The following is a 72,089-nucleotide window of genomic DNA, read 5'->3' on the forward strand; positions in this document are numbered from 1 at the left end:
GTGATTCCAGTTTCCCAGTTTGGGAATAGGACAGCTTCTTCGTCGTTCCAATCAAACCAGGATGAATCACTTTGTAAGAAGCTTGATTTGGATACATAAAGTGTTGGAGAAACACCAGGAAGTTGAATAAATCTCATAGGAGTTGGGATGAAGAAGTTATCCCACTTTCTAATCAGGTGATTCCAGTTTCCCAGTTTGGGAATAGGACAGCTTCTTCGTCGTTCCAATCAAACCAGGATGAATCACTTTGTAAGAAGCTTGATTTGGATACATAAAGTGTTGGAGAAACACCAGGAAGTTGAATAAATCTCATAGGAGTTGGGATGAAGAAGTTATCCCACTTTCTAATCAGGTGATTCCAGTTTCCCAGTTTGGGAATAGGACAGCTTCTTCGTCGTTCCAATCAAACCAGGATGAATCACTTTGTAAGAAGCTTGATTTGGATACATAAAGTGGTGAGAAACACCAGGAAGTTGAATAAATCTCATAGGAGTTGGGATGAAGAAGTTATCCCACTTTCTAATCAGGTGATTCCAGTTTCCCAGTTTGGGAATAGGACAGCTTCTTCGTCGTTCCAATCAAACCAGGATGAATCACTTTGTAAGAAGCTTGATTTGGATACATAAAGTGTTGGAGAAACACCAGGAAGTTGAATAAATCTCATAGGAGTTGGGATGAAGAAGTTATCCCACTTTCTAATCAGGTGATTCCAGTTTCCCAGTTTGGGAATAGGACAGCTTCTTCGTCGTTCCAATCAAACCAGGATGAATCACTTTGTAAGAAGCTTGATTTGGATACATAAAATGGTGGAGAAACACCAGGAAGTTGAATAAATCTCATAGGAGTTGGGATGAAGAAGTTATCCCACTTTCTAATCAGGTGATTCCAGTTTCCCAGTTTGGGAATAGGACAGCTTCTTCGTCGTTCCAATCAAACCAGGATGAATCACTTTGTAAGAAGCTTGATTTGGATACATAAAGTGTTGGAGAAACACCAGGAAGTTGAATAAATCTCATAGGAGTTGGGATGAAGAAGTTATCCCACTTTCTAATCAGGTGATTCCAGTTTCCCAGTTTGGGAATAGGACAGCTTCTTCGTCGTTCCAATCAAACCAGGATGAATCACTTTGTAAGAAGCTTGATTTGGATACATAAAATGGTGGAGAAACACCAGGAAGTTGAATAAATCTCATAGGAGTTGGGATGAAGAAGTTATCCCACTTTCTAATCAGGTGATTCCAGTTTCCCAGTTTGGGAATAGGACAGCTTCTTCGTCGTTCCAATCAAACCAGGATGAATCACTTTGTAAGAAGCTTGATTTGGATACATAAAGTGTGGAGAAACACCAGGAAGTTGAATAAATCTCATAGGAGTTGGGATGAAGAAGTTATCCCACTTTCTAATCAGGTGATTCCAGTTTCCCAGTTTGGGAATAGGACAGCTTCTTCGTCGTTCCAATCAAACCAGGATGAATCACTTTGTAAGAAGCTTGATTTGGATACATAAAGTGTTGGAGAAACACCAGGAAGTTGAATAAATCTCATAGGAGTTGGGATGAAGAAGTTATCCCACTTTCTAATCAGGTGATTCCAGTTTCCCAGTTTGGGAATAGGACAGCTTCTTCGTCGTTCCAATCAAACCAGGATGAATCACTTTGTAAGAAGCTTGATTTGGATACATAAAATGGTGGAGAAACACCAGGAAGTTGAATAAATCTCATAGGAGTTGGGATGAAGAAGTTATCCCACTTTCTAATCAGGTGATTCCAGTTTCCCAGTTTGGGAATAGGACAGCTTCTTCGTCGTTCCAATCAAACCAGGATGAATCACTTTGTAAGAAGCTTGATTTGGATACATAAAGTGTTGGAGAAACACCAGGAAGTTGAATAAATCTCATAGGAGTTGGGATGAAGAAGTTATCCCACTTTCTAATCAGGTGATTCCAGTTTCCCAGTTTGGGAATAGGACAGCTTCTTCGTCGTTCCAATCAAACCAGGATGAATCACTTTGTAAGAAGCTTGATTTGGATACATAAAGTGTGGAGAAACACCAGGAAGTTGAATAAATCTCATAGGAGTTGGGATGAAGAAGTTATCCCACTTTCTAATCAGGTGATTCCAGTTTCCCAGTTTGGGAATAGGACAGCTTCTTCGTCGTTCCAATCAAACCAGGATGAATCACTTTGTAAGAAGCTTGATTTGGATACATAAAGTGTTGGAGAAACACCAGGAAGTTGAATAAATCTCATAGGAGTTGGGATGAAGAAGTTATCCCACTTTCTAATCAGGTGATTCCAGTTTCCCAGTTTGGGAATAGGACAGCTTCTTCGTCGTTCCAATCAAACCAGGATGAATCACTTTGTAAGAAGCTTGATTTGGATACATAAAGTGTTGGAGAAACACCAGGAAGTTGAATAAATCTCATAGGAGTTGGGATGAAGAAGTTATCCCACTTTCTAATCAGGTGATTCCAGTTTCCCAGTTTGGGAATAGGACAGCTTCTTCGTCGTTCCAATCAAACCAGGATGAATCACTTTGTAAGAAGCTTGATTTGGATACATAAAATGGTGGAGAAACACCAGGAAGTTGAATAAATCTCATAGGAGTTGGGATGAAGAAGTTATCCCACTTTCTAATCAGGTGATTCCAGTTTCCCAGTTTGGGAATAGGACAGCTTCTTCGTCGTTCCAATCAAACCAGGATGAATCACTTTGTAAGAAGCTTGATTTGGATACATAAAGTGGTGGAGAAACACCAGGAAGTTGAATAAATCTCATAGGAGTTGGGATGAAGAAGTTATCCCACTTTCTAATCAGGTGATTCCAGTTTCCCAGTTTGGGAATAGGACAGCTTCTTCGTCGTTCCAATCAAACCAGGATGAATCACTTTGTAAGAAGCTTGATTTGGATACATAAAGGGTGGAGAAACACCAGGAAGTTGAATAAATCTCATAGGAGTTGGGATGAAGAAGTTATCCCACTTTCTAATCAGGTGATTCCAGTTTCCCAGTTTGGGAATAGGACAGCTTCTTCGTCGTTCCAATCAAACCAGGATGAATCACTTTGTAAGAAGCTTGATTTGGATACATAAAGTGTTGGAGAAACACCAGGAAGTTGAATAAATCTCATAGGAGTTGGGATGAAGAAGTTATCCCACTTTCTAATCAGGTGATTCCAGTTTCCCAGTTTGGGAATAGGACAGCTTCTTCGTCGTTCCAATCAAACCAGGATGAATCACTTTGTAAGAAGCTTGATTTGGATACATAAAGTGTGGGAGAAACACCAGGAAGTTGAATAAATCTCATAGGAGTTGGGATGAAGAAGTTATCCCACTTTCTAATCAGGTGATTCCAGTTTCCCAGTTTGGGAATAGGACAGCTTCTTCGTCGTTCCAATCAAACCAGGATGAATCACTTTGTAAGAAGCTTGATTTGGATACATAAAGTGTTGGAGAAACACCAGGAAGTTGAATAAATCTCATAGGAGTTGGGATGAAGAAGTTATCCCACTTTCTAATCAGGTGATTCCAGTTTCCCAGTTTGGGAATAGGACAGCTTCTTCGTCGTTCCAATCAAACCAGGATGAATCACTTTGTAAGAAGCTTGATTTGGATACATAAAATGGTGGAGAAACACCAGGAAGTTGAATAAATCTCATAGGAGTTGGGATGAAGAAGTTATCCCACTTTCTAATCAGGTGATTCCAGTTTCCCAGTTTGGGAATAGGACAGCTTCTTCGTCGTTCCAATCAAACCAGGATGAATCACTTTGTAAGAAGCTTGATTTGGATACATAAAGTGTGGGAGAAACACCAGGAAGTTGAATAAATCTCATAGGAGTTGGGATGAAGAAGTTATCCCACTTTCTAATCAGGTGATTCCAGTTTCCCAGTTTGGGAATAGGACAGCTTCTTCGTCGTTCCAATCAAACCAGGATGAATCACTTTGTAAGAAGCTTGATTTGGATACATAAAGTGTTGGAGAAACACCAGGAAGTTGAATAAATCTCATAGGAGTTGGGATGAAGAAGTTATCCCACTTTCTAATCAGGTGATTCCAGTTTCCCAGTTTGGGAATAGGACAGCTTCTTCGTCGTTCCAATCAAACCAGGATGAATCACTTTGTAAGAAGCTTGATTTGGATACATAAAAGAAACACCAGGAAGTTGAATAAATCTCATAGGAGTTGGGATGAAGAAGTTATCCCACTTTCTAATCAGGTGATTCCAGTTTCCCAGTTTGGGAATAGGACAGCTTCTTCGTCGTTCCAATCAAACCAGGATGAATCACTTTGTAAGAAGCTTGATTTGGATACATAAAATGGTGGAGAAACACCAGGAAGTTGAATAAATCTCATAGGAGTTGGGATGAAGAAGTTATCCCACTTTCTAATCAGGTGATTCCAGTTTCCCAGTTTGGGAATAGGACAGCTTCTTCGTCGTTCCAATCAAACCAGGATGAATCACTTTGTAAGAAGCTTGATTTGGATACATAAAGTGGTGGAGAAACACCAGGAAGTTGAATAAATCTCATAGGAGTTGGGATGAAGAAGTTATCCCACTTTCTAATCAGGTGATTCCAGTTTCCCAGTTTGGGAATAGGACAGCTTCTTCGTCGTTCCAATCAAACCAGGATGAATCACTTTGTAAGAAGCTTGATTTGGATACATAAAGTGTTGGAGAAACACCAGGAAGTTGAATAAATCTCATAGGAGTTGGGATGAAGAAGTTATCCCACTTTCTAATCAGGTGATTCCAGTTTCCCAGTTTGGGAATAGGACAGCTTCTTCGTCGTTCCAATCAAACCAGGATGAATCACTTTGTAAGAAGCTTGATTTGGATACATAAAGTGTTGGAGAAACACCAGGAAGTTGAATAAATCTCATAGGAGTTGGGATGAAGAAGTTATCCCACTTTCTAATCAGGTGATTCCAGTTTCCCAGTTTGGGAATAGGACAGCTTCTTCGTCGTTCCAATCAAACCAGGATGAATCACTTTGTAAGAAGCTTGATTTGGATACATAAAGTGTTGGAGAAACACCAGGAAGTTGAATAAATCTCATAGGAGTTGGGATGAAGAAGTTATCCCACTTTCTAATCAGGTGATTCCAGTTTCCCAGTTTGGGAATAGGACAGCTTCTTCGTCGTTCCAATCAAACCAGGATGAATCACTTTGTAAGAAGCTTGATTTGGATACATAAAGTGGTGGAGAAACACCAGGAAGTTGAATAAATCTCATAGGAGTTGGGATGAAGAAGTTATCCCACTTTCTAATCAGGTGATTCCAGTTTCCCAGTTTGGGAATAGGACAGCTTCTTCGTCGTTCCAATCAAACCAGGATGAATCACTTTGTAAGAAGCTTGATTTGGATACATAAAGTGTTGGAGAAACACCAGGAAGTTGAATAAATCTCATAGGAGTTGGGATGAAGAAGTTATCCCACTTTCTAATCAGGTGATTCCAGTTTCCCAGTTTGGGAATAGGACAGCTTCTTCGTCGTTCCAATCAAACCAGGATGAATCACTTTGTAAGAAGCTTGATTTGGATACATAAAGGTGGAGAAACACCAGGAAGTTGAATAAATCTCATAGGAGTTGGGATGAAGAAGTTATCCCACTTTCTAATCAGGTGATTCCAGTTTCCCAGTTTGGGAATAGGACAGCTTCTTCGTCGTTCCAATCAAACCAGGATGAATCACTTTGTAAGAAGCTTGATTTGGATACATAAAGTGTTGGAGAAACACCAGGAAGTTGAATAAATCTCATAGGAGTTGGGATGAAGAAGTTATCCCACTTTCTAATCAGGTGATTCCAGTTTCCCAGTTTGGGAATAGGACAGCTTCTTCGTCGTTCCAATCAAACCAGGATGAATCACTTTGTAAGAAGCTTGATTTGGATACATAAAGGTGGGAGAAACACCAGGAAGTTGAATAAATCTCATAGGAGTTGGGATGAAGAAGTTATCCCACTTTCTAATCAGGTGATTCCAGTTTCCCAGTTTGGGAATAGGACAGCTTCTTCGTCGTTCCAATCAAACCAGGATGAATCACTTTGTAAGAAGCTTGATTTGGATACATAAAGTGTTGGAGAAACACCAGGAAGTTGAATAAATCTCATAGGAGTTGGGATGAAGAAGTTATCCCACTTTCTAATCAGGTGATTCCAGTTTCCCAGTTTGGGAATAGGACAGCTTCTTCGTCGTTCCAATCAAACCAGGATGAATCACTTTGTAAGAAGCTTGATTTGGATACATAAAGTGTTGGAGAAACACCAGGAAGTTGAATAAATCTCATAGGAGTTGGGATGAAGAAGTTATCCCACTTTCTAATCAGGTGATTCCAGTTTCCCAGTTTGGGAATAGGACAGCTTCTTCGTCGTTCCAATCAAACCAGGATGAATCACTTTGTAAGAAGCTTGATTTGGATACATAAAGTGGTGGAGAAACACCAGGAAGTTGAATAAATCTCATAGGAGTTGGGATGAAGAAGTTATCCCACTTTCTAATCAGGTGATTCCAGTTTCCCAGTTTGGGAATAGGACAGCTTCTTCGTCGTTCCAATCAAACCAGGATGAATCACTTTGTAAGAAGCTTGATTTGGATACATAAAGTGGTGGAGAAACACCAGGAAGTTGAATAAATCTCATAGGAGTTGGGATGAAGAAGTTATCCCACTTTCTAATCAGGTGATTCCAGTTTCCCAGTTTGGGAATAGGACAGCTTCTTCGTCGTTCCAATCAAACCAGGATGAATCACTTTGTAAGAAGCTTGATTTGGATACATAAAGTGGTGGAGAAACACCAGGAAGTTGAATAAATCTCATAGGAGTTGGGATGAAGAAGTTATCCCACTTTCTAATCAGGTGATTCCAGTTTCCCAGTTTGGGAATAGGACAGCTTCTTCGTCGTTCCAATCAAACCAGGATGAATCACTTTGTAAGAAGCTTGATTTGGATACATAAAGTGTTGGAGAAACACCAGGAAGTTGAATAAATCTCATAGGAGTTGGGATGAAGAAGTTATCCCACTTTCTAATCAGGTGATTCCAGTTTCCCAGTTTGGGAATAGGACAGCTTCTTCGTCGTTCCAATCAAACCAGGATGAATCACTTTGTAAGAAGCTTGATTTGGATACATAAAGTGTGGAGAAACACCAGGAAGTTGAATAAATCTCATAGGAGTTGGGATGAAGAAGTTATCCCACTTTCTAATCAGGTGATTCCAGTTTCCCAGTTTGGGAATAGGACAGCTTCTTCGTCGTTCCAATCAAACCAGGATGAATCACTTTGTAAGAAGCTTGATTTGGATACATAAAGTGTTGGAGAAACACCAGGAAGTTGAATAAATCTCATAGGAGTTGGGATGAAGAAGTTATCCCACTTTCTAATCAGGTGATTCCAGTTTCCCAGTTTGGGAATAGGACAGCTTCTTCGTCGTTCCAATCAAACCAGGATGAATCACTTTGTAAGAAGCTTGATTTGGATACATAAAGGTGGAGAAACACCAGGAAGTTGAATAAATCTCATAGGAGTTGGGATGAAGAAGTTATCCCACTTTCTAATCAGGTGATTCCAGTTTCCCAGTTTGGGAATAGGACAGCTTCTTCGTCGTTCCAATCAAACCAGGATGAATCACTTTGTAAGAAGCTTGATTTGGATACATAAAGTGGGAGAAACACCAGGAAGTTGAATAAATCTCATAGGAGTTGGGATGAAGAAGTTATCCCACTTTCTAATCAGGTGATTCCAGTTTCCCAGTTTGGGAATAGGACAGCTTCTTCGTCGTTCCAATCAAACCAGGATGAATCACTTTGTAAGAAGCTTGATTTGGATACATAAAGTGTTGGAGAATCACCAGGAAGTTGAATAAATCTCATAGGAGTTGGGATGAAGAAGTTATCCCACTTTCTAATCAGGTGATTCCAGTTTCCCAGTTTGGGAATAGGACAGCTTCTTCGTCGTTCCAATCAAACCAGGATGAATCACTTTGTAAGAAGCTTGATTTGGATACATAAAGTGTTGGAGAATCACCAGGAAGTTGAATAAATCTCATAGGAGTTGGGATGAAGAAGTTATCCCACTTTCTAATCAGGTGATTCCAGTTTCCCAGTTTGGGAATAGGACAGCTTCTTCGTCGTTCCAATCAAACCAGGATGAATCACTTTGTAAGAAGCTTGATTTGGATACATAAAGTGTTGGAGAAACACCAGGAAGTTGAATAAATCTCATAGGAGTTGGGATGAAGAAGTTATCCCACTTTCTAATCAGGTGATTCCAGTTTCCCAGTTTGGGAATAGGACAGCTTCTTCGTCGTTCCAATCAAACCAGGATGAATCACTTTGTAAGAAGCTTGATTTGGATACATAAAATGGTGGAGAACACCAGGAAGTTGAATAAATCTCATAGGAGTTGGGATGAAGAAGTTATCCCACTTTCTAATCAGGTGATTCCAGTTTCCCAGTTTGGGAATAGGACAGCTTCTTCGTCGTTCCAATCAAACCAGGATGAATCACTTTGTAAGAAGCTTGATTTGGATACATAAAGTGGTGGAGAAACACCAGGAAGTTGAATAAATCTCATAGGAGTTGGGATGAAGAAGTTATCCCACTTTCTAATCAGGTGATTCCAGTTTCCCAGTTTGGGAATAGGACAGCTTCTTCGTCGTTCCAATCAAACCAGGATGAATCACTTTGTAAGAAGCTTGATTTGGATACATAAAGTGTTGGAGAAACACCAGGAAGTTGAATAAATCTCATAGGAGTTGGGATGAAGAAGTTATCCCACTTTCTAATCAGGTGATTCCAGTTTCCCAGTTTGGGAATAGGACAGCTTCTTCGTCGTTCCAATCAAACCAGGATGAATCACTTTGTAAGAAGCTTGATTTGGATACATAAAGTGTTGGAGAAACACCAGGAAGTTGAATAAATCTCATAGGAGTTGGGATGAAGAAGTTATCCCACTTTCTAATCAGGTGATTCCAGTTTCCCAGTTTGGGAATAGGACAGCTTCTTCGTCGTTCCAATCAAACCAGGATGAATCACTTTGTAAGAAGCTTGATTTGGATACATAAAGTGGTGGAGAAACACCAGGAAGTTGAATAAATCTCATAGGAGTTGGGATGAAGAAGTTATCCCACTTTCTAATCAGGTGATTCCAGTTTCCCAGTTTGGGAATAGGACAGCTTCTTCGTCGTTCCAATCAAACCAGGATGAATCACTTTGTAAGAAGCTTGATTTGGATACATAAAGTGTTGGAGAATCACCAGGAAGTTGAATAAATCTCATAGGAGTTGGGATGAAGAAGTTATCCCACTTTCTAATCAGGTGATTCCAGTTTCCCAGTTTGGGAATAGGACAGCTTCTTCGTCGTTCCAATCAAACCAGGATGAATCACTTTGTAAGAAGCTTGATTTGGATACATAAAGTGGTGGAGAATCACCAGGAAGTTGAATAAATCTCATAGGAGTTGGGATGAAGAAGTTATCCCACTTTCTAATCAGGTGATTCCAGTTTCCCAGTTTGGGAATAGGACAGCTTCTTCGTCGTTCCAATCAAACCAGGATGAATCACTTTGTAAGAAGCTTGATTTGGATACATAAAGTGTTGGAGAATCACCAGGAAGTTGAATAAATCTCATAGGAGTTGGGATGAAGAAGTTATCCCACTTTCTAATCAGGTGATTCCAGTTTCCCAGTTTGGGAATAGGACAGCTTCTTCGTCGTTCCAATCAAACCAGGATGAATCACTTTGTAAGAAGCTTGATTTGGATACATAAAGTGGTGGAGAAACACCAGGAAGTTGAATAAATCTCATAGGAGTTGGGATGAAGAAGTTATCCCACTTTCTAATCAGGTGATTCCAGTTTCCCAGTTTGGGAATAGGACAGCTTCTTCGTCGTTCCAATCAAACCAGGATGAATCACTTTGTAAGAAGCTTGATTTGGATACATAAAGTGGTGGAGAAACACCAGGAAGTTGAATAAATCTCATAGGAGTTGGGATGAAGAAGTTATCCCACTTTCTAATCAGGTGATTCCAGTTTCCCAGTTTGGGAATAGGACAGCTTCTTCGTCGTTCCAATCAAACCAGGATGAATCACTTTGTAAGAAGCTTGATTTGGATACATAAAGTGTGGAGAAACACCAGGAAGTTGAATAAATCTCATAGGAGTTGGGATGAAGAAGTTATCCCACTTTCTAATCAGGTGATTCCAGTTTCCCAGTTTGGGAATAGGACAGCTTCTTCGTCGTTCCAATCAAACCAGGATGAATCACTTTGTAAGAAGCTTGATTTGGATACATAAAGTGTTGGAGAATCACCAGGAAGTTGAATAAATCTCATAGGAGTTGGGATGAAGAAGTTATCCCACTTTCTAATCAGGTGATTCCAGTTTCCCAGTTTGGGAATAGGACAGCTTCTTCGTCGTTCCAATCAAACCAGGATGAATCACTTTGTAAGAAGCTTGATTTGGATACATAAAGTGGTGGAGAAACACCAGGAAGTTGAATAAATCTCATAGGAGTTGGGATGAAGAAGTTATCCCACTTTCTAATCAGGTGATTCCAGTTTCCCAGTTTGGGAATAGGACAGCTTCTTCGTCGTTCCAATCAAACCAGGATGAATCACTTTGTAAGAAGCTTGATTTGGATACATAAAGTGTTGGAGAATCACCAGGAAGTTGAATAAATCTCATAGGAGTTGGGATGAAGAAGTTATCCCACTTTCTAATCAGGTGATTCCAGTTTCCCAGTTTGGGAATAGGACAGCTTCTTCGTCGTTCCAATCAAACCAGGATGAATCACTTTGTAAGAAGCTTGATTTGGATACATAAAGTGTTGGAGAATCACCAGGAAGTTGAATAAATCTCATAGGAGTTGGGATGAAGAAGTTATCCCACTTTCTAATCAGGTGATTCCAGTTTCCCAGTTTGGGAATAGGACAGCTTCTTCGTCGTTCCAATCAAACCAGGATGAATCACTTTGTAAGAAGCTTGATTTGGATACATAAATGGTGGAGAAACACCAGGAAGTTGAATAAATCTCATAGGAGTTGGGATGAAGAAGTTATCCCACTTTCTAATCAGGTGATTCCAGTTTCCCAGTTTGGGAATAGGACAGCTTCTTCGTCGTTCCAATCAAACCAGGATGAATCACTTTGTAAGAAGCTTGATTTGGATACATAAAGTGTGGAGAAACACCAGGAAGTTGAATAAATCTCATAGGAGTTGGGATGAAGAAGTTATCCCACTTTCTAATCAGGTGATTCCAGTTTCCCAGTTTGGGAATAGGACAGCTTCTTCGTCGTTCCAATCAAACCAGGATGAATCACTTTGTAAGAAGCTTGATTTGGATACATAAAGTGGTGGAGAAACACCAGGAAGTTGAATAAATCTCATAGGAGTTGGGATGAAGAAGTTATCCCACTTTCTAATCAGGTGATTCCAGTTTCCCAGTTTGGGAATAGGACAGCTTCTTCGTCGTTCCAATCAAACCAGGATGAATCACTTTGTAAGAAGCTTGATTTGGATACATAAAGTGTTGGAGAATCACCAGGAAGTTGAATAAATCTCATAGGAGTTGGGATGAAGAAGTTATCCCACTTTCTAATCAGGTGATTCCAGTTTCCCAGTTTGGGAATAGGACAGCTTCTTCGTCGTTCCAATCAAACCAGGATGAATCACTTTGTAAGAAGCTTGATTTGGATACATAAAATGGTGGAGAAACACCAGGAAGTTGAATAAATCTCATAGGAGTTGGGATGAAGAAGTTATCCCACTTTCTAATCAGGTGATTCCAGTTTCCCAGTTTGGGAATAGGACAGCTTCTTCGTCGTTCCAATCAAACCAGGATGAATCACTTTGTAAGAAGCTTGATTTGGATACATAAAGTGTTGGAGAATCACCAGGAAGTTGAATAAATCTCATAGGAGTTGGGATGAAGAAGTTATCCCACTTTCTAATCAGGTGATTCCAGTTTCCCAGTTTGGGAATAGGACAGCTTCTTCGTCGTTCCAATCAAACCAGGATGAATCACTTTGTAAGAAGCTTGATTTGGATACATAAAGTGGTGGAGAATCACCAGGAAGTTGAATAAATCTCATAGGAGTTGGGATGAAGAAGTTATCCCACTTTCTAATCAGGTGATTCCAGTTTCCCAGTTTGGGAATAGGACAGCTTCTTCGTCGTTCCAATCAAACCAGGATGAATCACTTTGTAAGAAGCTTGATTTGGATACATAAAGTGTTGGAGAAACACCAGGAAGTTGAATAAATCTCATAGGAGTTGGGATGAAGAAGTTATCCCACTTTCAAATCAGGTGATTCCAGTTTCCCAGTTTGGGAATAGGACAGCTTCTTCGTCGTTCCAATCAAACCAGGATGAATCACTTTGTAAGAAGCTTGATTTGGATACATAAAGTGGTGGAGAAACACCAGGAAGTTGAATAAATCTCATAGGAGTTGGGATGAAGAAGTTATCCCACTTTCTAATCAGGTGATTCCAGTTTCCCAGTTTGGGAATAGGACAGCTTCTTCGTCGTTCCAATCAAACCAGGATGAATCACTTTGTAAGAAGCTTGATTTGGATACATAAAGTGGTGGAGAAACACCAGGAAGTTGAATAAATCTCATAGGAGTTGGGATGAAGAAGTTATCCCACTTTCAAATCAGGTGATTCCAGTTTCCCAGTTTGGGAATAGGACAGCTTCTTCGTCGTTCCAATCAAACCAGGATGAATCACTTTGTAAGAAGCTTGATTTGGATACATAAAGTGGTGGAGAAACACCAGGAAGTTGAATAAATCTCATAGGAGTTGGGATGAAGAAGTTATCCCACTTTCTAATCAGGTGATTCCAGTTTCCCAGTTTGGGAATAGGACAGCTTCTTCGTCGTTCCAATCAAACCAGGATGAATCACTTTGTAAGAAGCTTGATTTGGATACATAAAGTGTTGGAGAATCACCAGGAAGTTGAATAAATCTCATAGGAGTTGGGATGAAGAAGTTATCCCACTTTCTAATCAGGTGATTCCAGTTTCCCAGTTTGGGAATAGGACAGCTTCTTCGTCGTTCCAATCAAACCAGGATGAATCACTTTGTAAGAAGCTTGATTTGGATACATAAAGGGTGGAGAATCACCAGGAAGTTGAATAAATCTCATAGGAGTTGGGATGAAGAAGTTATCCCACTTTCTAATCAGGTGATTCCAGTTTCCCAGTTTGGGAATAGGACAGCTTCTTCGTCGTTCCAATCAAACCAGGATGAATCACTTTGTAAGAAGCTTGATTTGGATACATAAAGTGTTGGAGAATCACCAGGAAGTTGAATAAATCTCATAGGAGTTGGGATGAAGAAGTTATCCCACTTTCAAATCAGGTGATTCCAGTTTCCCAGTTTGGGAATAGGACAGCTTCTTCGTCGTTCCAATCAAACCAGGATGAATCACTTTGTAAGAAGCTTGATTTGGATACATAAAGTGTTGGAGAATCACCAGGAAGTTGAATAAATCTCATAGGAGTTGGGATGAAGAAGTTATCCCACTTTCAAATCAGGTGATTCCAGTTTCCCAGTTTGGGAATAGGACAGCTTCTTCGTCGTTCCAATCAAACCAGGATGAATCACTTTGTAAGAAGCTTGATTTGGATACATAAAATGGTGGAGAAACACCAGGAAGTTGAATAAATCTCATAGGAGTTGGGATGAAGAAGTTATCCCACTTTCTAATCAGGTGATTCCAGTTTCCAGTTTGGGAATAGGACAGCTTCTTCGTCGTTCCAATCAAACCAGGATGAATCACTTTGTAAGAAGCTTGATTTGGATACATAAAGTGGTGGAGAAACACCAGGAAGTTGAATAAATCTCATAGGAGTTGGGATGAAGAAGTTATCCCACTTTCAAATCAGGTGATTCCAGTTTCCCAGTTTGGGAATAGGACAGCTTCTTCGTCGTTCCAATCAAACCAGGATGAATCACTTTGTAAGAAGCTTGATTTGGATACATAAAATGGTGGAGAAACACCAGGAAGTTGAATAAATCTCATAGGAGTTGGGATGAAGAAGTTATCCCACTTTAATCGGGTGATTCCAGTTTCCCAGTTTGGGAATAGGACAGCTTCTTCGTCGTTCCAATCAAACCAGGATGAATCACTTTGTAAGAAGCTTGATTTGGATACATAAAGTGTTGGAGAATCACCAGAAAGTTGAATAAATCTAATAGGAGTTGGGATGAAGAAGTTATGCCACTTTCTAATCAGGTGATTCCAGTTTCCCAGTTTGGGAATAGGACAAGTTCTTCGTCGTTCCAATCAAACCAGGATGAATCACTTTGTAAGAAGCTTGATTTTGATACATAAAATGTGTTGAGATGAAGATCAAGAAGTGGATGTTGAAATGAGTTGAGTACAATGTATGAGAAGGCATAAGGAGTTAAGAGACTGAAAGGGATGAGACTTTGGGAGAGTTTGTGATCAGCCATAGCCGTACAATCCGTACAGAAGGAACTGGCCGTACACATCAAGGATGATCACAAACATTAACCAAAGGTGAAAGTTAAAATGAGGAGTTAGAGTGGTAAAAGGTGAATGCCTTTAGTCTTGGAGAAGAATCAGCCCATTGGAGAAGGATAAGGCTCGCGGTGACAGCCTGTCTCATGCTGGAAAGGTAAAGCAAAAGCAAAGATACCTTACACATGTGAGAACAGCCATTGGATCAATTCAAAATCGAGTCTAGCTTCTGTATTGACTTCACATGCTTTACCTTATCCTTAGAGTCTTGGAAACCCTTGTATCCTGAACTATAAATTGTAACCTCTCTGATTAATAAAGACTAATCTGAGTTTTGAGTCTATCTCTCTCTAATCTTTCTACTCTCTCTCATTACTCTAATCTCTTAATTCTCTTAATCTACTTACTCAAATCAATCTTATTCTCTCTTAATCCACGTTCTACACTCACTAAATCAAAATCAAATATGGTATCAGAGCCAGGTTGCCCTAAAACCTGAGTTCATTCCGCAAATTTGTGTTCTTGGAGATTCTGGGTTTGTGAGTGTGCTTGAAGATTTGGTATTCTGGGTTATTGGTGTGTTGAGGTTCTCTTCTTGTAGATGGAAACAGACGACACCATGGTGGAGCTATGTACAACAGTTACTCCTGATGAGTGGAATCGTGGGGGTGAAGTGATTACAAAGCAGATGGGTGAAGGCAAGTGGATTCAAGAGAATCATGGAACACTTGGGATCATCCAGAGGTCACTCTCAAGTTCAACCCTGGAAGCTGATGGTCATGAAGGGACAGCTAAGGAGTTGTGGGAGAGTATGGAAGCTGTGTATGAGGACAGATCGCATCTATGCAAGGTTTTTGTGGTTAAGCGGGCCATTGAGAATCTGAGGCAAGATGGAGAAGAGCTCAGTAAGCATCTTGAACGCTTTAAGAGCTTATGGGCAGAGTTGAAGGCACTCAGACCGAGTACCTCAGATAAAGACATACTGAAGAGAAGACTAGAGCAAGATGAAGTGTTTAGTCTTCTGCTGAGTTTAGATAAGTCTTATGATAAACTGGTCAGGAAGATCCTCACGGAAGAAGTCCTACCTGATGTGGAGAGTGTGTGTGGTTTGGTGAAGCATGAGCAAGCAAAGATGCAGCCGGATAAGAGGAGAAAGATTACTGAGCTAGAACAAGTAATCACCGGCAAGAGCTTGTATTCAGCATACATAGGAGACATAAAAGATGGGGATAGCTTAACAAACAGACACGAGAAGGGTGGAGCTGATGAGGTGATTACCAGAAGAGAATGGGATGCATTTGTAGCCAAAGCGAAAGCACTCACTGCATCAAAGAAGCAAGGAAGTCATTCAGTAAGGTCTAAACCTATTATTGTGGATTCTGGAGCCAGTCATCACATGATCAGTGATAGGAGTCTGATGGATGAAGTGAGAGCAGCTACTGGAAATGTTCAGATAGCAAATGGAGATAAAATTCCTATAGAAGGGATAGGAAGCTTGAAGCTATTTGACAGGGAGTCAACAGCCTTGTACCTGCCTCAGTTTACCTCCAATTTGATATCTGTAAAGAGAGCTACTATTGACTTGCAATGTCAAGTAGTATTCAGGCCACAGGAGGTTGAGTTTCAAGATCTTGTTACGGGTCAAGTGATTGGAAAGGGGAGCAGTACCAACAATCTATACCAGCTACAATCAACTAAGCTCTCTAAACCCTCTATCTCTATATGCATGAGTAGTACTGCTGATGGCTGTGATAGTATTACTTGGCATGCTAGATTAGGACATCCTCATACTCGCGCCCTTGAGCTAATGATACCTAATCTATCAGTTAATCACCTTGAATGTGAAGCATGCATACTAGGGAAGCATTGCAAAACTGTCTTTCCCACATCTGAAACTGTCTATGAGAAATGCTTTGACTTAATACACTCTGATGTGTGGACATCTCCATGTATATCTAGGGATAAGCATAAGTATTTTGTGACTTTCATAGATGAAAAATCTAAGTACACATGGGTCACATTGCTTCCCTCCAAGGATAGAGTGTTAGAGGCATTTATAAACTTCCAAGCTTATGTCACTAATCACTATAATGCTACTGTGAAGGTACTAAGGTCAGACAATGGAGGTGAATACACTAGCCATGCATTCAAGAATCATCTGATGAAGCATGGGATAGTTCATCAAACCAGCTGTCCCTACACTCCACAACAGAATGGTGTGGCTGAGAGGAAGAACAGACACCTGATGGAAGTAGCAAGATCAATGATGTTTCATTCTAATGTTCCCAAGAGATTTTGGAGTGATGCAGTTGTCTCAGCATGTTATCTCATCAACAGGACACCGACGAAAGTTCTGAGGGATCTATCTCCATTTGAGGTACTGAACAAGGCTAGGCCGCAGATTCAACATCTGAGAGTATTTGGGTGTACCTGCTATGTATTGGTTCCAGGAGAACTGAGGAAGAAGCTTGATGCAAAGAGCACTAAGGCTATGTTTATTGGATACTCCATTACTCAGAAAGGGTATAAGTGCTATGATCCAGTAACAGGGAGGGTGTTGGTGTCTAGAGATGTCAAATTCATTGAAGGAAAAGGGTATTATGAAGAAAAGATATGGGAAGATTTGAAGGATCTTCCACAAACGCCATCAGATAAGGCAACAAATCTGAGGAAAATATTGGAGAATCTTGGGATTAGCATGACCCAGGATCAAGGAACAAGAAGAGAACCACCAAGAAGCACAAGTACTCATGAGGAGGAAAGTGAAAGGAGGTCCCCTCTTGATCATGAGGGGGGAAGTGAAGCTGAATCAGGAGTGCAACAACAACAGAAAAGTGATTCAGGAAGTCATGATCAAGGAGAGACACAAGGAGAAGAGAATCCAAGATCAGATGGAGATGTGCAGGCTGATAGAGAGAGTCCAAGATCAGATGGAGATGCGCAGACTGATAGAGATGAGCAGGCAGCTATGCAAAATCCAGTCGAGTCAGTTGGGATTCAGGAACCAGAAACAGAGGTTCAACCACTGAGGAGAAGTACCAGGGTAAAGAAAGATCCATCAAATTGGGTGAACACAAGGATATACTACAATGCGGAGGCCGTAGCACATCCGACTCAAGCAGTATGTTCGTTTGCAACATATCCAGAGGAGCATGTGGTCTTCATGGGTAATCTGGATGAGAATGAGATCCCAAGGTCTTATGAGGAAGCCATGAAGCATAAGGTCTGGAGAAATTCAGTGGGTGATGAAAGGGATGCAATGATCAGGAATGACACTTGGTATGAGAGTGAATTACCAAGAGGGAAGAAGGCTGTGTCTAGCAGATGGATCTTCACAATCAAGTACCGGGCAGATGGAACTATTGAGAGACGCAAAACCAGGCTGGTAGCAAGAGGGTTTACACAGACTTATGGGGAAGACTACATTGATACTTTTGCACCAGTGGCTAAGCTTCACACAATTCGAATTGTGTTATCCATTGCAACAAACTTGGAGTGGGATCTGTGGCAAATGGATGTGAAGAATGCTTTCCTGCAAGGTGAACTAGAAGATGAAGTGTACATGCATCCACCTCCTGGTCTTGAGCATCTAGTAAAGCCAGGGAATGTTTTAAGATTGAAGAAGGCAATATATGGGCTAAAACAGTCACCTAGAGCTTGGTACAGGAAGTTGAGTACCACACTCAATGGGAGAGGCTTTAGGAAGTCTGAACTGGATCACACTCTCTTCACCTTGACAGGACCTTCAGGGATCATTGTGATTCTAGTGTATGTGGATGATTTGATTATCACAGGAAGTGATAAGGCAGGGATTCAGGCTACTAAGGAGTTTCTCAAATCAGTGTTTGACATCAAGGATTTGGGAGAGATGAAGTATTTTCTGGGTATTGAGATATGCAGATCAAAGGAGGGCTTGTTCATGTCTCAAAGGAAGTACACTCAGGATCTGTTGAAGGGCGCTGGTAGGCTTGGAGGAAAGACAGCTAAGACACCTCTTGAGGATGGGTATAAGGTTTTGCTTGAGGGGGAGATTGAAAACAATCAGCCATTTGAAGATGCTAAGCTGTATAGGAAGATGGTTGGGAAGCTGATCTACTTGACAATCACCAGACCAGACATATGTTTTGCTGTGAATCAAGTTAGTCAGCATATGCAAGCTCCAAAGATGCACCATTGGAACATGGTGGACAGAATCTTGAGGTATTTGAATGGCTCTAGCGGCCAAGGAGTCTGGATGGGATGCAATAGGAGTACAGAAGTGGTTGGTTATTGTGATGCTGACTGGGCCGGAGATAGAGTTGATAGGAGATCAACTACTGGGTATTGTACCTTCATTGGAGGGAACTTGGTTACATGGAAGAGTAAGAAGCAGAAGGTTGTCTCCTGTTCTAGTGCTGAGGCTGAATATAGAGCCATGTTGAAGCTGACTAATGAGCTAGTGTGGATCAAAGGGATATTGAAGCATTTGAGTATTGAGCAGACCACTCCTATGACAATGCATTGTGACAATCAGGCTGCTATTCACATTGCCTCTAATTCTGTGTTTCATGAGAGAACAAAGCACATAGAAGTTGATTGTCACAAAGTGAGGCAGATGATTGTCCTAGGAGTAATACTGCCATGCTACACGAGGAGTGATGATCAACTGGCTGATGTGTTTACTAAGGCAGCAAGGCAGAAGACAATAGAGTCCATACTATCAAGGCTTGGACTCATTGATCTTACTCCCAGGAGCTGATCCCCTTAACCATGGAGTCTCTACTCTTTTTCCCTCATCAAGGTTTTATCCCAATGGGTTTTCCTTGGTGAGGTTTTTAATGAGGGAGATCTTCATGGTTTCCAAGCTAGACAAGTTCATTTAGTCTAGCTTGAGGGGGAGTGTTGAGATGAAGATCAAGAAGTGGATGTTGAAATGAGTTGAGTACAATGTATGAGAAGGCATAAGGAGTTAAGAGACTGAAAGGGATGAGACTTTGGGAGAGTTTGTGATCAGCCATAGCCGTACAATCCGTACAGAAGGAACTGGCCGTACACATCAAGGATGATCACAAACATTAACCAAAGGTGAAAGTTAAAATGAGGAGTTAGAGTGGTAAAAGGTGAATGCCTTTAGTCTTGGAGAAGAATCAGCCCATTGGAGAAGGATAAGGCTCGCGGTGACAGCCTGTCTCATGCTGGAAAGGTAAAGCAAAAGCAAAGATACCTTACACATGTGAGAACAGCCATTGGATCAATTCAAAATCGAGTCTAGCTTCTGTATTGACTTCACATGCTTTACCTTATCCTTAGAGTCTTGGAAACCCTTGTATCCTGAACTATAAATTGTAACCTCTCTGATTAATAAAGACTAATCTGAGTTTTGAGTCTATCTCTCTCTAATCTTTCTACTCTCTCTCATTACTCTAATCTCTTAATTCTCTTAATCTACTTACTCAAATCAATCTTATTCTCTCTTAATCCACGTTCTACACTCACTAAATCAAAATCAAATAAAATGGTGGAGAAACACCAGGAAGTTGAATAAATCTCATAGGAGTTGGGATGAAGAAGTTATCCCACTTTCTAATCAGGTGATTCCAGTTTCCCAGTTTGGGAATAGGACAGGTTCTTCGTCGTTCCAATCAAACCAGGATGAATCACTTTGTAAGAAGCTTGATTTGGATACATAAAGGGTTGGAGAATCACCAGGAAGTTGAATAAATCTCATAGGAGTTGGGATGAAGAAGTTATCCCACTTTCTAATCAGGTGATTCCAGTTTCCCAATTTGGGAATAGGACAGCTTCTTCGCCGTTCCAATCAAACCAGGATGAATCACCTTGTAAGAAGCTTGATTTGGATACATAAAGTGTTGGAGAATCACCAGAAAGTTGAATAAATCTCATAGGAATTGGGATGAAGAAGTTATCCCACTTTCAAATCAGGTGATTCCAGTTTCCCAGTTTGGGAATAGGACAGCTTCTTCGTCGTTCCAATCAAACCAGGATGAATCACTTTGTAAGAAGCTTGATTTGGATACATAAAGTGTTGGAGAATCACCAGGAAGTTGAATAAATATCATAGGAGTTGGGATGAAGAAGTTATCCCACTTTCAAATCAGGTGATTCCAGTTTCCCAGTTTGGGAATAGGACAGCTTCTTCGTCGTTCCAATCAAACCAGGATGAGTCACTTTGTAAGAAGCTTGATTTTGATACATAAAATGGTGGGGAAACACCAGGATGTTGAAAAAATCTCATAGGAGTTGGGATGAAGAAGTTATCCCACTTTCTAATCAGGTGATTCCAGTTTTCCAGTTTGGGAATAGGACAGCTTCTTCGTCGTTCCAATCAAACCAGGATGAATCACTTTGTAAGAAGCTTGATTTGGATACATAAAATGGTGGAGAAACACCAGGAAGTTTAATAAATCTTATACGAGTTGGGATGAAGAAGTTATCCCACTTTCAAATCAGGTGATTCCAGTTTCCCAGTTTGGGAATAGGACAGCTTCTTCGTCGTTCCAATCAAACCAGGATGAGTCACTTTGTAAGAAGCTTGATTTTGATACATAAAATGGTGGGGAAACACCAGGATGTTGAATAAATCTCATAGGAGTTGGGATGAAGAAGTTATCCCACTTTCTAATCAGGTGATTCCAGTTTCCCAGTTTGGGAATAGGACAGCTTCTTCGTCGTTCCAATCAAACCAGGATGAATCACTTTGTAAGAAGCTTGATTTGGATACATAAAGTGTTGGAGAATCACCAGGAAGTTGAATAAATCTCATAGGAGTTGGAATGAAGAAGTTATCCCACTTTCTAATCAGGTGATTCCAGTTTCCCTGTTTGGGAATAGGACAGCTTCTTCGTCGTTCCAATCAAACCAGGATGAATCACTTTGTAAGAAGCTTGATTTGGATACATAAAGGGTTGGAGAAACACCAGGAAGTTGAATAAATCTCATAGGAGTTGGGATGAAGAAGTTATCCCACTTTCAAATCAGGTGATTCCAGTTTCCCAGTTTGGGAATAGGACAGCTTCTTCGTCGTTCCAATCTAACCAGGATGAATCACTTTGTAAGAAGCTTGATTTGGATACATAAAGTGTTGGAGAATCACCAGGAAGTTGAATAAATCTCATAGGAGTTGGGATGAAGAAGTTATCCCACTTTCAAATCAGGTGATTCCAGTTTCCCAGTTTGGGAATAGGACAGCTTCTTCGTCAATCCAATCAAACCAGGATGAATCACTTTGAAAGAAGCTTGATTTGGATACATAAAGTGTTGGAGAATCACCAGGAAGTTGAATAAATTTCATAGGAGTTGGGATGAAGTGTTAAGATGAGGAGATGAGGAGATGAAGAGTTGATACATGGATAGAGGAAGGGATTTGGAGCAGGCAGTAACTTTGGAGATTTACCACAGTAACTTTATTGTTACTGTGGTAACTGAGGTAAAAGACTTGGGAAGTTACCTTGCATCCATTTGGAGAGTGAAACACGCCAGGATGAGTCTGGATAAGCAAGGAGGAGTTTGGATAAGGTCTGGTCAAGGCTAGAGAGCTTTAGACAGGCTGGCACCAGCTTGAAAGCTAAAGCAAGATTCCCAAGCATGTGAGGAACCTTATTGGCTAGTTTGAATCAAGCATCTTTGACTACACATGCCTCTTATCCTAGCTAGACTGAACCTGGACGAAATTATGTATCCCTAATCTATATGTGTTGTAAACTCTCTCATTAATCAATCTAATGGAGTTTTGAGCCTCTCTCTCTATTCTCTCACTAAAATCTCTTAATCTCTTTAATCTTCTCATCTGGTTATCCCTGATTAGTTGAATCATGCTCTAATACACAAAAGTGTATATGGTATCAGAGCCAGGTTGCGCAAAGTGGGAGAGTGTGATTCCTTTTTCTTAAAAATCTTGAGTGTTCTTGAGTGTTCTTGGTGTTCTTAACTTCTGGGTTTCATTATCTTGGTGGCGTGAGAGGTTCTGGTGAATCCAAATCATCTCAACATGGAAATGGAGCACAGACCTGAGTCAACTGTGAAGACTGAAGAGGAGAGGCATGGCGAGTGGTCAAGGTGGGCCAAAAGAGCTTTGGAAAGCTGTGGGTTATGGAGTTAATACGTCCCTAGATTGCTTCTCTGGATAGTATGGGATAGATCCTTGCTAGAACGAATCAAAGACTCAAGCTCTACAAGGTTGTGGATCGATTGGTGACACAAGAGGCTGCGGAAAGGCTCCTTGATACTCCTAAGTGACTAGATCGGATATGACACACCGAGATAGACACTCTTGGGTTGCTGGATACTACACACCAACAAGAACACTCAACAACTCGCGGACAAGCAGTAGAGAGAACAAAGAAAGGTTTTGATAAAAAGATAATTGATTATTGATAAGGGGTTCAAAGTACACTTATATAAGAGAAGTTGGAACAGACTCCAAGCTTCTCGAAAACTATCAAGAGAGTAAAGCACACGCTCTCTTGGAAATAGAAACAAAAGACAAGTTTGAAAACATGAAATGAAAGACATAATATAACATAAGGTTGATCCGGGATAAGGTTGGATCGAGATCATCAACTAAGGGTTTGAGAAGCAAATCTATGGCCTCGTTAAAAACCTATCTTTGGAAAACCCATTGGGACAAAACCAAAGATAGGGAAAAAGAGCACACATAGATTGCTTGCTTAGTTGATGATCAGCTTGATGGTGAAGTTGCTTGAATGGTGATAAGTGTGTCTTGGTTGATCAAGCTTCTACCAAGACATTCCTCTTGCTTCCATGACCTCTTAACCAATCCTCCAATAACTTGCGTGAGCTTCCTTGATCTTGATCGAGTCATAGGTCCTTTAGGCAAGGCTAGAACATCTCCATCAGTCGGCTTATCCAGATCCTCATCATCTCCATTAGATAGTTGGTCCATGATCACATCATCCCCTCCCTCTTGAAAAGGATTTGACCTCAAATCTGGCTCATCTGCAACAAAAGGGATCAAGTCAGTAACATTGAAGCTATCACTTATGTCGTACTTACCTTGCAGATCAAGTTTGTAGGCATTGTCATTGATCCTCTTGGTGACTTCAAAAGGGCCATCAATCCTCGGCATTAGCTTAGACTTCCTCTCTTTTGGAAACCTTTCTTTCCTCAAGTGAACCCATACTTGATCTCCAACTTCAAAGATCATCTCACGCCTTCCCTTGTTGGCTTGTTTGGCGTATTGCTTAGTTTTCTCTTCTAGATTGCGCTTAGCTTGCTCATGAATCTGCTGAACCATCTCAGCTTTCTTTTTCCCATCCATACTAACCCTTTCACACTCAGGTAAAGGTATTAGATCCAAAGGTGAGATGGGATTGAACCCATAAACAATTTCAAACGGAGAAAACTTAGAAGCAGAATGCATAGCATGATTGTATGCAAATTCACAATGAGGTAAGTAATCTTCCCATGATTTCAAGTTCTTTTTGATGAATGCACGCAGGAGAGTACCTAAGGTTCTATTAACTACTTCAGTCTGCCCATCAGTTTGTGGATGACAAGTAGTAGAAAACAATAGCTTAGTTCCTAGTTTAGACCACAATGTTTTCCAAAAGTAGCTAAGGAATTTAGTATCTCTATCTGAAACTATAGTCCTAGGCATTCCATGCAAACGTACCACTTCTTTAAAGAACAAATTAGCTACATGTAATGCATCATCAGTCTTATTGCAAGCTATGAAATGTGCCATTTTAGAGAATCTATCAACAACCACAAAGATAGAATCCTTTCCAGTCCTAGTTCTAGGCAAACCCATAACAAAATCCATAGATATATCATTCCAAGGATGAGTAGGAATAGGCAAAGGAGTATACAAACCGTGAGGTTGAACTTTAGACTTTGCAAGCTTGCAAGTTGTGCACCTTCCACAGATTCTCTCCACATCTCTTTTCATATGCGGCCAATAGAAGTGATCCTGCAAAACTTTAAGGGTTTTTGCTATACCAAAATGACCCATCAAGCTTCCTCCATGGGATTCCCTGACAAATAGATCTCTCAAAGAGCAATTAGGCACACATAAACGATTGTCATAGAATAAGAATCCATCATGCCTAAAATAATGTCCTGAAGCATACTTAGCACATGATTTATAAGCTTCTTGAAAGTCAGGATCAGATTCATACATTTCTTTAATCTGCTCAAAGCCTAGCAACTTAGCATCAAGAGTAGTTAAGAGGACATACCTTCGGGATAGTGCATCAGCAACTATATTCTCCTTACCTTGTTTGTATTTGATCACATACGGGAAGGTTTCAATGAATTCTACCCATCTAGCATGTCTCTTGCTGAGCTTACTTTGTCCTTTGAGATACTTGAGAGATTCATGGTCGGTGTGAATGACAAACTCCTTTGGCCAGAGATAATGCTGCCAAGTCTGTAGAGCTCTCACCAAGGCGTAGAGTTCTTTGTCATAAGTGGCATAGTTGAGAGTAGCTCCACTGAGTTTCTCACTGAAGTAAGCAATAGGTCTTTTATCCTGCATCAACACAGCACCAATTCCAATTCCTGAGGCATCACATTCTATTTCAAATGTTTTAGAAAAATCAGGAAGTATGAGAAGAGGAGATTGAGTAAGCTTCTCTTTAAGGAGTTGGAATGCGGCTTCCTGAGCTTCTCCCCACTTGAATCCTACATCCTTCTTGATTATCTCAGTTAGGGGAGCTGCTAGAGTGCTGAAATCCTTCACAAAGCGCCTATAGAAACCTGCCAGTCCATGAAAACTCCTTACTTCTCCCACTGTAGTTGGACTCGGCCACTCTTGTATTGCTTTGATCTTTTCCTGATCCACTTTTACACCATCTGCACTTACAACAAAACCTAGAAAGACCAAGTTATCTGTGCAAAAAGTGCACTTCTTTAGATTGGCATATAGCTTTTCTTTCTCAAAACATCCAAAACAGCCCTAAGATGTTCTATATGATCTTCTAAGCATTTGCTGTAAACTAAGATATCATCAAAGTACACAACAACAAAGATGCCTATGAAAGACCTAAGAATATGATTCATCAATCTCATGAATGTACTAGGCGCATTGGTTAATCCAAATGGCATAACTAACCATTCATACAAGCCATGTTTAGTTTTAAATGCAGTTTTCCACTCATCTCCTTCTTTCATCCTAATCTGATGATATCCACTTTTCAAGTCTATCTTAGAAAAGATGCAAGAACCATGCAATTCATCAAGCATATCATCTAATCTAGGAATAGGGTGGCGATACTTCACTGTTATGTTGTTGATTGCTCTACAATCAACACACATGCGCCAGCTCCCATCTTTCTTTGGCACAAGGAGCACTGGAACTGCACAAGGACTCAAACTTTCTCGGATATGACCCTTCTCCATCAGCTCCTCTACTTGTTTCTGCAGTTCTTTGGTTTCAACTGGATTGGTCCTGTATGCTGGACGGTTGGGCAGTGTAGAACCAGGTACAAAGTCTATTTGGTGCTCAATCCCACGCACTGGAGGCAATCCAATGGGGCTATCTTCTGGAAACACATCTGCATACTCCTGTAAAAGAGAAACTAGTTCACTCGGATGATCCGGTGTGTGATCAGTAATGTTAGAAGAGTCTCTTTAAACATAAGCAAGATAATAGAATTTTGAGAGTAGAGAATTCTTTTGATATCTCCCTGTTTGGCATAGAGGCTGTGATGCTTGTCATGATCAGGTTTGAGATCAATCTCTTTCGCTTTCTTTTTCTGAAGCTGGATTTGATCTTCATGAACCTCTTTAGGAGACAAAGGCACCAGCACAGTCTTCTTTCCGTTGAATTCAAAAGAATGTTTGTTGGTGAAGCCATCATGATTCACACGTCTATCATACTGCCAGGGTCTTCCAAGGAGTATATGACTGGCTTCCATTGGCAACACATCACACAAGACTTCATCTTCATATCTACCAATGGCTATAGGAACCAGTACTTGAGTAGAAACTTTCATCTCGCCCTCCTCATTGAGCCACTGCAATCTGTAGGGTCTTGGGTGTTTCTGAATTTTCAAACCCAATTTCTTCACCATAGTCTCACTAGCTACATTGACACAACTTCCTCCATCAATAATGAGACTGCACACCTTTCCCTGAACCATACACCTTGTGTAGAATAGATTCTCTCGCTGCTCAAACTCTCCATTCTTGGCTTGCACGTTCAAGAGCCTTCTTGTCACCAACAATCTTCCTTTCACGGGTTCTACTTCACTTTCTTCTTCAGACTCCTCATGATCAGAACCAAACTTCTCTTCCTCTGATTCATACTCTCCATTCTCAAGAAGAATCATAACCTTTTTGTTGGTGCACTCATTAGCATAATGCCCACGCCCTTGACATTTGAAGCACTTAACATCTCTAGTTCTTGAACTAGTAATTTCAGCTTTGCCTTTGTCTTTGCTGTATATGCTGCTCGGCTTAGTCTCTTCTTTCTGCTGAGGCTTGCTATCCTTCAGATAGGATGTTTTCTCTTCTTTAGAGTGGTGGAACTTAGACGATCCATAGCTGCGTGAGTTACCCTTCCTCTTGAGCTGCTGCTCCACTAGAATAGCTTTGTGCAACATCTCTTCTATTTCCACATAGTGTTGCATCTCCACATTGTCTTGTATCTCACGGTTAAGCCCTCCAAGAAACCTTGCCATAGTGGCTTCTCTATCCTCCAAGATACTAGCTCTCAACATCAGCAACTCCATGTCTTGATAGTATTCTTCAACAGTTCGTGTTCCTTGGGTAAGTCTTCGCAGCTTTTGATGTAGGTCGCGGTGATAGTGACTTGGAACAAACCGTTTGCGCATGAGTGACTTCATCTCGTGCCATGAATCAACCGGATTCTCTTGGTTAAGCCGTCTAGTAGTTACAAGTTGATCCCACCAACTCAACGCATAATCATAGAATTCAGTTGCTGCAATCTTGATCCTTTGGGCATTGGAGTAGTGTTGGCAATTGAAGACAAGCTCGATCTTCTTTTCCCATTCCAAGTAGGCATCTGGATCCACCTTGCCATGGAAGGGTGGAATCTTAAGCTTAAGTCCTGAAAGCTTGTCTTTGCGTGACCCCCTTCCATCATGTTCACGCCTTGATCTTCCTCTGCTCAGTTCAGAAGAAGAACTACTGCGCTCAGTTGGGTTGTGCTCAGTTCTATTGCGCGAGTAGTAGTTGTCGGTCTCTTGTGAACCCGCATGCTCTTGCCGTACTGGAGTAGGCCGGTTCCTTCTAGACTCATTGCTATGTCCCTGGCCAGTAGCTTGCCTCAACTCTTGTCTCATCTCCTCACGTAATTCCTTCATGCTAGCCTTAAGCATATCAGCCATAGTAGAGATCATGGTCTGATTCATTTGCTCGGTCATTTGATCTCTCAGCATCTTGTTCTTTCTTACTAGCTCGGCTTCTTCTTCTGATTCTTTCCCCATTGGTACCTAGAATCAAAACAACACTCAACCAGTAAATAGTTCCAATAAACTGATCGTAATCAGTAGATGATCAAGAGATTTTAAACTGAAAAATACTGGCGGTAAAAGAAAACTTGATTATCAAGCAAAGGAGGATTCAAATCGACAACTTGAAAATCACAATAGAAACGCGATCAGGGTAGGTTTGTTAATCAGATTTCGACGACACACAAGTAGATCTAGTTGTTATAGGTGATTTAAAACAGATCACACGATCAATTAGATTCAAACAAAAGATCAAATCTAGAATATGAATCGATAACAATCGGATCTAAAAAGCGAAACCTAGATCTATCAATTTCAAACTTTAACAATTAGATCGACACAAAATGATTAGATCACACACTCAAACGACCACGGATCACAGATCAATCAATGGATATTGCGAAACAAAGAACAGATCAGTTGAAACAAAACGGATCGATCTAAAAACTGATCAAGAAGATGAACAGGTTAAATCGAAACAAAAGAGAAACGAGTACTTCCCTAACCAGAGATGCTCTGATACCACATAATACGTCCCTAGATTGCTTCTCTGGATAGTATGGGATAGATCCTTGCTAGAACGAATCAAAGACTCAAGCTCTACAAGGTTGTGGATCGATTGGTGACACAAGAGGCTGCGGAAAGGCTCCTTGATACTCCTAAGTGACTAGATCGGATATGACACACCGAGATAGACACTCTTGGGTTGCTGGATACTACACACCAACAAGAACACTCAACAACTCGCGGACAAGCAGTAGAGAGAACAAAGAAAGGTTTTGATAAAAAGATAATTGATTTTGATAAAGGGGTTCAAAGCACACTTATATAAGAGAAGTTGGAACAGACTCCAAGCTTCTCGAAAACTATCAAGAGAGTAAAAGCACACGCTCTCTTGGAAATAGAAACAAAAGACAAGTTTGAAAACATGAAATGAAAGACATAATATAACATAAGGTTGATCCGGGATAAGGTTGGATCGAGATCATCAACTAAGGGTTTTGAGAAGCAAATCTATGGCCTCGTTAAAAACCTATCTTTGGAAAACCCATTGGGACAAAACCAAAGATAGGGAAAAAGAGCACACATAGATTGCTTGCTTAGTTGATGATCAGCTTGATGGTGAAGTTGCTTGAATGGTGATAAGTGTGTCTTGGTTGATCAAGCTTCTACCAAGACATTCCTCTTGCTTCCATGACCTCTTAACCAATCCTCCAATAACTTGCGTGAGCTTCCTTGATCTTGATCGAGTCATAGGTCCTTTAGGCAAGGCTAGATCATCTCCATCAGTCGGCTTATCCAGATCCTCATCATCTCCATTAGATAGTTGGTCCATGATCACATCAGGAGTAGTCATGGAAAGGGGAAACCTTTCATGGAAATGGCTACTGAAGAAGGTCAGACAAGAGGTCTGAAGCTGGGAAATGAAGTTGTTCAAGGAAACACTACAAAGAGTGAGATTGAAGCAACTTTAGGCAAGTCCAAGCTTGTGAGAGTCGTTGAGGACAGAGGGGTGATCCGCGGCTTGAGACAAGGAAAGGATGAGTGTTATCAGCTTGTGGGAAGGCTGAGAGAAGTATGGTCAGAGCTAGATGTGGTGAAGACACACACATCAAATCCGAGATGGTGTCAAGAAAGGAGGAAGCAAGATGTGATCTTCAGCTTCCTTATGGAAGAGGTATGTGAGCTTGTTAAATATACTTGTGATGTGTGGGAAATGAACAGGAAGCCAGAAAGATGGAAGGGAGGTACAAGCTGTAAGAGGGGAAGGTTGAGAAAACTTTCTAAGGAGTGGTTAATGAAGAGAAGGGCATGGAGAAAGGATAGCGAGTCTGAGCACTTGAGTGACAGGATGAGTGTGATCTTGAAGAGAATCAAGGATGTACTTCAGCAGATGGTTATAGGAGAGTGTTCATACTCAGCTTACATGGGAGAAACAGTAGGAGACAGTGCGGATATGAGAGGAATGGATACCAAGAGGGCAGATGAGTGTGTGACAAAGAAGGAATGGGATGAGTTGGTTAAGCATGTGTATGCTTTGGCTACGACCCGGAGTCTGGGTGCTCCTGCCAAAGCATCCACATCTAAACCCATCATCATTGACTCTGGAGCAACACACCACATGATCAGTGACAAGAGACTAATCAGTGAGGTTAAAGCAGCAACAGGGAGTGTCATGATAGCCAATGGTACCAGGATCCCAATAGAAGGAGTGGGAAACCTCAAGCTGTTTGAGAAGAACTCCACTGCCTTCTACCTACCTCAGTTTACATCCAATCTAATCTCAGTTAAGAAGGCTACAGTTGATCTGGATTGTCAAGTGGTTTTCAGACCAAATGAAGTTGAGTTCCAGGATTTGAAGACTGGAAGAGTTATTGGCAGAGGAGACAGCAAGCATCAGCTCTATCATCTCCAAACAACTGAGGCGCCTAGTCCTGTGGAGTCTGTGTGTTTAAGCAGCACAACGGATAGGTGTGATAATCTCACATGGCATGCAAGGCTGGGACATCCTCATGCCAAGGCAATTGAACTGATTCTACCAAGTATGGCGTTCAATCACTTGGAGTGTGAAGCTTGCATACTTGGAAAGCACTGTAGAACTGTCTTCCCAACATCAGAAACCATATATGAGAATTGCTTTGATCTGGTGCATTCAGACGTGTGGACAGCTCCCTGTATGTCTAGAGACAGCCATAAGTACTTCGTGACTTTCATTGATGAGAAGTCCAAGTACACATGGATCACCATGATTCCCTCCAAAGACAGAGTCCTGGAAGCCTTCATGAACTTCCAAGCATATGTTACTAACCAGTACAATGCCACTGTGAAGATTCTGAGGTCTGATAATGGAGGAGAATACACTAGCAATGCTTTCAAGAGTCATCTTGCAAAGCATGGGATTGTGCAACAAACTAGCTGCCCTTACACACCACAACAAAATGGGGTGGCTGAGAGGAAGAACAGACATTTGATGGAGGTTGCGAGATCAATAATGTTCCACATGAATGTCCCTAAGAGGTTTTGGAGTGATGCTGTTCAGACTGCTTGCTATCTCATCAATAGAGTGCCAACCCGTGTATTGAAGAAACTGTCTCCCTTTGAAGTATTAAACAAGGCCAAGCCACACATTGATCATTTGAGAGTCTTTGGGTGCTTATGTTATGTGATGATTCCCGGAGAAAGAAGGAACAAGCTAGAAGCAAAGAGTACTAAAGCTATGTTCATTGGGTACTCAATCACTCAGAAAGGCTACAAATGTTATGATCCAATAACTAGGAGGGTTATGGTATCTAGAGAAGTGAAGTTTGTTGAGTCTAAAGGGTATTATGAGGAGAAGAAATGGGAAGACCTAGAGGATCTGTCCCGAGCTCCATCAGAGAAGGCAACAACATTGAGGGTGTTGTTGGAGAGGCTAGGGATAGGATTATCCCAAGATCAGGAACCAGGAAGAACAGGACCTTCTAATCAAGCTGGAGAAGCTGGAGGAACAACTCCTCTTGATCATGAGAGGGGGAATGGATCTGAATCAGGGGAGCAGGAGCATAACCAAGAGGATTCAGGTCAGCATGATCAGGAGGAGACACATGAAGTAGAGAGTGGAGCTCAGTCAGGTGGAAATGAGCAGGGAGAACCTACTGGAAATGAGCAGGGAGAACCTACTGGTTTAAGAGAGGAAGCACAAGAGAATGTTCAGGCTGAAGAACAGGTTGAGACCTTGCGGAGGAGCACAAGGATAAGGAGGGATCCTTCCAACTGGGTAAACACGAGAGTGTACTACAATGCCCAGGCTGTGGAGCATCCCTCTCAAGCTGTGTGTTCCTTTGCTGAGTTTCCAGAAGAGCACATGGTGTTTATGTGTAACTTGGATGAGAATGAGATACCAAGATCTTATGAAGAAGCTATGAAGCACAAGGTTTGGAGAGATTCAGTAGGAGATGAAAGGGATGCAATGATCAGGAATGATACTTGGTATGAGAGTGAGTTACCTAAAGGGAAGAAGGCAGTTTCAAGCAGATGGATCTTCACCATCAAGTACCTTGCAAATGGGGAGATAGATAGGCGCAAGACTAGGCTGGTTGCAAGAGGATTTACACAAACTTATGGGGAAGATTACATTGATACTTTTGCACCAGTGGCCAAGCTTCACACAATTCGAATTGTCTTATCTATTGCAACAAACTTGGAGTGGGATTTGTGGCAAATGGATGTGAAGAATGCGTTCTTGCAAGGTGAACTTGAAGATGAAGTATACATGCATCCACCTCCTGGTCTTGAGCATCTAGTAAAGCCAGGGAATGTTTTGAGATTGAAGAAAGCAATATATGGGTTGAAACAGTCACCTAGAGCTCGGTACAGGAAGCTGAGTACAACACTCAATGGGAGAGGCTTTAGGAAGTCTGAACTAGATCACACTCTCTTCACCTTGACAGGACCTTCAGGGAGCATTGTGATTCTAGTGTATGTGGATGATTTGATTATCACAGGAAGTGATAAGGCAGGGATTCAGGCTACTAAGGAGTTTCTCAAATCTGTGTTTGACATCAAGGATTTGGGAGAGATGAAGTATTTTCTGGGCATTGAGATATGCAGATCAAAGGAGGGTTTGTTTATGTCTCAAAGGAAGTATACTATGGATATGTTGAAGGAGACTGATGTGCTTGGAGGAAAGATAGCTAAGACACCCCTTGAGGAGGGATATAAAGTTCTGCGTGAGGGGGAGGTTGAAGAGAAGCAGCTGTTTGAAGATCCTAAGCTATACAGGAAGATGGTTGGCAAGCTGATCTACTTGACCATCACCAGACCAGATATATGTTTTGCTGTGAACCAAGTGAGTCAGCATATGCAGGCGCCAAAGGTCCATCACTGGAAGATGGTTGATAGGATACTGAGGTATCTAATGAGATCCTAGGACCCTTCTCTGGATGGTTTGGATAGATCCTTGCATAAACGAATCAAAGACTCAAGTTTATCAAGGCTGTGGATCGAATGGTGACACAAGAGGCTGCGGAAAGGCTCCTTGATACTCCTAGGCTTAGATCGGATATGACACACCTTTCTAAAGCCCTTGGGCGTTGGATATTACACACCAACAGACTGGATACTACTCACCAGACACTCTCTTAACTCGTGAAAGCAAGGGAGAAGAAAACACAAGGTTTAAACAAAAGATAACTTAGATTAGAATGAGGGTTTGTGATACACTTAAATAGAGAGATCCTTGTACATGCACAAGGTCTCGAAAACATAAGAAAACTTAAAGGAACAGGCTCCACACGGTTTCAAAGTAATAACACAACACTTAGACTAAAACATAATATAAGATAGATGATGAAGTCGGTCCAAGATGCCTTAGGCCGAGTTGCATCCAAGATACATCAACTAGGAATGTGTAAGTGAACTTGATACCTCATTAAAAACCTTGATTAGAAAACCCAGTGGGACAAAACTAATCAAGGGAAAAAGAGTATACCAAGCCACTTGCCTAGATGATGATCAGCTTGATGGTAAGATCACATGAATGGTGATGAGTGTGTCTTGGTGGCTCAAGCTTCTACCAAGACAGTCTTCTTGCTTCTTAGAGATCTTCAGTATGTTTCCAACGGCTTCCTTGAGTCTCCTTGTCATTGCACGAGTGATAGGACCTGTGGGAATGGCTAAGACAGCTTCCTCTTCAGCTAGTGTATCTTTAGTCTCTCCTTCTTCATCTTTATCAACTAGCTGGTCCATGATCATATCATCCCCTCCCACTTGAAAAGGATTTGTCCTCAAATCTGGCTCATCTGCAATAAAAGGGATCAAGTCAGTAACATTGAAGCTATTACTCACATCATACTTACCTTGCAAATCCAGTTTGTAGGCATTGTTGCTGATCTTCCTTATGACCTTAAAAGGTCCATCAATCCGCGGCATCAGCTTGGACTTCCTTTCATTGGGAAACCTCTCTTTCCTTAGGTGAATCCAAACCTGATCACCCACTTCAAAGACCATCTCACGCCGTCCTTTGTTAGCATGCTTAACATACTGTTTGGTTGTTGCCTCAATGTTGAGCCTAGCCTGCTCGTGGAGTTGTTTCACCATCTCTGCCTTCTTTTTGCCATCAACGCTGACCCTTTCACACTCAGGTAAAGGAATTAAATCTAAAGGAGAGTTGGGATTGAACCCATAAACTATCTCAAAAGGAGAAAACTTAGAAGTAGAATGCACAGCATGATTGTATGCAAATTCACAATGAGGCAAATAGTCTTCCCATGATTTCAAGTTTTTCTTTATGAATGCACGCAAGAGTGTTCCAAGAGTCCTATTAACTACTTCAGTTTGTCCATCAGTTTGTGGATGACAGGTAGTAGAAAACAAGAGTTTAGTACCTAGCTTAGACCAAAGAGTCTTCCAAAAATAACTAAGAAACTTAGTATCTCTATCAGAAACAATAGTCTTAGGCATGCCATGTATGCGCACAATCTCTTTAAAGAACAAGTTAGCAATATGCAATGCATCATCAGTTTTGTGACAAGCTATGAAATGTGCCATCTTTGAGAACCTATCCACAACCACAAAGATAGAATCCTTTCCAGTCCTAGTTCTAGGCAAGCCAACAATGAAATCCATAGATATGTCATTCCAAGGATGATAAGGTATAGGGAGAGGAGTATACAAACCGTGAGACTGAACCTTAGACTTGGCTTGTTTGCAAGTTGCACATCTCTCACATAGTTTCTCCACATCTCTTTTCATCCGAGGCCAAAAGAAATGATCCTGCAAAGTTTTAAGAGTCTTTGCAATACCAAAGTGACCCATGAGACTTCCTCCATGAGATTCCCTAACAAACAAGTCTCTCAAAGAACAGTTAGGCACACACAATCGATTATCATAGAAAAGAAAACCATCATGCCTAAAGTAGTGTCCCTCAGCAAATTTCTCACAAGAGTTGTAAGCTTCTTTAAAATCAGGATCATTCTCATACATTCCTTTAATCTGCTCAAATCCTAATAGCTTAGCATCAAGAGTGTTCAAGAGAACATACCTTCTGGATAGTGCATCAGCAACTATGTTTTCCTTACCTTGTTTATACTTGATGACATAAGGAAATGTCTCAATGAACTCGACCCACCTTGCGTGTCTCTTGCTGAGTTTGTGCTGTCCTTTGAGGTATTTGAGAGACTCATGATCTGTGTGTATGACGAACTCTTTAGGCCAGAGGTAGTGTTGCCAAGTCTGCAAGGCTCTCACCAAGGCATATAGTTCTTTATCATAAGTTGCATAGTTGAGGGTAGCTCCTCCAAGCTTCTCACTGAAGTATGCAATGGGTCTCTTCTCCTGCATCAATACAGCACCAATTCCAATTCCTGAAGCATCACATTCTATTTCAAAAGTTTTATTAAAATCAGGAAGTATAAGAAGAGGGGCATTAGTAAGCTTCTCTTTTAGGCATTGAAAGGCAAGTTCTTGTGCTTCTCCCCACTTGAATCCGACTTCTTTCTTGATTACTTCAGTCAAGGGAGATGCTATGGTGCTGAAGTCTTTCACAAAGCGCCTATAGAAACCAGCAAGTCCATGGAAGCTCCTTACTTCACTCACTGTCTTAGGAATTGGCCATTCTCGTATAGCTCTTACTTTCTCTGGATCAACTTTAACCCCATCTGCACCCACAATAAAGCCTAAAAAGACCAAGTGATCCGTTCCAAAAGTACACTTCTTAAGGTTAGCAAAAAGAGATTCCTTTCTAAGCACATCAAGAACAGCTCTAAGATGTTCTATATGATCATTAAAGCTCTTACTGTATACAAGGATGTCATCAAAGTATACCACAACAAATATGCCAATGAATGATCTAAGAACATGATTCATTAATCTCATGAATGTACTAGGTGCATTGGTTAATCCAAATGGCATGACTAACCACTCATATAGACCATGTTTAGTTTTGAATGCAGTTTTCCATTCATCTCCTTCTTTCATCCTAATCTGATGGTATCCACTTTTCAAATCAATCTTAGAAAATATGCAAGAACCATGCAATTCATCAAGCATATCATCTAATCTAGGAATAGGATGGCGATACTTTACAGTGATATTGTTGATGGCTCTGCAATCAACACACATGCGCCAGCTCCCATCTTTCTTGGGCACAAGTAGCACTGGAACAGCACAAGGACTCATGCTCTCTCGGATATGCCCTTTCTCCATCAGTTCCTCTACTTGCCTTTGTAGTTCTTTGGTCTCCACCGGATTGGTTCTGTATGCTGGCCTATTGGGAAGTGTAGAACCGGGCACAAAATCAATTTGGTGCTCAATCCCTCGCACTGGTGGTAGTCCATTGGGACTATCTTCTGGAAAAACATCTTGATATTCCTGTAAAAGATTGACAAGTTCACTCGGATACTCCGGTGCAATGTTAGTAGTGGTCAAGAGGGATTCCTTATAGATAAACAAAAGGATAGGAAGGTTAGAGCAGAGAGATCTTTTAACATCACCAGACTTGGCATAGAAGTTTAGTTGCTTTGTTGATTCAGCGGGAAGATCTATCTCTTTCTTCTTTTGTAGCTGAAGCTGATCAACCTGAACTTCCTTAGGAGTCATAGGCACAAGAACTGTTTTTCTCCCTTTAAACTCAAACGTGTGCTTGTTGGCATACCCATCATGTATCACACGTCTATCTGATTGCCACGGCCTTCCAAGGAGAATGTGTCCAGCTTCCATAGGCAACACATCACAAAGAATCTCATCTTCATATTTACCAATGGCTAAGGGAACCATAACCTGAGTAGATACTCTCATCTCGCCCTCTTCATTGAGCCATTGGAGCCTATATGGTTTAGGATGCTTCTGGACCTTCAAACCCAACTTTTTAACCATAGTCTCACTCGCAACGTTGACACAACTGCCTCCATCCACAATAAGACTACAGACCTTTCCTTGCACTAGACATCTAGTATAGAAGAGATTCTCTCTTTGCTCCATTTCTTCGGTCTTGCTTTGAAGACTCAAGGTTCTTCTAGCAACTAGCAACCTTCCAGCAACCGGGTTGGCAACATACTCCTCTTCTGAACTGTGATCTTCTTCGGCCTCTGTCTCATCATCAGCAGATTCATATTCTCCATTGGCATGAAGGATCATCACACGTTTGTTGGTACACTCATTAGCATAGTGCCCACGTCCTTGGCACTTAAAACACTTCACATCTCTTGCACGCGAGCTTGTAGCTTCCACTTTCCCCTTATCTTTGTTGTAGATGCTACTAGACTTGGCTTCTTCTTTTGGCTGTGGCTTGCTCTCCTTTTGATAGCTCGGTTTATCTTCCTTAGAGGTCTGGTATCTATTGGAACCATAGCTGCCACGCGCATGACTTCTTCTCTTAACTTGTTGCTCCACCAAGATAGCTTTGTGTAGCATCTCCTCTATTTCCAAGTAGTGTTGCATCTCCACTCTATCTTGTATCTCACGGTTGAGTCCACCAAGAAATCGTGCCATGGTAGCTTCACTGTCCTCAGATACACAAGCTCTTAGCATAAGCAACTCCATCTCTTGAAAGTATTCCTCTACAGACTTTGATCCTTGTGTGAGCAGTCTCAGCTTTTGATGAAGATCACGGTGATAATGGCTTGGTACAAACCTCTTGCGCATCACAGCTTTCATCTCTGCCCATGTTTCAATGGGAAATTCACCATTGCGCCTCTTGTTTGTAACCAACTGATCCCACCAGCTCAATGCATAGTCATTGAACTCGGTAGCAGCTACTTGAATCTTCTTAGTCTCTGAGTAATGCTGACAGTTGAAAACGAGTTCGATCTTCTTCTCCCACTCAAGATAGGCATCTGGATCAGCTTTACCATGGAAAGGAGGGATCTTAAGCTTTAACCCTGATAGCTCATTGCGTCTATGCCTCCGGCCCTCATGATCACGTCGAGATCTTCTACTGCTACGTCTTGAACCGGAGCTATGGCTACTTCTCTCATAGAAGTTATCAGTCTCTTCTGATCCAGCATGCTCACGCTGACCTTGTCTGTTTCTTCTTGGCTCATGTCTTGAACCAGATGCTTGTCCTTGCCCATCATGCGGTCTCTGATCATACTTCTCTTCTAGTAACTTCACCATCGCTTCCATCACTTGTTTGGTGATTGCTTCTTGCAGCAATCTATTCCTTCGCACAAAGGTTTCATCATCTTCCTCAGACCCCATTGCTTCCTGATACACGAAAAACTTGAACCAGTAAGTAGTTCAAAAGAAATCAGAACTCAAGATTCAAAGAAACAAAGTATTCAAACAAAGCGGCAAATGAAGATACTTGATCAACACGCGACGATTTGAATTCTATCTTTTCGAAATTGAAACAATAACAGATCAGATTCAACGGATGATGAAATGAGATAATCGAATCCTGATCTATGAATCTAACAACAGATCGAGTCACACAATCACAAGAAACTTTCGGATCAAGTAAAACGATAACGTAATCGACAAGAATGTGAAAAGGTTTTTGTTCAAAACTTGATCGAAATTCTTAGATCTATCAATATGAGATACGAAACAATCAGATCTAGCAATCCTGATAGTGAAACAAGCAGATCAAATGAGAATAAACACACAAGAACCGATTGATCAACAAAATATGAATCGACAAAGAGTAGATCTTAAGAAATCGCAAAAGAGAAATCGAAACTCCCCTTCCAGAGTGCTCTGATACCACTTAATGAGATCCTAGGACCCTTCTCTGGATGGTTTGGATAGATCCTTGCATAAACGAATCAAAGACTCAAGTTTATCAAGGCTGTGGATCGAATGGTGACACAAGAGGCTGCGGAAAGGCTCCTTGATACTCCTAGGCTTAGATCGGATATGACACACCTTTCTAAAGCCCTTGGGCGTTGGATATTACACACCAACAGACTGGATACTACTCACCAGACACTCTCTTAACTCGTGAAAGCAAGGGAGAAGAAAACACAAGGTTTAAACAAAAGATAACTTAGATTAGAATGAGGGTTTGTGATACACTTAAATAGAGAGATCCTTGTACATGCACAAGGTCTCGAAAACATAAGAAAACTTAAAGGAACAGGCTCCACACGGTTTCAAAGTAATAACACAACACTTAGACTAAAACATAATATAAGATAGATGATGAAGTCGGTCCAAGATGCCTTAGGCCGAGTTGCATCCAAGATACATCAACTAGGAATGTGTAAGTGAACTTGATACCTCATTAAAAACCTTGATTAGAAAACCCAGTGGGACAAAACTAATCAAGGGAAAAAGAGTATACCAAGCCACTTGCCTAGATGATGATCAGCTTGATGGTAAGATCACATGAATGGTGATGAGTGTGTCTTGGTGGCTCAAGCTTCTACCAAGACAGTCTTCTTGCTTCTTAGAGATCTTCAGTATGTTTCCAACGGCTTCCTTGAGTCTCCTTGTCATTGCACGAGTGATAGGACCTGTGGGAATGGCTAAGACAGCTTCCTCTTCAGCTAGTGTATCTTTAGTCTCTCCTTCTTCATCTTTATCAACTAGCTGGTCCATGATCATATCAGTATCTGAGTGGGACGACTGGACAAGGAGTTTGGATGGGTTGTAATGGCAGTACAGAAGTGGTTGGGTATTGTGATGCTGATTGGGCAGGAGATAGAGTGGACAGGAGATCAACTACTGGGTATTGTACATTCATTGGAGGAAACTTGGTTACTTGGAAGAGTAAGAAGCAGAAGGTTATCTCTTGTTCAAGTGCTGAAGCTGAGTATAGAGCCATGCTGAAGCTGACAAACGAGTTGGTGTGGATCAAGGGGATCTTGAAGCACCTAGAGATTGAGCAGAGTACTCCTATGACTATGCATTGTGACAATCAAGCAGCTATTCACATTGCCTCCAACTCAGTGTTTCATGAGAGAACAAAGCACATAGAGGTGGATTGCCATAAGGTGAGGCAGATGATTATCTTAGGAGTGATTCTGCCATGTTATACAAGAAGTGAAGATCAGCTTGCAGATGTGTTTACTAAGGCAGCGAGATTGAAGACAATGGAGTCCATACTATCCAGGCTTGGACTCATTGATCTTACTCCCAGGAGCTGAGCCCCTTAACCATGGAGTCTCCACTCTTTTTCCCTCATCAAAGTTTTATCCCAATGGGTTTTCTTTGGTGAGGTTTTTAATGAGGGAGGTCTTCATGGTTTCCAAGCTTGACTTGTTCCACATGGTCAAGCTTGAGGGGGAGTGTTAAGATGAGAAGATGAGGAGATGAAGAGTTGATACATGGATAGAGGAAGGGATTTGGAGCAGGCAGTAACTTTGGAGATTTACCACAGTAACTTTATTGTTACTGTGGTAACTGAGGTAAAAGACTTGGGAAGTTACCTTGCATCCATTTGGAGAGTGAAACACGCCAGGATGAGTCTGGATAAGCAAGGAGGAGTTTGGATAAGGTCTGGTCAAGGCTAGAGAGCTTTAGACAGGCTGGCACCAGCTTGAAAGCTAAAGCAAGATTCCCAAGCATGTGAGGAACCTTATTGGCTAGTTTGAATCAAGCATCTTTGACTACACATGCCTCTTATCCTAGCTAGACTGAACCTGGACGAAATTATGTATCCCTAATCTATATGTGTTGTAAACTCTCTCATTAATCAATCTAATGGAGTTTTGAGCCTCTCTCTCTATTCTCTCACTAAAATCTCTTAATCTCTTTAATCTTCTCATCTGGTTATCCCTGATTAGTTGAATCATGCTCTAATACACAAAAGTGTATATGAAGAAGTTATCCCACTTTCAAATCAGGTGATTCCAGTTTCCCAGTTTGGGAATAGGACAGCTTCTTCGTCGTTCCAATCAAACCAGGATGAATCACTTTGTAAGAAGCTTGATTTTGATACATAAAGTGTTGGAGAATCACCAGGAAGTTGAATAAATCTCATAGGAGTTGGGATGAAGAAGTTATCCCACTTTCTAATCAGGTGATTCCAGTTTCCCAGTTTGGGAATAGGACAGCTTCTTCGTCGTTCCAATCAAACCAGGATGAATCACTTTGTAAGAAGCTTGATTTTGATACATAAAGTGTTGGAGAATCACCAGGAAGTTGAATAAATCTCATAGGAGTTGGGATGAAGAAGTTATCCCACTTTCAAATCAGGTGATTCCAGTTTCCCAGTTTGGGAATAGGACAGCTTCTTCGTCGTTCCAATCAAACCAGGATGAATCACTTTGTAAGAAGCTTGATTTGATACATAAAATGGTGGAGAAACACCAGGAAGTTGAATAAATCTCATAGGAGTTGGGATGAAGAAGTTATCCCACTTTATAATCAGGTGATTCCAGTTTCCCAGTTTGGGAATAGGACAGCTTCTTCGTCGTTCCAATCAAACCAGGATGAATCACTTTGTAAGAAGCTTGATTTGGATACATAAAGTGTTGGAGAATCACCAGGAAGTTGAATAAATCTCATAGGAGTTGGGATGAAGAAGTTATCCCACTTTCTAATCAGGTGATTCCAGTTTCCCAGTTTGGGAATAGGACAAGTTCTTCGTCGTTCCAATCAAACCAGGATGAATCACTTTGTAAGAAGCTTGATTTTGATACATAAAATGGTGGAGAAACACCAGGAAGTTGAATAAATCTCATAGGAGTTGGGATGAAGAAGTTATCCCACTTTCTAATCAGGTGATTCCAGTTTCCCAGTTTGGGAATAGGACAGCTTCTTCGTCGTTCCAATCAAACCAGGATGAATCACTTTGTAAGAAGCTTGATTTGGATACATAAAGGGTTGGAGAATCACCAGGAAGTTGAATAAATCTCATAGGAGTTGGGATGAAGAAGTTATCCCACTTTCTAATCAGGTGATTCCAGTTTCCCAGTTTGGGAATAGGACAAGTTCTTCGTCGTTCCAATCAAACCAGGATGAATCACTTTGTAAGAAGCTTGATTTTGATACATAAAATGGTGGAGAAACACCAGGAAGTTGAATAAATCTCATAGGAGTTGGGATGAAGAAGTTATCCCACTTTCTAATCAGGTGATTCCAGTTTCCCAGTTTGGGAATAGGACAGCTTCTCTGTCGTTCCAATCAAACCAGGATGAATCACTTTGTAAGAAGCTTGATTTGGATACATAAAGGGTTGGAGAAACACAAGGAAGTTGAATAAATCTCATAGGAGTTGGGATGAAGAAGTTATCCCACTTTCAAATCAGGTGATTCCAGTTTCCCAGTTTGGGAATAGGACAGCTTCTTCGTCGTTCCAATCAAACCAGGATGAATCACTTTGTAAGAAGCTTGATTTGGATACATAAAATGGTGGAGAAACACCAGGAAGTTGAATAAATCTCATAGGAGTTGGGATGAAGAAGTTATCCCACTTTCTAATCAGGTGATTCCAGTTTCCCAGTTTGGGAATAGGACAGCTTCTTCGTCGTTCCAATCAAACCAGGATGAATCACTTTGTAAGAAGCTTGATTTGGATACATAAAGTGTTGGAGAATCACCAGGAAGTTGAATAAATCTCATAGGAGTTGGGATGAAGAAGTTATCCCACTTTCTAATCAGGTGATTCCAGTTTCCCAGTTTGGGAATAGGACAGCTTCTTCGTCGTTCCAATCAAACCAGGATGAATCACTTTGTAAGAAGCTTGATTTGGATACATAAAATGGTGGAGAAACACCAGGAAGTTGAATAAATCTCATAGGAGTTGGGATGAAGAAGTTATCCCACTTTCTAATCAGGTGATTCCAGTTTCCCAGTTTGGGAATAGGACAGCTTCTTCGTCGTTCCAATCAAACCAGGATGAATCACTTTGTAAGAAGCTTGATTTGGATACATAAAGGGTTGGAGAATCACCAGGAAGTTGAATAAATCTCATAGGAGTTGGGATGAAGAAGTTATCCCACTTTCTAATCAGGTGATTCCAGTTTCCCAGTTTGGGAATAGGACAGCTTCTTCGTCGTTCCAATCAAACCAGGATGAATCACTTTGTAAGAAGCTTGATTTGGATACATAAAGTGTTGGAGAATCACCAGGAAGTTGAATAAATCTCATAGGAGTTGGGATGAAGAAGTTATCCCACTTTCAAATCAGGTGATTCCAGTTTCCCAGTTTGGGAATAGGACAGCTTCTTCGTCGTTCCAATCAAACCAGGATGAATCACTTTGTAAGAAGCTTGATTTGGATACATAAAGTGTTGGAGAATCACCAGGAAGTTGAATAAATCTCATAGGAGTTGGGATGAAGAAGTTATCCCACTTTCAAATCAGGTGATTCCAGTTTCCCAGTTTGGGAATAGGACAGCTTCTTCGTCGTTCCAATCAAACCAGGATGAATCACTTTGTAAGAAGCTTGATTTGGATACATAAAATGGTGGAGAAACACCAGGAAGTTGAATAAATCTCATAGGAGTTGGGATGAAGAAGTTATCCCACTTTCTAATCAGGTGATTCCAGTTTCCAGTTTGGGAATAGGACAGCTTCTTCGTCGTTCCAATCAAACCAGGATGAATCACTTTGTAAGAAGCTTGATTTGGATACATAAAATGGTGGAGAAACACCAGGAAGTTGAATAAATCTCATAGGAGTTGGGATGAAGAAGTTATCCCACTTTCAAATCAGGTGATTCCAGTTTCCCAGTTTGGGAATAGGACAGCTTCTTCGTCGTTCCAATCAAACCAGGATGAATCACTTTGTAAGAAGCTTGATTTGGATACATAAAATGGTGGAGAAACACCAGGAAGTTGAATAAATCTCATAGGAGTTGGGATGAAGAAGTTATCCCACTTTCTAATCAGGTGATTCCAGTTTCCCAGTTTGGGAATAGGACAGCTTCTTCGTCGTTCCAATCAAACCAGGATGAATCACTTTGTAAGAAGCTTGATTTGGATACATAAAGTGTTGGAGAATCACCAGGAAGTTGAATAAATCTCATAGGAGTTGGGATGAAGAAGTTATCCCACTTTCTAATCAGGTGATTCCAGTTTCCCAGTTTGGGAATAGGACAGCTTCTTCGTCGTTCCAATCAAACCAGGATGAATCACTTTGTAAGAAGCTTGATTTGGATACATAAAGGGTTGGAGAAACACCAGGAAGTTGAATAAATCTCATAGGAGTTGGGATGAAGAAGTTATCCCACTTTCTAATCAGGTGATTCCAGTTTCCCAGTTTGGGAATAGGACAGCTTCTTCGTCGTTCCAATCAAACCAGGATGAATCACTTTGTAAGAAGCTTGATTTGGATACATAAAGTGTTGGAGAATCACCAGGAAGTTGAATAAATCTCATAGGAGTTGGGATGAAGAAGTTATCCCACTTTCAAATCAGGTGATTCCAGTTTCCCAGTTTGGGAATAGGACAGCTTCTTCGTCGTTCCAATCAAACCAGGATGAATCACTTTGTAAGAAGCTTGATTTGGATACATAAAATGGTGGAGAAACACCAGGAAGTTGAATAAATCTCATAGGAGTTGGGATGAAGAAGTTATCCCACTTTCTAATCAGGTGATTCCAGTTTCCCAGTTTGGGAATAGGACAGCTTCTTCGTCGTTCCAATCAAACCAGGATGAATCACTTTGTAAGAAGCTTGATTTGGATACATAAAGTGTTGGAGAATCACCAGGAAGTTGAATAAATCTCATAGGAGTTGGGATGAAGAAGTTATCCCACTTTCTAATCAGGTGATTCCAGTTTCCCAGTTTGGGAATAGGACAGCTCTCTTCGTCGTTCCAATCAAACCAGGATGAATCACTTTGTAAGAAGCTTGATTTGGATACATAAAATGGTGGAGAAACACCAGGAAGTTGAATAAATCTCATAGGAGTTGGGATGAAGAAGTTATCCCACTTTCTAATCAGGTGATTCCAGTTTCCCAGTTTGGGAATAGGACAGCTTCTTCGTCGTTCCAATCAAACCAGGATGAATCACTTTGTAAGAAGCTTGATTTGGATACATAAAGGGTTGGAGAATCACCAGGAAGTTGAATAAATCTCATAGGAGTTGGGATGAAGAAGTTATCCCACTTTCTAATCAGGTGATTCCAGTTTCCCAGTTTGGGAATAGGACAGCTTCTTCGTCGTTCCAATCAAACCAGGATGAATCACTTTGTAAGAAGCTTGATTTGGATACATAAAATGGTGGAGAAACACCAGGAAGTTGAATAAATCTCATAGGAGTTGGGATGAAGAAGTTATCCCACTTTCTAATCAGGTGATTCCAGTTTCCCAGTTTGGGAATAGGACAGCTTCTTGTCGTTCCAATCAAACCAGGATGAATCACTTTGTAAGAAGCTTGATTTGGATACATAAAGGGTTGGAGAAACACCAGGAAGTTGAATAAATCTCATAGGAGTTGGGATGAAGAAGTTATCCCACTTTCAAATCAGGTGATTCCAGTTTCCCAGTTTGGGAATAGGACAGCTTCTTCGTCGTTCCAATCAAACCAGGATGAATCACTTTGTAAGAAGCTTGATTTGGATACATAAAATGGTGGAGAAACACCAGGAAGTTGAATAAATCTCATAGGAGTTGGGATGAAGAAGTTATCCCACTTTCTAATCAGGTGATTCCAGTTTCCCAGTTTGGGAATAGGACAGCTTCTTCGTCGTTCCAATCAAACCAGGATGAATCACTTTGTAAGAAGCTTGATTTGGATACATAAAGTGTTGGAGAATCACCAGGAAGTTGAATAAATCTCATAGGAGTTGGGATGAAGAAGTTATCCCACTTTCTAATCAGGTGATTCCAGTTTCCCAGTTTGGGAATAGGACAGCTTCTTCGTCGTTCCAATCAAACCAGGATGAATCACTTTGTAAGAAGCTTGATTTGGATACATAAAATGGTGGAGAAACACCAGGAAGTTGAATAAATCTCATAGGAGTTGGGATGAAGAAGTTATCCCACTTTCTAATCAGGTGATTCCAGTTTCCCAGTTTGGGAATAGGACAGCTTCTTCGTCGTTCCAATCAAACCAGGATGAATCACTTTGTAAGAAGCTTGATTTGGATACATAAAGGGTTGGAGAATCACCAGGAAGTTGAATAAATCTCATAGGAGTTGGGATGAAGAAGTTATCCCACTTTCTAATCAGGTGATTCCAGTTTCCCAGTTTGGGAATAGGACAGCTTCTTCGTCGTTCCAATCAAACCAGGATGAATCACTTTGTAAGAAGCTTGATTTGGATACATAAAGTGTTGGAGAATCACCAGGAAGTTGAATAAATCTCATAGGAGTTGGGATGAAGAAGTTATCCCACTTTCAAATCAGGTGATTCCAGTTTCCCAGTTTGGGAATAGGACAGCTTCTTCGTCGTTCCAATCAAACCAGGATGAATCACTTTGTAAGAAGCTTGATTTGGATACATAAAGTGTTGGAGAATCACCAGGAAGTTGAATAAATCTCATAGGAGTTGGGATGAAGAAGTTATCCCACTTTCAAATCAGGTGATTCCAGTTTCCCAGTTTGGGAATAGGACAGCTTCTTCGTCGTTCCAATCAAACCAGGATGAATCACTTTGTAAGAAGCTTGATTTGATACATAAAATGGTGGAGAAACACCAGGAAGTTGAATAAATCTCATAGGAGTTGGGATGAAGAAGTTATCCCACTTTCTAATCAGGTGATTCCAGTTTCCCAGTTTGGGAATAGGACAGCTTCTTCGTCGTTCCAATCAAACCAGGATGAATCACTTTGTAAGAAGCTTGATTTGGATACATAAAGTGGTGGAGAAACACCAGGAAGTTGAATAAATCTCATAGGAGTTGGGATGAAGAAGTTATCCCACTTTCAAATCAGGTGATTCCAGTTTCCCAGTTTGGGAATAGGACAGCTTCTTCGTCGTTCCAATCAAACCAGGATGAATCACTTTGTAAGAAGCTTGATTTGGATACATAAAATGGTGGAGAAACACCAGGAAGTTGAATAAATCTCATAGGAGTTGGGATGAAGAAGTTATCCCACTTTCTAATCAGGTGATTCCAGTTTCCCAGTTTGGGAATAGGACAGCTTCTTCGTCGTTCCAATCAAACCAGGATGAATCACTTTGTAAGAAGCTTGATTTGGATACATAAAGTGTTGGAGAATCACCAGGAAGTTGAATAAATCTCATAGGAGTTGGGATGAAGAAGTTATCCCACTTTCTAATCAGGTGATTCCAGTTTCCCAGTTTGGGAATAGGACAGCTTCTTCGTCGTTCCAATCAAACCAGGATGAATCACTTTGTAAGAAGCTTGATTTGGATACATAAAGGGTTGGAGAAACACCAGGAAGTTGAATAAATCTCATAGGAGTTGGGATGAAGAAGTTATCCCACTTTCAAATCAGGTGATTCCAGTTTCCCAGTTTGGGAATAGGACAGCTTCTTCGTCGTTCCAATCAAACCAGGATGAATCACTTTGTAAGAAGCTTGATTTGGATACATAAAGTGTTGGAGAATCACCAGGAAGTTGAATAAATCTCATAGGAGTTGGGATGAAGAAGTTATCCCACTTTCAAATCAGGTGATTCCAGTTTCCCAGTTTGGGAATAGGACAGCTTCTTCGTCGTTCCAATCAAACCAGGATGAATCACTTTGTAAGAAGCTTGATTTGGATACATAAAGTGTTGGAGAATCACCAGGAAGTTGAATAAATCTCATAGGAGTTGGGATGAAGAAGTTATCCCACTTTCAAATCAGGTGATTCCAGTTTCCCAGTTTGGGAATAGGACAGCTTCTTCGTCGTTCCAATCAAACCAGGATGAATCACTTTGTAAGAAGCTTGATTTGGATACATAAAGTGTTGGAGAATCACCAGGAAGTTGAATAAATCTCATAGGAGTTGGGATGAAGAAGTTATCCCACTTTCTAATCAGGTGATTCCAGTTTCCCAGTTTGGGAATAGGACAGCTTCTTCGTCGTTCCAATCAAACCAGGATGAATCACTTTGTAAGAAGCTTGATTTGGATACATAAAGTGTTGGAGAATCACCAGGAAGTTGAATAAATCTCATAGGAGTTGGGATGAAGAAGTTATCCCACTTTCTAATCAGGTGATTCCAGTTTCCCAGTTTGGGAATAGGACAGCTTCTTCGTCGTTCCAATCAAACCAGGATGAATCACTTTGTAAGAAGCTTGATTTGGATACATAAAGTGTTGGAGAATCACCAGGAAGTTGAATAAATCTCATAGGAGTTGGGATGAAGAAGTTATCCCACTTTCTAATCAGGTGATTCCAGTTTCCCAGTTTGGGAATAGGACAGCTTCTTCGTCGTTCCAATCAAACCAGGATGAATCACTTTGTAAGAAGCTTGATTTGGATACATAAAATGGTGGAGAAACACCAGGAAGTTGAATAAATCTCATAGGAGTTGGGATGAAGAAGTTATCCCACTTTCTAATCAGGTGATTCCAGTTTCCCAGTTTGGGAATAGGACAGCTTCTTCGTCGTTCCAATCAAACCAGGATGAATCACTTTGTAAGAAGCTTGATTTGGATACATAAAGGGTTGGAGAATCACCAGGAAGTTGAATAAATCTCATAGGAGTTGGGATGAAGAAGTTATCCCACTTTCTAATCAGGTGATTCCAGTTTCCCAGTTTGGGAATAGGACAGCTTCTTCGTCGTTCCAATCAAACCAGGATGAATCACTTTGTAAGAAGCTTGATTTGGATACATAAAGTGTTGGAGAATCACCAGGAAGTTGAATAAATCTCATAGGAGTTGGGATGAAGAAGTTATCCCACTTTCAAATCAGGTGATTCCAGTTTCCCAGTTTGGGAATAGGACAGCTTCTTCGTCGTTCCAATCAAACCAGGATGAATCACTTTGTAAGAAGCTTGATTTGGATACATAAAGTGTTGGAGAATCACCAGGAAGTTGAATAAATCTCATAGGAGTTGGGATGAAGAAGTTATCCCACTTTCAAATCAGGTGATTCCAGTTTCCCAGTTTGGGAATAGGACAGCTTCTTCGTCGTTCCAATCAAACCAGGATGAATCACTTTGTAAGAAGCTTGATTTGGATACATAAAATGGTGGAGAAACACCAGGAAGTTGAATAAATCTCATAGGAGTTGGGATGAAGAAGTTATCCCACTTTCTAATCAGGTGATTCCAGTTTCCCAGTTTGGGAATAGGACAGCTTCTTCGTCGTTCCAATCAAACCAGGATGAATCACTTTGTAAGAAGCTTGATTTGGATACATAAATGGTGGAGAAACACCAGGAAGTTGAATAAATCTCATAGGAGTTGGGATGAAGAAGTTATCCCACTTTCAAATCAGGTGATTCCAGTTTCCCAGTTTGGGAATAGGACAGCTTCTTCGTCGTTCCAATCAAACCAGGATGAATCACTTTGTAAGAAGCTTGATTTGGATACATAAAATGGTGGGGAAACACCAGGATGTTGAATAAATCTCATAGGAGTTGGGATGAAGAAGTTATCCCACTTTCTAATCAGGTGATTCCAGTCAAACCAGGATGAGTCACTTTGTAAGAAGCTTGATTTGGATACATAAAGTGTTGGAGAATCACCAGGAAGTTGAATAAATCTCATAGGAGTTGGGATGAAGAAGTTATCCCACTTTAAATCAGGTGATTCCAGTTTCCCAGTTTGGGAATAGGACAGCTTCTCTGTCGTTCCAATCAAACCAGGATGAATCACTTTGTAAGAAGCTTGATTTGGATACATAAAGTGTTGGAGAATCACCAGGAAGTTGAATAAATCTCATAGGAGTTGGGATGAAGAAGTTATCCCACTTTCTAATCAGGTGATTCCAGTTTCCCAGTTTGGGAATAGGACAGCTTCTTCGTCGTTCCAATCAAACCAGGATGAATCACTTTGTAAGAAGCTTGATTTTGATACATAAAATGGTGGAGAAACACCAGGAAGTTGAATAAATCTCATAGGAGTTGGGATGAAGAAGTTATCCCACTTTCTAATCAGGTGATTCCAGTTTCCCAGTTTGGGAATAGGACAGCTTCTTCGTCGTTCCAATCAAACCAGGATGAATCACTTTGTAAGAAGCTTGATTTGGATACATAAAGGGTTGGAGAATCACCAGGAAGTTGAATAAATCTCATAGGAGTTGGGATGAAGAAGTTATCCCACTTTCTAATCAGGTGATTCCAGTTTCCCAGTTTGGGAATAGGACAGCTTCTTCGTCGTTCCAATCAAACCAGGATGAATCACTTTGTAAGAAGCTTGATTTGGATACATAAAGTGTTGGAGAATCACCAGGAAGTTGAATAAATCTCATAGGAGTTGGGATGAAGAAGTTATCCCACTTTCAAATCAGGTGATTCCAGTTTCCCAGTTTGGGAATAGGACAGCTTCTTCGTCGTTCCAATCAAACCAGGATGAATCACTTTGTAAGAAGCTTGATTTGGATACATAAAGTGTTGGAGAATCACCAGGAAGTTGAATAAATCTCATAGGAGTTGGGATGAAGAAGTTATCCCACTTTCAAATCAGGTGATTCCAGTTTCCCAGTTTGGGAATAGGACAGCTTCTTCGTCGTTCCAATCAAACCAGGATGAATCACTTTGTAAGAAGCTTGATTTGGATACATAAAGTGGTGGAGAAACACCAGGAAGTTGAAATCTAATCAGGTGATTCCAGTTTCCCAGTTTGGGAATAGGACAGCTTCTTCGTCGTTCCAATCAAACCAGGATGAATCACTTTGTAAGAAGCTTGATTTGGATACATAAAATGGTGGAGAAACACCAGGAAGTTGAATAAATCTCATAGGAGTTGGGATGAAGAAGTTATCCCACTTTCAAATCAGGTGATTCCAGTTTCCCAGTTTGGGAATAGGACAGCTTCTTCGTCGTTCCAATCAAACCAGGATGAATCACTTTGTAAGAAGCTTGATTTGGATACATAAAATGGTGGAGAAACACCAGGAAGTTGAATAAATCTCATAGGAGTTGGGATGAAGAAGTTATCCCACTTTCTAATCAGGTGATTCCAGTTTCCCAGTTTGGGAATAGGACAGCTTCTTCGTCGTTCCAATCAAACCAGGATGAATCACTTTGTAAGAAGCTTGATTTGGATACATAAAGTGGTGGAGAAACACCAGGAAGTTGAATAAATCTCATAGGAGTTGGGATGAAGAAGTTATCCCACTTTCTAATCAGGTGATTCCAGTTTCCCAGTTTGGGAATAGGACAGCTTCTTCGTCGTTCCAATCAAACCAGGATGAATCACTTTGTAAGAAGCTTGATTTGGATACATAAAGTGTTGGAGAATCACCAGGAAGTTGAATAAATCTCATAGGAGTTGGGATGAAGAAGTTATCCCACTTTCAAATCAGGTGATTCCAGTTTCCCAGTTTGGGAATAGGACAGCTTCTTCGTCGTTCCAATCAAACCAGGATGAATCACTTTGTAAGAAGCTTGATTTGGATACATAAAGTGTTGGAGAATCACCAGGAAGTTGAATAAATCTCATAGGAGTTGGGATGAAGAAGTTATCCCACTTTCAAATCAGGTGATTCCAGTTTCCCAGTTTGGGAATAGGACAGCTTCTTCGTCGTTCCAATCAAACCAGGATGAATCACTTTGTAAGAAGCTTGATTTGGATACATAAAGTGTTGGAGAATCACCAGGAAGTTGAATAAATCTCATAGGAGTTGGGATGAAGAAGTTATCCCACTTTCTAATCAGGTGATTCCAGTTTCCCAGTTTGGGAATAGGACAGCTTCTTCGTCGTTCCAATCAAACCAGGATGAATCACTTTGTAAGAGGCTTGATTTTGATATGAGGTTTTCAGAGTACCAGTACTTGAGTGATGTAAGAACAGATGAGAGATTGTTGTATGATGAAGTATGAAGAATAGAAATGAGTTTAAGAGAATCAAAGAGAGTATGGGAGAGACTGAGAGACTAGGAACGTGTATGGGAGATTAGAGAGAGACTTAGTAACAAGATTAAGAGACTTAGTAACCAGAGAATAAGAACCAAGAACAAGTTTATGAAGAAGAGAGACTCTCTCAGCTTAAGGGTTACAAAATGAACATAAAAGGCTTATATATGCCTTTACACAATTCAGATCACAAACCTAGATCCTAAGGCTGTAATTAAAAGATATAATGGATGGTAAGGATGAGAGAAGACTGGTCTTGATGTGGCTGGAGCTAGCTGGCGACTTGACTCAAGGTAAAGGGCTCAGATTGCTTCATTTGAATGAAGGGAGGAGATTGGTCTTGCTGTAAAGGTAAAGCACCTTTACCTTTCCAGCTTGCACATACAGCTCACTCTGATCCCTTTGGTATATTCCCTTTCCCTCTCACACTTCAACGGTCACTATAGGAAAGGATAGAATCAGAGTGAACCGCCCTCACATTGCACATCTTGATTTGGGCTGAACCGGATGACTTGGGCGTGTGGAGTGGCCGTACGGTTGATGGTACGGACCTCCTGTCCGTACCACTATCCCTAACTATGCACATTGCCTTATCTCCTTCTTGACTGATCCCAAACACCTTCATGATTCACCCTAGACCGTACAAGGCCGTACTGAACGCCCTATCTTTGCACCACACTTCCATCTTCTCTCTAACTCCTTCACAGCCTTCACATGATCAGTCTAAGTCTTTCCTAGACTTAACTTCACAAGATAACTACTTCAGAACACCTCTGAAGCTTCATTGAACTCTTCTGGACATCTTCAAGAGCTTGCCCTATTGTTGTACAAGCTCTATCTTCTCTTCAGTTCAACACTCCCCCTCAAGCTTGACTTTAGGAGATCCTAAGCCAAGCTTGGAACTCTGAAGAGTCTCCCTCATTAAAAACCTTACAAGGAAAACCCATTGGGACAAAACCCTGCAAGGGAAAAAGAGTAGAGCTCTCCAAAGCCTAGGGATTGGCCAGTGAACTCTTGTGCCTTAGAACCAGTGTGGTTGGACACAAGAAGTTCTGGATCACGGCCTAAACTGGTGCAGCAACTCCACAAGACTTTGCGCACTCAACAACTCAGCTTCACCTCTTCATGGAACTGGTTTGAGGTCTCCCCCTCTCAACTGACTTCACAGCCTTCTTAGAGAAGCTAGGACACGACCAGATTCTTCTTTGATGAGACTCAAGCACTTGTACCTGATACATTATCCCAAAGGTGCATCAGTACTTATCAAGAGACATCACACAATCCATTCAATCATTTTAAGTATCATTTCTAGACTTTAGAATTGAAATGATGAATGTATTGAATTGAATTGAGCTTAGGACACTTCCCTTTTGTTTAGATGAGTTCCCACTCGGCCATTGCACCATCTCCATGGCATCACCAGCTTCTTGGAAAGGCAGAATGGATTCATCAGCTACTCATCAATCACTTCACCATAGAAGCCGCTTTGATCAGTTCACCTTCACCCTTAGACTGCCTAGAATAGCTCCGGCTGATGATCCTGTGTAGGAGCCTTTGCAAAGACTTGTTACTGACCATGGATCATATGCATTAAGACTCCCCCTCAAGCTTAGAACCGTGACTAGAAGGAGCTAAGCTTGTGATGATCATATGCATCCCCATGGTCTTATAACTATCAGTCTTTCATGATAGCTTTCTTCTTGTGAGTTAACTCTCTTCCTTAACCAGGAACTAGGGTGTTTGAATTACCATAGAGAGACTCACAAGACACACTTCTCATTGCATAATGACCCATGCTACACTTCCTGTAGTCTTTGGACTGGATATGTCCAATGGTATTATGCAATGGCCATCTCTCATTGCATAATCAATCACACTACACTTCCTGTAGATTATGGACTAACATGTCCTAGTGATGATATGCAATGGCACAAGACCTTTGTCTCTACATTCTTGGCTGTTGGCGAGTTACATGTATCACTTTCCTTGTGTACCTAACACCACCACAACTCAATGCAAGATCAGATCATCCCATTGGGATCAAACCAAGATAATTATCCTGTTTGATCACCAATGCCACAGCAATATATAAACCTTGAAACAAGCCAATCAATCAAGGCAAGAACAAGCAGATTTCAATCTCTAAAATGACAATGCAAGCTTTACCAATACATTGACAATTTAGGCTCATTTTTAAATGCATCAATTCATGAATGCACAATCCTAAAGCATTAACTATATGAATGCAACAGGTTCAATCCATGAGACATATTAAAGCTATGCACAACAGTTTCAATCAAAACCAATGATGCAAGCAACTTAGACAATTTCTAATTGATGCTAGACTTTCATTGATGGATTAAACATAGGCATTAGCATCAGTACACACTCGGATTGAACTTAGACAATATGAGACATGCTTATGTATGCAAAACAGCTTTTCAAACATGATGCAAGCAGTAGAGACATTCTACTCAATTCTACAACACATTCATGATGATTCAAGCTATGGCAACACACAAGACAATGCAATAACAAGACATGAGATTCTGGGACTCTAGACACCACTCACAGCACAATAAATAAAGACACAAGCTCTTATTAAGGGTTAGGAGGTTTGCTTACAAACAAGAGATCCGAGCTGATCTCTTGAACCTCCATGGGCACGGTTCACTTGAACTTGGCAGGTTTGAGGCTTGGATTCAGTATCCAACACCTCTCCTTGGTGTGCCCATCCCTCTTGCAATGCTCACACTTCAGGCCTCTTCTATCCCCCTTCTTGTACACCGGCTTCATGGACTGAGAGCTTCCTTCAGCGTGTGAAGCAAAGGTAAGTGGTTCCTTTGCTCCAAACAATCCGTGTGAGCCCTCCTCCTTTTGGACTTGAGCACACACTTCTTCAAGGGTAGGTAGCTTCTCAGACCTCAGTAGATGTTTGGTGAGGTCGCTGAAGGCGGGACTGAGAGTTAGGAGCAGCCCGAATACTTTATCTTGCTCCCTTCTTTCATTCAACACATCCGGCTCAACTGATTGAGGTCTAAGCATCTCTAGCTCAGACCAAAGGGCTCTGAACTTTCCTAGATGAGTAGTGAACTCCTATTCTTCTTGGAACATGTTGTTGATAGCCTTCTTGATCTCAAAGACTCGGCTGAGGTTGGACAGGTTCCCATAGATCTTCTTAAGTGTACTCCAAAGCTCTTTAGCACTCTTACAGTAGGAGTAGGCGTCAAGAATGGAAGGATCCAGGGAGCTTTGGAGTATGGAGAGGACAGTGAGGTCTTCTTGTAGCCATCTGTCTTCAGAGACCGGTTTGGAACTTGCTTCACCTTCAGCTTGTGTGGCGACATCTTTGGAGCGGTTTGGAGCATCTGAAATGCAATGGCTCCATAAACCCTTTCCTCCTATGGCTGTCTTGGCTAGGCGTGACCAGAGAAGGTAGTTGGGGCCTTTGAGAGTGACTGGGATGACAATGGCTCTTTTGGACTCCATCTTGAGGCTGGAAAGAGCAAGACTGTCAAGGAACTTCTTCAAAGGCTGGCGCTTGGGAGCTGAGTGAACTGAGCTGAACTGGCGTGAGCTGGAGCTTGCGTTTGTTGCGGAAGTCTTCACCAGGAGTCTGAGCAACCTGGCTCTGATACCATATGAGGTTTTCAGAGTACCAGTACTTGAGTGATGTAAGAACAGATGAGAGATTGTTGTATGATGAAGTATGAAGAATAGAAATGAGTTTAAGAGAATCAAAGAGAGTATGGGAGAGACTGAGAGACTAGGAACGTGTATGGGAGATTAGAGAGACTTAGTAACAAGATTAAGAGACTTAGTAACCAGAGAATAAGAACCAAGAACAAGTTTATGAAGAAGAGAGACTCTCTCAGCTTAAGGGTTACAAAATGAACATAAGAGGCTTATATATGCCTTTACACAATTCAGATCACAAACCTAGATCCTAAGGCTGTAATTAAAAGATAGAATGGATGGTAAGGATGAGAGAAGACTGGTCTTGATGTGGCTGGAGCTAGCTGGCGACTTGACTCAAGGTAAAGGGCTCAGATTGCTTCATTTGAATGAAGGGAGGAGATTGGTCTTGCTGTAAAGGTAAAGCACCTTTACCTTTCCAGCTTGCACATACAGCTCACTCTGATCCCTTTGGTATATTCCCTTTCCCTCTCACACTTCAACGGTCACTATAGGAAAGGATAGAATCAGAGTGAACCGCCCTCACATTGCACATCTTGATTTGGGCTGAACCGGATGACTTGGGCGTGTGGAGTGGCCGTACGGTTGATGGTACGGACCTCCTGTCCGTAACACTATCCCTAACTATGCACATTGCCTTATCTCCTTGTTGACTGATCCCAAACACCTTCATGATTCACCCTAGACCGTACAAGGCCGTACTGAACGCCCTATCTTTGCACCACACTTCCATCTTCTCTCTAACTCCTTCACAGCCTTCACATGATCAGTCTAAGTCTTTCCTAGACTTAACTTCACAAGATAACTACTTCAGAACACCTCTGAAGCTTCATTGAACTCTTCTGGACATCTTCTAGAGCTTGCCCTATTGTTGTACAAGCTCTATCTTCTCTTCAGTTCAACATTTGATACATAAAGTGTTGGAGAATCACCAGGAAGTTGAAAAAAATCTCATAGGAGTTGGGATGAAGAAGTTATCCCACTTTCTAATCAGGTGATTCCAGTTTCCCAGTTCGGGAATAGGACAGCTTCTCCGTCGTTCCAATCAAACCAGGATGAGTCACTTTGTAAGAAGCTTGATTTGGATACATAAAGTGTTGGAGAATCACCAGGAAGTTGAATAAATCTCATAGGAGTTGTAATACGTCCCTAGATTGCTTCTCTGGATAGTATGGGATAGATCCTTGCTAGAACGAATCAAAGACTCAAGCTCTACAAGGTTGTGGATCGATTGGTGACACAAGAGGCTGCGGAAAGGCTCCTTGATACTCCTAAGTGACTAGATCGGATATGACACACCGAGATAGACACTCTTGGGTTGTTGGATACTACACACCAACAAGAACACTCAACAACTCGCGGACAAGCAGTAGAGAGAACAAAGAAAAGGTTTATGATAAAAGATAATTGATTATTGATAAGGGGTTCAAAGTACACTTATATAAGAGAAGTTGGAACAGACTCCAAGCTTCTCGAAAACTATCAAGAGAGTAAAGGCACACGCTCTCTTGAAAATAGAAACAAATGACAAGTTTGAAAATAAAACATGAAATGAAAGACTTATTATAACATAAGGTTGATCCGGGATAAGGTTGGATCGAGATCATCAACTAAGAGATTTGAGAAGCAAATCTATGGCCTCGTTAAAAACCTATCTTTGGAAAACCCATTGGGACAAAACCAAAGATAGGGAAAAAGAGCACACATAGTTTGCTTGCTTAGTTGATGATCAGCTTGATGGTGAAGTTGCTTGAATGGTGATAAGTGTGTCTTGGTTGATCAAGCTTCTACCAAGACATTCCTCTTGCTTCCATGACCTCTTAACCAATCCTCCAATAACTTGCGTGAGCTTCCTTGATCTTGATCGAGTCATAGGTCCTTTAGGCAAGGCTAGAACATCTCCATCAGTCGGCTTATCCAGATCCTCATCATCTCCATTAGATAGTTGGTCCATGATCACATCATCCCCTCCCTCTTGAAAAGGATTTGACCTCAAATCTGGCTCATCTGCAACAAAAGGGATCAAGTCAGTAACATTGAAGCTATCACTTATGTCGTACTTACCTTGCAGATCAAGTTTGTAGGCATTGTCATTGATCCTCTTGGTGACTTCAAAAGGGCCATCAATCCTCGGCATTAGCTTAGACTTCCTCTCTTTTGGAAACCTTTCTTTCCTCAAGTGAACCCATACTTGATCTCCAACTTCAAAGATCATCTCACGCCTTCCCTTGTTGGCTTGTTTGGCGTATTGCTTAGTTTTCTCTTCTAGATTGCGCTTAGCTTGCTCATGAATCTGCTGAACCATCTCAGCTTTCTTTTTCCCATCCATACTAACCCTTTCACACTCAGGTAAAGGTATTAGATCCAAAGGTGAGATGGGATTGAACCCATAAACAATTTCAAACGGAGAAAACTTAGAAGCAGAATGCATAGCATGATTGTATGCAAATTCACAATGAGGTAAGTAATCTTCCCATGATTTCAAGTTCTTTTTAATGAATGCACGCAGGAGAGTACCTAAGGTTCTATTAACTACTTCAGTCTGCCCATCAGTTTGTGGATGACAAGTAGTAGAAAACAATAGCTTAGTTCCTAGTTTAGACCACAATGTTTTCCAAAAGTAGCTAAGGAATTTAGTATCTCTATCTGAAACTATAGTCCTAGGCATTCCATGCAAACGTACCACTTCTTTAAAGAACAAATTAGCTACATGTAATGCATCATCAGTCTTATTGCAAGCTATGAAATGTGCCATTTTAGAGAATCTATCAACAACCACAAAGATAGAATCCTTTCCAGTCCTAGTTCTAGGCAAACCCATAACAAAATCCATAGATATATCATTCCAAGGATGAGTAGGAATAGGCAAAGGAGTATACAAACCGTGAGGTTGAACTTTAGACTTTGCAAGCTTGCAAGTTGTGCACCTTCCACAGATTCTCTCCACATCTCTTTTCATATGCGGCCAATAGAAGTGATCCTGCAAAACTTTAAGGGTTTTTGCTATACCAAAATGACCCATCAAGCTTCCTCCATGGGATTCCCTGACAAATAGATCTCTTAAAGAGCAATTAGGCACACATAAACGATTGTCATAGAATAAGAATCCATCATGCCTAAAATAATGTCCTGAAGCATACTTAGCACATGATTTATAAGCTTCTTGAAAGTCAGGATCAGATTCATACATTTCTTTAATCTGCTCAAAGCCTAGCAACTTAGCATCAAGAGTAGTTAAGAGGACATACCTTCGGGATAGTGCATCAGCAACTATATTCTCCTTACCTTGTTTGTATTTGATCACATACGGGAAGGTTTCAATGAATTCTACCCATCTAGCATGTCTCTTGCTGAGCTTACTTTGTCCTTTGAGATACTTGAGAGATTCATGGTCGGTGTGAATGACAAACTCCTTTGGCCAGAGATAATGCTGCCAAGTCTGTAGAGCTCTCACCAAGGCGTAGAGTTCTTTGTCATAAGTGGCATAGTTGAGAGTAGCTCCACTGAGTTTCTCACTGAAATAAGCAATAGGTCTTTTATCCTGCATCAACACAGCACCAATTCCAATTCCTGAGGCATCACATTCTATTTCAAATGTTTTAGAAAAATCAGGAAGTATGAGAAGAGGAGATTGAGTAAGCTTCTCTTTAAGGAGTTGGAATGCGGCTTCCTGAGCTTCTCCCCACTTGAATCCTACATCCTTCTTGATTATCTCAGTTAGGGGAGCTGCTAGAGTGCTGAAATCCTTCACAAAGCGCCTATAGAAACCTGCCAGTCCATGAAAACTCCTTACTTCTCCCACTGTAGTTGGACTCGGCCACTCTTGTATTGCTTTGATCTTTTCCTGATCCACTTTTACACCATCTGCACTTACAACAAAACCTAGAAAGACCAAGTTATCTGTGCAAAAAGTGCACTTCTTTAGATTGGCATATAGCTTTTCCTTTCTCAAAACATCCAAAACAGCCCTAAGATGTTCTATATGATCTTCTAAGCATTTGCTGTAAACTAAGATATCATCAAAGTACACAACAACAAAGATGCCTATGAAAGACCTAAGAATATGATTCATCAATCTCATGAATGTACTAGGCGCATTGGTTAATCCAAATGGCATAACTAACCATTCATACAAGCCATGTTTAGTTTTAAATGCAGTTTTCCACTCATCTCCTTCTTTCATCCTAATCTGATGATATCCACTTTTCAAGTCTATCTTAGAAAAGATGCAAGAACCATGCAATTCATCAAGCATATCATCTAATCTAGGAATAGGGTGGCGATACTTCACTGTTATGTTGTTGATTGCTCTACAATCAACACACATGCGCCAGCTCCCATCTTTCTTTGGCACAAGGAGCACTGGAACTGCACAAGGACTCAAACTTTCTCGGATATGACCCTTCTCCATCAGCTCCTCTACTTGTTTCTGCAGTTCTTTGGTTTCAACTGGATTGGTCCTGTATGCTGGACGGTTGGGCAGTGTAGAACCAGGTACAAAGTCTATTTGGTGCTCAATCCCACGCACTGGAGGCAATCCAATGGGGCTATCTTCTGGAAACACATCTGCATACTCCTGTAAAAGAGAAACTAGTTCACTCGGATGATCCGGTGTGTGATCAGTAATGGTTAGAAGAGTCTCTTTAAACATAAGCAAGATAATAGAATTTTGAGAGTAGAGAATTCTTTTGATATCTCCCTGTTTGGCATAGAGGCTGTGATGCTTGTCATGATCAGGTTTGAGATCAATCTCTTTCGCTTTCTTTTTCTGAAGCTGGATTTGATCTTCATGAACCTCTTTAGGAGACAAAGGCACCAGCACAGTCTTCTTTCCGTTGAATTCAAAAGAATGTTTGTTGGTGAAGCCATCATGATTCACACGTCTATCATACTGCCAGGGTCTTCCAAGGAGTATATGACTGGCTTCCATTGGCAACACATCACACAAGACTTCATCTTCATATCTACCAATGGCTATAGGAACCAGTACTTGAGTAGAAACTTTCATCTCGCCCTCCTCATTGAGCCACTGCAATCTGTAGGGTCTTGGGTGTTTCTGAATTTTCAAACCCAATTTCTTCACCATAGTCTCACTGGCTACATTGACACAACTTCCTCCATCAATAATGAGACTGCACACCTTTCCCTGAACCATACACCTTGTGTAGAATAGATTCTCTCGCTGCTCAAACTCTCCATTCTTGGCTTGCACGTTCAAGAGCCTTCTTGTCACCAACAATCTTCCTTTCACGGGTTCTACTTCACTTTCTTCTTCAGACTCCTCATGATCAGAACCAAACTTCTCTTCCTCTGATTCATACTCTCCATTCTCAAGAAGAATCATAACCTTTTTGTTGGTGCACTCATTAGCATAATGCCCACGCCCTTGACATTTGAAGCACTTAACATCTCTAGTTCTTGAACTAGTAATTTCAGCTTTGCCTTTGTCTTTGCTGTATATGCTGCTCGGCTTAGTCTCTTCTTTCTGCTGAGGCTTGCTATCCTTCAGATAGGATGTTTTCTCTTCTTTAGAGTGGTGGAACTTAGACGATCCATAGCTGCGTGAGTTACCCTTCCTCTTGAGCTGCTGCTCCACTAGAATAGCTTTGTGCAACATCTCTTCTATTTCCACATAGTGTTGCATCTCCACATTGTCTTGTATCTCACGGTTAAGCCCTCCAAGAAACCTTGCCATAGTGGCTTCTCTATCCTCCAAGATACTAGCTCTCAACATCAGCAACTCCATGTCTTGATAGTATTCTTCAACAGTTCGTGTTCCTTGGGTAAGTCTTCGCAGCTTTTGATGTAGGTCGCGGTGATAGTGACTTGGAACAAACCGTTTGCGCATGAGTGACTTCATCTCGTGCCATGAATCAACCGGATTCTCTTGGTTAAGCCGTCTAGTAGTTACAAGTTGATCCCACCAACTCAACGCATAATCATAGAATTCAGTTGCTGCAATCTTGATCCTTTGGGCATTGGAGTAGTGTTGGCAATTGAAGACAAGCTCGATCTTCTTTTCCCACTCCAAGTAGGCATCTGGATCCACCTTGCCATGGAAGGGTGGAATCTTAAGCTTAAGTCCTGAAAGCTTGTCTTTGCGTGACCCCCTTCCATCATGTTCACGCCTTGATCTTCCTCTGCTCAGTTCAGAAGATGAACTACTGCGCTCAGTTGGGTTGTGCTCAGTTCTATTGCGCGAGTAGTAGTTGTCGGTCTCTTGTGAACCCGCATGCTCTTGCCGTACTGGAGTAGGCCGGTTTCTTCTAGACTCATTGCTATGTCCCTGGCCAGTAGCTTGCCTCAACTCTTGTCTCATCTCCTCACGTAATTCCTTCATGCTAGCCTTGAGCATATCAGCCATAGTAGAGATCATGGTCTGATTCATTTGCTCGGTCATTTGATCTCTCAGCATCTTGTTTTTCCTTACTAGCTCGGCTTCTTCTTCTGATTCTTTCCCCATTGGTACCTAGAATCAATAACAACACTCAACCAGTAAATAGTTCCAATAAACTGATCGTAATCAGTAGATGATCAAGAGATTTTAAACTGAAAATAACTGGCGGTAAAAGAAAACTTGATTATCAAGCAAAGGAGGATTCAAATCGACAACTTAAAATCACAATAGAAACGCGATCAAGGTAGGTTTGTTAATCAGATTTCGACGACACACAAGTAGATCTAGTTGTTATAGGTGATTTAAAACAGATCACACGATCAATTAGATTCAAACAAAAGATCAAATCTAGAATATGAATCGATAACAATCGGATCTAAAAACGCGAAACCTAGATCTACCAATCTCAAACTCTTAACAATTAGATTGACACAAAATGATTAGATCACACACTCAAACGACCACGGATCACAGATCAATCAATGGATATTGCGAAACAAAGAACAGATCAGTTGAAACAAAACGGATCGATCTAAAAACTGATCAAGAAGATGAACAGGTTAAATCGAAACAAAAGAGAAACGAGTACTTCCCTAACCAGAGATGCTCTGATACCACATAATACGTCCCTAGATTGCTTCTCTGGATAGTATGGGATAGATCCTTGCTAGAACGAATCAAAGACTCAAGCTCTACAAGAATGAAATGAAAGACTTATTATAACATAAGGTTGATCCGGGATAAGGTTGGATCGAGATCATCAACTAAGAGATTTGAGAAGCAAATCTATGGCCTCGTTAAAAACCTATCTTTGGAAAACCCATTGGGACAAAACCAAAGATAGGGAAAAAGAGCACACATAGTTTGCTTGCTTAGTTGATGATCAGCTTGATGGTGAAGTTGCTTGAATGGTGATAAGTGTGTCTTGGTTGATCAAGCTTCTACCAAGACATTCCTCTTGCTTCCATGACCTCTTAACCAATCCTCCAATAACTTGCGTGAGCTTCCTTGATCTGGATCGAGTCATAGGTCCTTTAGGCAAGGCTAGAACATCTCCATCAGTCGGCTTATCCAGATCCTCATCATCTCCATTAGATAGTTGGTCCATGATCACATCAAGTTGGGATGAAGAAGTTATCCCACTTTCTAATCAGGTGATTCCAGTTTCCCAGTTTGGGAATAGGACAGGTTCTTCGTCGTTCCAATCAAACCAGGATGAGTCACTTTGTAAGAAGCTTGATTTGGATACATAAAGGGTTGGAGAAACACCAGGAAGTTGAATAAATCTCATAGGAGTTGGGATGAAGAAGTTATCCCACTTTCAAATCAGGTGATTCCAGTTTCCCAGTTTGGGAATAGGACAGCTTCTTCGTCGTTCCAATCAAACCAGGATGAATCACTTTGTAAGAAGCTTGATTTTGATACATAAAATGGTGGAGAAACACCAGGAAGTTGAATAAATCTCATAGGAGTTGGGATGAAGAAGTTATCCCACTTTCTAATCAGGTGATTCCAGTTTCCCAGTTTGGGAATAGGACAGCTTCTCCGTCGTTCCAATCAAACCAGGATGAATCACTTTGTAAGAAGCTTGATTTGGATACATAAAGTGTTGGAGAATCACCAGGAAGTTGAATAAATCTCATAGGAGTTGGGATGAAGAAGTTATCCCACTTTCTAATCAGGTGATTCCAGTTTCCCAGTTTGGGAATAAAACATAGTTCTTCGTCGTTCCAATCAAACCAGGATGAATCACTTTGTAAGAAGCTTGATTTGGATACATAAAATGGTGGAGAAACACCAGGAAGTTGAATAAATCTCATAGGAGTTGGGATGAAGAAGTTATCCCACTTTCTAATCAGGTGATTCCAGTTTCCCAGTTTGGGAATAGGACAGCTTCTTCGTCGTTCCAATCAAACCAGGATGAATCACTTTGTAAGAAGCTTGATTTGGATACATAAAGGGTGGAGAATCACCAGGAAGTTGAATAAATCTCATAGGAGTTGGGATGAAGAAGTTATCCCACTTTCTAATCAGGTGATTCCAGTTTCCCAGTTTGGGAATAGGACAGCTTCTTCGTCGTTCCAATCAAACCAGGATGAATCACTTTGTAAGAAGCTTGATTTGGATACATAAAGTGTTGGAGAATCACCAGGAAGTTGAATAAATCTCATAGGAGTTGGGATGAAGAAGTTATCCCACTTTCAAATCAGGTGATTCCAGTTTCCCAGTTTGGGAATAGGACAGCTTCTTCGTCGTTCCAATCAAACCAGGATGAATCACTTTGTAAGAAGCTTGATTTGGATACATAAAGTGTTGGAGAATCACCAGGAAGTTGAATAAATCTCATAGGAGTTGGGATGAAGAAGTTATCCCACTTTCAAATCAGGTGATTCCAGTTTCCCAGTTTGGGAATAGGACAGCTTCTTCGTCGTTCCAATCAAACCAGGATGAATCACTTTGTAAGAAGCTTGATTTGGATACATAAAATGGTGGGGAAACACCAGGAAGTTGAAAAATCTCATAGGAGTTGGGATGAAGAAGTTATCCCACTTTCTAATCAGGTGATTCCAGTTTCCCAGTTTGGGAATAGGACAGCTTCTTCGTCGTTCCAATCAAACCAGGATGAATCACTTTGTAAGAAGCTTGATTTGGATACATAAAGTGTTGGAGAATCACCAGGAAGTTGAATAAATCTCATAGGAGTTGGGATGAAGAAGTTATCCCACTTTCTAATCAGGTGATTCCAGTTTCCCAGTTTGGGAATAGGACAGCTTCTTCGTCGTTCCAATCAAACCAGGATGAATCACTTTGTAAGAAGCTTGATTTGGATACATAAAGGGTTGGAGAAACACCAGGAAGTTGAATAAATCTCATAGGAGTTGGGATGAAGAAGTTATCCCACTTTCAAATCAGGTGATTCCAGTTTCCCAGTTTGGGAATAGGACAGCTTCTTCGTCGTTCCAATCAAACCAGGATGAATCACTTTGTAAGAAGCTTGATTTGGATACATAAAGTGGTGGAGAAACACCAGGAAGTTGAATAAATCTCATAGGAGTTGGGATGAAGAAGTTATCCCACTTTCTAATCAGGTGATTCCAGTTTCCCAGTTTGGGAATAGGACAGCTTCTTCGTCGTTCCAATCAAACCAGGATGAATCACTTTGTAAGAAGCTTGATTTGGATACATAAAGTGTTGGAGAATCACCAGGAAGTTGAATAAATCTCATAGGAGTTGGGATGAAGAAGTTATCCCACTTTCTAATCAGGTGATTCCAGTTTCCCAGTTTGGGAATAGTCAGCTTCTTCGTCGTTCCAATCAAACCAGGATGAATCACTTTGTAAGAAGCTTGATTTTGATACATAAAATGGTGGAGAAACACCAGGAAGTTGAATAAATCTCATAGGAGTTGGGATGAAGAAGTTATCCCACTTTCTAATCAGGTGATTCCAGTTTCCCAGTTTGGGAATAGGACAGCTTCTTCGTCGTTCCAATCAAACCAGGATGAATCACTTTGTAAGAAGCTTGATTTGGATACATAAAGGGTTTGAGAATCACCAGGAAGTTGAATAAATCTCATAGGAGTTGGGATGAAGAAGTTATCCCACTTTCTAATCAGGTGATTCCAGTTTCCCAGTTTGGGAATAGGACAGCTTCTTCGTCGTTCCAATCAAACCAGGATGAATCACTTTGTAAGAAGCTTGATTTGGATACATAAAGTGTTGGAGAATCACCAGGAAGTTGAATAAATCTCATAGGAGTTGGGATGAAGAAGTTATCCCACTTTCAAATCAGGTGATTCCAGTTTCCCAGTTTGGGAATAGGACAGCTTCTTCGTCGTTCCAATCAAACCAGGATGAATCACTTTGTAAGAAGCTTGATTTGGATACATAAAGTGTTGGAGAATCACCAGGAAGTTGAATAAATCTCATAGGAGTTGGGATGAAGAAGTTATCCCACTTTCAAATCAGGTGATTCCAGTTTCCCAGTTTGGGAATAGGACAGCTTCTTCGTCGTTCCAATCAAACCAGGATGAATCACTTTGTAAGAAGCTTGATTTTGATACATAAAATGGTGGGGAAACACCAGGAAGTTGAAAAATCTCATAGGAGTTGGGATGAAGAAGTTATCCCACTTTCTAATCAGGTGATTCCAGTTTCCCAGTTTGGGAATAGGACAGCTTCTTCGTCGTTCCAATCAAACCAGGATGAATCACTTTGTAAGAAGCTTGATTTGGATACATAAAGTGTTGGAGAATCACCAGGAAGTTGAATAAATCTCATAGGAGTTGGGATGAAGAAGTTATCCCACTTTCAAATCAGGTGATTCCAGTTTCCCAGTTTGGGAATAGGACAGCTTCTTCGTCGTTCCAATCAAACCAGGATGAATCACTTTGTAAGAAGCTTGATTTGGATACATAAAGTGTTGGAGAATCACCAGGAAGTTGAATAAATCTCATAGGAGTTGGGATGAAGAAGTTATCCCACTTTCTAATCAGGTGATTCCAGTTTCCCAGTTTGGGAATAAGACAGCTTCTTCGTCGTTCCAATCAAACCAGGATGAATCACTTTGTAAGAAGCTTGATTTTGATACATAAAATGGTGGAGAAACACCAGGAAGTTGAATAAATCTCATAGGAGTTGGGATGAAGAAGTTATCCCACTTTCTAATCAGGTGATTCCAGTTTCCCAGTTGGGAATAGGACAGCTTCTTCGTCGTTCCAATCAAACCAGGATGAATCACTTTGTAAGAAGCTTGATTTGGATACATAAAGTGTTGGAGAATCACCAGGAAGTTGAATAAATCTCATAGGAGTTGGGATGAAGAAGTTATCCCACTTTCTAATCAGGTGATTCCAGTTTCCCAGTTTGGGAATAGGACAGCTTCTTCGTCGTTCCAATCAAACCAGGATGAATCACTTTGTAAGAAGCTTGATTTGGATACATAAATGGTGGAGAAACACCAGGAAGTTGAATAAATCTCATAGGAGTTGGGATGAAGAAGTTATCCCACTTTCTAATCAGGTGATTCCAGTTTCCCAGTTTGGGAATAGGACAGCTTCTTCGTCGTTCCAATCAAACCAGGATGAATCACTTTGTAAGAAGCTTGATTTGGATACATAAAGTGTTGGAGAATCACCAGGAAGTTTAATAAATCTCATAGGAGTTGGGATGAAGAAGTTATCCCACTTTCTAATCAGGTGATTCCAGTTTCCCAGTTTGGGAATAGGACAGCTTCTTCTTCGTCGTTCCAATAAAACCAGGATGAATCACTTTGTAAGAAGCTTGATTTGATACATAAAATGGTGGAGAAACACCAGGAAGTTGAATAAATCTCATAGGAGTTGGGATGAAGAAGTTATCCCACTTTCTAATCAGGTGATTCCAGTTTCCCAGTTTGGGAATAGGACAGCTTCTCCGTCGTTCCAATCAAACCAGGATGAATCACTTTGTAAGAAGCTTGATTTGGATACATAAAGTGTTGGAGAAACACCAGGAAGTTGAATAAATCTCATAGGAGTTGGGATGAAGAAGTTATCCCACTTTCAAATCAGGTGATTCCAGTTTCCCAGTTTGGGAATAGGACAGCTTCTTCGTCGTTCCAATCAAACCAGGATGAATCACTTTGTAAGAAGCTTGATTTGGATACATAAAGTGTTGGAGAATCACCAGGAAGTTGAATAAATCTCATAGGAGTTGGGATGAAGAAGTTATCCCACTTTCAAATCAGGTGATTCCAGTTTCCCAGTTTGGGAATAGGTGATATGATCATGGACCGGCACAAGGATGGAGATGAAGAGTTCAAAGACAAATCAAGGGAAGAAGATGATGCCTTAGTCATTCCACCAGGTCCCATCACTCGCGCCAAAGCTAGAAGACTCAAAGAAGCTGTTGGAAGTCTACTTATGATCTCATGGAAGCAAGAAGACGGCCTTGATGGACGTTTGGTCAATCAAGACACTCTTATCACCATTCAAGCAATGGTTTCAAACTGATCATCATCTAAGCAAGTGCTTGTGTGTGCTCTTTTCCTAACCTTTGGTTTTGTCCCATTGGGTTTTCCAAAGGCAGGTTTTTAATGAGGCCACAAGTTACTTACATAAACCTTAGATGATGTATCATGGTTCCACCTTATGTTATTTTTAAACTATGGTTTTTATTTCATGTTTTAAAACTCTTTTCGAATTTGAATAAGTCTTTAGTCTTTGTTGTAGTTCCAAGGGAGCCTGTTCCCTTTAATGATCTCGAGAATATGGAGCCTGTTCCATACTTCTCTATATAAGTTTGTTTGCGTTCTCTCTTTTAATCACAATCTTTTTTCTACAAATCTATCAGATTTCTTTGTTCTCTCTTTACTTCTTATCAAGTCTTGAGTGAATCTCGTTGGTGTGTCATATCCAACAACTAAGGGTGTCTATTTTGGTGTGTAATATCCAAGCTAGTCATCTAGGAGTATCAAGGAGCCATTCCGCAACTCTTTGTGTCACCATACGATCCATCACCTTGATAAACTTGAGTCTCTGATTCGTTTATACAAGGATCTATCCAGTTCAATCCAAAGAAACATCCTAGGAGTTCATTAAGTGGTATCAGAGCTGCTTTGGATTGGGAAGTTTTCGATTTCTCTTTTGTTTCAAATAAACTCTTCAACTTCTTTGATTACCATTGATAGATCTGCGATCTGTTGTTGATTCTCGTATCATCTGAGTAGCATATCACCTGATTGCTAATCATCTGTGTTGAATCCTGTTAGATCTAAGTGTTCTTATCATATTTGAATCAAACTCATCCGATCCGTGTGAAGGAAGTAATCGAATCACTTGATCTGTCGAATCACTTGCTGAATAATTTGATTTGTGTTGTTTCTGTGATAGATCTGTTCTTATTTATCTTGAATCTGATCTGCATAAATCCAAAATTGATAGATCTGATCTTAGTCTTGTCGATTTGAATTCTCTAATCCGTGATCTACAAGTTTTCTATCTTTTGAATCTTTTGAAAGTTGTTTCCGCGTCGACTAATTGTTCTGATTTGATTCTTGTGAACATCTTACTTGTTTGAGTGTTTTCTGAATCAGGTACCATGGTGAGAGAGTCGGAAGAGGAAGCAGAACTCGTGAGACAGAACAAGTTATTGAGAGATCAGATGACTGAGCAATTAAACCAAACGATGATCACTACCGTTGCTGATATGATCAAGAGCAGTATGAAGGAACTTCGCGATGAAATAAGGCAAGAGATAAGGCAAGCTACTGGCCAAGGTCATAGCAATGAGTCTAGACGAGAAAGACGTGATGAAACCCCGAGAGAGCATGCTGAATCACAAAAAACAGACCACTACTATGAGCGTAACCGAGCCACGCACAGCAGTTCCTCTTCTAGAGATAGTATAAGGAGATATAGAAGAGATCATGATGAAAGGAGAACTTACAGAGATGATCTTGCTGGTTTAAAGCTGAAGATACTTCCTTTCCATGGCAAAGTTGATCCGGATGCTTACTTGGAATGGGAAAAGAAGATGGAGTTGGTGTTTAACTGTAAGCACTACACCAATGCCCAAAGAATTCAGATAGCAGCAACTGAGTTCCATGACTATGCGCTGAGTTGGTGGGACCAGCTTGTGACTACCAGGAGACTTAACCAAGAGTATCCCGTTGAAACATGGCACGAGATGAAGGCTCTCATGCGTAAAAGATTTGTGCCAAATCACTATCATCGCGACTTGCACCAGAAGTTAAGAAGACTCACCCAAGGATCTCGGTCTGTTGAAGAATACTATCAAGACATGGAGTTGTTGATGCTAGGTTCTTAGGAGGTCTCAACCGAGAGATACAAGATAACGTTGAGATGCAGCACTATGTGGAGATAGAGGAGATGCTTCACAAAGCTATACTAGTTGAGCAACAAGTTAAGAGGAAGGGCCATTCTCACTCTCGTTACAACACCAGACTTCAGGGAACTAAAGAAGAAAAGTCTAGCTATCAAAAGGAAAGCAAACCGCAACTGAAAGAAGATTCAAAGCCAAATTCCATTTACAGTAAGGATAAAGGAAAGGCCGAGGTTTCAAGTGCAAGAGCTAGAGATGTTAAGTGCTTTAAGTGTCAGGGTAGAGGCCATTATGCAAATGAGTGCACCAATAAAAGAATCATGATTCTTCTTGAGAATGGAGAGTATGAATCTGAGGATGAGCTTTCAGAGTCTGAGTGTAAGGCGCTTATTGAAGAAGAATATGAAGAAGAACCCGTGAAAGGAAGGCTATTGGTGGCTAGAAGAACTTTGAGTTTGCAAAGTAAAGCTGAAGAGCAAGAACAGAGAGAGAATCTATTCTACACTCGGCGCCTTGTGCAAGGAAAGGTCTGTAGTCTTATCATTGATGGAGGAAGTTGTGTGAATGTAGCTAGTGAAACTATGGTAAAGAAGCTTGGCCTCCAAGTACAGAAACATCCAAAGCCCTACCGGCTTCAATGGTTGAATGAAGAAGGAGAAATGAGGGTTTCTAGTCAGGTTTCGGTTCCCATTGCAATTGGAAGGTATGAGGATGAGGTTCTCTGTGATGTACTGCCTATGGAAGCTGGACATATCCTTCTTGGTCGGCCATGGCAATCAGATAGACGAGTGATACATGATGGCTACACCAACAAGCACACGTTTGAGTTCAAAGGGAAGAAGACTGTGCTGGTTCCTCTAACACCAAAGAGGTTCACCAAGATCAACTGCAGCTACAAAAAAAGAAAGAAATGGACCTCAAACCTGATTCAAAGAAGCAGCATAGTTTCTATGCCAACTCGGGTGATATCAAAAGAACTCTCAATGCTCATCAATCTATTCTTTTACTTATCTTTAAAGAGTCTCTTTTGAATGTTACTGACCCAACACCGGTATATCCGAGTGAAATTGAGTATCTTTTACAGGAATTTGAAGATGTATTTCCTGAAGATAATCCAATTGGTCTTCCACCTCTTAGAGGGATTGAGCATCAGATTGATTTTGTCCCTGGTTCTACACTTCCAAATAGGCCAGCTTATAGGACTAATCCCGTGGAGACTAAAGAACTGCAAAAACAAGTTGAGGAATTGATGGCAAAGGGGCATATCCGTGAGAGCATGAGCCCATGTGCAGTACCAGTGCTTCTTGTGCCTAAGAAGGATGGAAGCTGGCGCATGTGTGTTGATTGTAGAGCCATCAACAATATCACTGTAAAGTATCGCCATCCTATTCCTAGATTAGATGATATGCTTGATGAATTGCATGGTTCTTGCATATTTTCTAAGATTGATTTGAAAAGTGGATACCATCAGATTAGGATGAAAGAAGGAGATGAATGGAAAACTGCATTCAAAACTAAACATGGTCTATATGAGTGGTTAGTCATGCCATTTGGATTAACCAATGCACCTAGTACATTCATGAGATTAATGAATCATGTTCTTAGATCATTCATTGGCATATTTGTTGTGGTATACTTTGATGACATCCTGGTATACAGTAAGAACTTTAATGATCATATAGGACATCTTAGAGCTGTTCTTGATGTGCTTAGAAAGGAATCTCTTTTTGCTAACCTTAAGAAGTGTACTTTTGGAACGGATAACTTGGTTTTTTTAGGCTTTGTTGTGAGTGCAGATGGAGTAAAGGTAGATCAAGAGAAGGTAAAAGCAATACAAGAGTGGCCGATTCCTAAAACCATCAGTGAAGTGCGAAGCTTCCATGGATTAGCTGGCTTCTACCGACGGTTTGTAAAAGACTTTAGTACCATAGCCGCTCCATTGACTGAGGTGATCAATGTTAAATAAAAGGAGAGAAGAGACATCAAGGTGAAGGCATGAAGGGATGAGAGGATTCTGAATAAGGAATCAGTACATGAGGGATGTCCGTACAAGCCAAGGCCGTACAAGTGAGGCCGTACACTTAGGGAAAGAGGATCATCCTAAAGTTACCCAAGTGGAGTTACCGTGAGAGATTAACCTTGTTACAGCCTTATCCTGATCAGTCCGTTGAGGGAAGAAGACCAGCGCGTCTCTAGCTGTTCCAGGCTGTAAAGCAAACAGCATCTTGGTCTTAGATGCCAAGATACCAAAGCGTGTAAGCTCTCCCATTGGATCATTTCAAATGGACGCTCCTCTTCCCCTTTGACTCCACATGCTTATGCTTTCCCTAATGTTTAACCTAGTGTCTCTCTCCCTTACTATATAACTTGTAATCTGATTGATTAATGAAACACACGAGTTTATGAATCTCTCTCTCTCTAGTTCATCATGATAATCTCATACACTTTCTCTTAAACACTCTAATCTCTCTTG

The 72,089-nt window shown here is 40.9% G+C and overlaps 1 protein-coding gene across 1 annotated transcript; it reads left to right on the forward strand.

Moving 5' to 3' along the window:
* Positions 1-15,097: 15,097 nt before the first annotated feature.
* On the forward strand, positions 15,098-53,248 carry LOC125599822. Its single transcript, XM_048772893.1, has 5 exons — positions 15,098-16,226; positions 16,470-16,604; positions 16,788-16,894; positions 16,997-17,673; positions 53,059-53,248. Exons 1-5 carry the CDS (start codon positions 15,098-15,100, stop codon positions 53,246-53,248), a joined length of 2,238 nt encoding a protein of 745 aa, XP_048628850.1.
* Positions 53,249-72,089: the final 18,841 nt, after the last annotated feature.

This window comes from Brassica napus, unplaced genomic scaffold (genome assembly GCF_020379485.1).
Source record: "Brassica napus cultivar Da-Ae unplaced genomic scaffold, Da-Ae ScsIHWf_2004;HRSCAF=2652, whole genome shotgun sequence".
NCBI lineage: Eukaryota > Viridiplantae > Streptophyta > Magnoliopsida > Brassicales > Brassicaceae > Brassica > Brassica napus.

Bases quoted from the DNA above. Each gene is read 5' to 3' on its own strand.
- LOC125599822 (XM_048772893.1), top strand. From the start codon at position 15,098: ATGGTGGAGCTATGTACAACAGTTACTCCTGATGAGTGGAATCGTGGG. The intron at 16,895-16,996 runs GTATTTGGGTGT...TCCATTACTCAG, and splicing joins CGCAGATTCAACATCTGAGA to AAAGGGTATAAGTGCTATGA. The intron at 17,674-53,058 runs GTCTTATGAGGA...AATTGAGCTTAG, and splicing joins GATGAGAATGAGATCCCAAG to GACACTTCCCTTTTGTTTAG.